Raw genomic sequence first — 70,034 nt, forward strand, 5'->3', positions numbered from 1 at the left:
ACTTTAAGAAGCAGAGTCTTTGCAAGTTGTTTGACAAGGAAGGGAAGAACTGGAGCAATTTTGATATGCCATTTGGGTGGCAATCTTGTGTCAGGGACAGCATGCTGAGACTGGACCATCTGGGTAACAACTTCACAAGTGTTTAGTAAGACACGGTTCCTATCTTCCAAAAGCTCATGGTCTGGAAGGGACACTATGGAAGTCGAGAGTTCTGATGCCCTGTCATAAATACCATTAAGAGGCAGGAGCACGTGGCTGGAGGAGCCATGGGGGATGAGGGGAGGAGGTCAGAAGAACTCAGCCAGGCAGAGTGTGGGGAGGGCTTAAGAGCGGACTGGAGAGTGGGGTTTGAGAGGATGAACAGGAGAGGAGAGTAGGCCAGGGGTAGGAAATACTGAGTGGTGGAGGCACTGTTTTTGAGAGGGGAAGAAGCCAGAAGAATTTTCTGATAACCCAATAAGATAGATGACTATGAAAGCATCAGATCGATGGTCAACACACTGTCAAAGGGATTAAGTTCCCAACAGCCTTTCTGATCCTTCCCCAGGCCAAATAACCATGGGCTGAGTCAGATGCATGTGAATTCTTAACCTTACTATGGACAGGTTCCTTCCTCCCTCTGGGTCTCAGTTTCCCCATCTGTAGAATGAAGTGTAGGGCTTGAGCATTCAATCATTCATTGCACAAATGTTTATGAAGGATTTGCTATGTGTTAGGATCACAGAAGCCGGTTGGAACATGGATTGGCGGGTAGGACTCCTTGGAGGTGTGATTAGAAATATAGGTTACAGGACCCCATTTTTGTAGGTTCTTATTCATCAGGTTTGGGGTGAGACCTGAGAATTTAATTTTTTTTAAAGATTATTTATTTGAAAGAGAGAAAGAGTGAGCTTGCGAGTTGGGGGGGGGGCAGAGGGAGAGGGAAAGAAAGAATCTCAAGCAGACTCCCTGCTGAGCGTGGAGCCCTATGCAGGGCTCCATATCATGACCCATGAGATCATGACCTGAGCCGAAATCAAGAGTCTGGTGCTTAACCAACTGAGCCACCCAGGTGCCCCAGATATTTGATTTTTTACACTCTCTAGGTGACCCTGATGGTCAGGCCAGCTAGGGCACTACTGCATGAGCCAAAGGTCCACCCAATCCTGGGAGATCCTGCCTCTCTGACATCAAAGGGTACCATCTGTCGAAAGGATGGATGCTTATTCCAGTGATGTTGCTACTGGGTGGACCCTCTGTGGAAATTGCCTCCACTGTCACCAGCCAGGGAAATTGGTTCCGTTTCCCCATTTTATTTGTAGGAAATCCAAGGGCCAGAGGAGAAGAGAAAACATTCTCAAGGCCATTTAGCCAGGTGGGCACAGAATTCCAGTTCCAGTACTCTTCTTCCCCAGTCTCCTAAATGGGACTCCCAGGCTGATCACTTTTCATAATTCACTGGACTCTGCCCCACTAGATTTTCAACTGCATTCAAAAAGTGCCCCCCCCCCCCCCCAGCCTGTGAGCTCCATGAGGCCAAGGGACATGTCTGTCTTACTCACTGCTGGGTCTTCGGTGTCCTGGCCCATGATTCATACCCAGCCAGTGTTTCTAAGTGAATGAATGAGTGAAAGAGTGAAACCCCAGCTGAAGGTTCAGAAGGTGATGTTCCCAGTGGGGATGGAGAGCGACAGTCCTAGTGCATAAGATTACAGGCTCAGGAGCTTATAGATCTGGGTTTGAATCCCCCTTGATCTCTGAGAACTTTGGACGCATTACTGAACCTCTCTGAGCTTTGCTTTCCTCGTCACTAGGAGGGGAATCAGAATACTCACCTATAGTATTTGTTTTGACTGAACGTCATAATATATATCCAGCGCTTAGCACAGGGGCTGACACTTGGGAAGAGGGTACTCCATAGATCCCTGCTGCTAGGAGGACCATGATCATCATCATCATGCTCATTTGGAGCTGGGTGTCCTTTTAATCCTCGTGGAAAGGAATTGGCCACTTAGCTCCTTCATCCCTATCCTCCCGCCTATCACTGGGGCTGTCAGTCATTCTTGCCAATCACCCAACAGTGCCCTCCTAAGCTCCACCCTGTGGGCGGGGCCTCCCCCTTACTGAGATAGGCTCCTAGGTGATTTTTACGTCCTTCTCTCTGCTTGGTTGTATTTGTTTAAAGTTCTACAATAAGCATGTATTATTTGTATAGCAAGAAAAAAGAAAACTCAAACAAGGTAAGAAAAGCATAACAGGGGCATATCCCTGCCTGCTGCTTTCTTCCTATTCTGGAACGGGGTAGGGGAAGGACATCCTTTGCTTTCCTTCTTTACTAGCTACCAAGTTATGAGAAATAAGAATGATCATTATTTACATTTCTTCACCTATGTTCAGCATTATTTCATGCTCCACACTGTGCTCACTACTGGGAAATTGCATAAGAACTTTAAAAAACCAGCTGGTAAGGAAGGCGGGAATGATTAACCCATTTATCAGGTGAGAAAACTGAAGTCAGCCCAGGGTGGGTGGTCAGTCAGTTGCACAAAGCCACGCGACTGGTAAGGAAGAGAAAGGGGTGGCGGGTTTACCCTCAGGCATTTTGGTGCTAAATGCAGTGTTCCTTCCTCTGCACAGTGTGTGGGCGGGGGTGGGGGGCAGTGGGCTGAGGGTGCTGAGGACGAGGTGGAGGTTTGCAGGGGGAGAAGCACATCCTGGGATGGCTGCAGAGGGGATCAGTGGAGTGAGAAAAGGACTCAGGGTTATGAGGTTCTTCTGCCTTTCGTTGCAAAGGCTGCTTGGGAGCTGTGGGTTTCCAGGGCTGCCGAGGATGGCCTCTGCCATGTCCCTGCTGTGTCGTGTCCGAGGAGGGGACACGGGTCTGGTACCAGGCTCAGCACCCCTCCCCCCAAGTCCTGCTTGCGGTGCCATACCCGTTTCTCAGCCTCCCAGGTGTCCATGACCACGAGCGTTGTGTCCTCTCCATCCACTGTGAGGGTCCTCTCGTACACATCTTCTGCAACCGAGGAAAGAGCCAGATCTCAGGGAGGAGGGGCAGTGTGAGGACGTGGCCCCCCGAGTCCCCTTTCTGGTCACAGTGCCCCCTCCAGTTGTGTTGGAAGTGCTCACCCCCTTGTTTGATGTCTGTCTCTCCTGATAGTTCAAGAAGCTCCACGAGGAGCCCATGTTTCCCCCGCTGCCAGAATCAAATAGTAGGTGCTGAGAAGGCTTTTGCTAGTTTGGTTTATTGATGAGTGTGGATGGTGGGGTTAAAGCTGGGCTGGGAATTCTCCCAGTCCCACTCTGTCCCTGACTTAGTGTATGCTTCAGGCAGGTCACATTACCCTCTTTGGGCCTCAGTCTCCCCACTTGTCACACCTACAGGTGCACATATGTACACCTTTCATCTGGGCTTCTCACACTCAGAGGGGTCAAGGCTAGAGAAGGGGCCTGGCAGAGTGTCCCCACTTTCTCTTTGCTTTTAACCAACCTCCCTCTGCACTCACCCTGTGTCCCCTCGGCTGGTCCTTCAGGAACCCATCTTCATTTCCTCTGTCCTATCCCTGTCTCCCCTCATCCTGGAGTCCCTGACCCTCTTGGCTCACTGCATCTCTCAGGAATAAGGGAAACTGGGGAGTCTCCTTCTGGGGCAGGATCTTAGTTTTGCTGCAGGTTGTTGGTGGCCATAGATGGTTGTCTGGAGCTGGGAGGATCTGAGAGTCAGGGGAAGTTGGGGCTGGGAGTTTCTGAGTGGGGTGGAAGCCTACCATTTCTTTCCACTTGAGACTCATGGAACTCAGAATTGCTTCCCTATGACATGGAAATTAATCATATACCTCATCCATGAGAAACTGGCAACCTTCTCACTATTCAAGGCATTTCCCTCCTGTAGACCATTGTTCTGGCTGTGCCCTGCACCACTCTGGGGGGGGGGGGCACACATCATTCATTTCATAGTCTATGTGAATGATGCCCTTTAGAGTTGAGAAGTGTGAGTTGCACAACTCTTCTTGGCAGCCTTGTGCCCCTGACAACAGGGCTTTCACTCCTTTGGCCACATCCCAGCCCAGCCCACAGGGTCCCTACCTCCCAGCTGTTCATGGAGGTCCCGCTCTTGCTTCCCTGCAAAGAGGCTGGCCAGGCTGGTCTTCCCTACGCCAGGGTCTCCAAGCAGTACCACGCGGTAGAGGGCCTCCCAGGAGCCTTCAGAGTCACTGGATTCAGAGGACCAACCATTGGGCGCAGGTGAAGGTTGCTGGGTGGGAGGATTGAGGGAGGCTGACTGGCCCAGCCGGGGATGCTGGGATTTTGTGGAAGGTGCTGTACACAGGAGGCCAGGCTGGTGGCCCCGGGGGGACAGGGGCAGTGGAGTGCTGGCTCGCCGACGGAGGGGGGTCTTTGCTTCTTGCTGGGTGTTTAGTGTCATCCTTGGTGGGGAGGGGCTTTGATCCTTCCTTCCTTCTGTAAGCAAGAAGCAAGAATGGGCAGTGAGCCAGGCACCTGTGAGCCCCTTCTGCAGGGTCCAGATGAGCTCCTGAGAGGACTTCCTCCAAAACCTTCTCTTGTTCAAATGACAGGAGGAGGCGCCTCAGTTCCTTGGGGTGGGGGCTTCCTGGCTTCCGGGCCAGGCTGGGAGGGGTGACTATGCAAGCTGCGAGCACGCGCATATGCACACCCACAGGTCGCTTCCTCTGCCGTGAGGATGACCCAATACCCCAGGACACACGGACAGAGACAGACAGAGGGGCAGCAGCGAGGTGGGATGTCCATACAAGCATGCACACACCCGTGTACAGACGTGCCCCCCCCATCTGGAACATGGGACCCACGTTCTGAAAGGCGCCTGAATTCCCCCTGTCCTCCTCTTCCCCACAGCTCTCTTCCCCAAGGTTCAGATCGGGGTTGGAGGGTTGAGGGCCCCTGGGAGGGGGTTCACTTCCGCTGCCCCATCTCCTGAGGGCTGAGGAAAAGGCAGGACGGAGCGGGTTGGTATTCCGAAGGGTGAGCAGAGTCTGGGGGTTCCCTCGGCTGTAACCCGAGCGCCCTGGTGCCATGGGAACGACGTGTCCGGCCCGCCCCCTACGTGAAAAATTCAGGAGAGGCTGGGCGACGGCCTTCAGCGGCTGTTGTAGGGGGGTGTCGAGGCAGCGGGGCCCAGTTTTGGTGACAGGACAGGGTCCTGGCGGGGGGCGGGGAAGGGACCTACAGGGCCCGGGGGCGCATGTGCCATTCCCAGAGTCTGAATCCGAGCTTCCCCCACCCAGGGTCCTGGGTGTGAGTCCCCCGATCCCGGGAGGGCTTCTTGTCCGAGGCTATCCAACCCACCAGGCCCCAGGCCTGAGGACCCTCCCCCCGGGACGCGGGTTCGAGGCCTCCCTCGTCCTTGCCTGCGCCGCAGAGCCCCCCATGCAGGCGCCTGGCGAACTCCGCTCCAACTCGACTAAGTTGGCGGCGGGCTGCGCGGGCCTTTACCTCGAGTGGGGAGGGGTCCAGGGTCCCCGGCCGCCGCAGCTGCCGGGTGCTCCAGGCTGCACCACCGCCTCGGCGCGCAGCCCCTCGGGCCAGTCCCGCCCCGCCGCCTGGGCAGGGGGAGGAGCCGCGACCCCGCCCCGTCCAGCCCCGCCCCGTCAGGGCAGCCCCGGGGTCCCCGCCCCGAGGCCACGGCCGCCCAAAGACTTTTCGACTTTTCGCAGAGCTTAATTGACCCACTGCCGCAAGGCCTTCGCCTGGGGGGGGGGGGGTGGCAGTGTCGGGGTGGTGGTGGCAGTGTCGGGGTGGGGAGCGAGAGAGAGGAAAGAAGGGATTTCTGAATTCCCGGGTCTGGATCCCCTCTGCATCCACGCCAGCAACGGGGCGCACCAACTTTAGCCCTCGCAGAATCCACCTGGGGAGCTGGTGGACTGTCGATTCCCCGGTCTCACCCTTCAAGAGCGGCGGATTCAGCCGTTCTGGGGGAGGGCTTCGGGAATCTGCCTTTTAAACAAGTGCCCAATGATCTTGCAGAGTTCATGGACCCCACTTTGAGAAACTCAGCTCTGGATGGAGAATTAATTTTGGGAGGTGGCTCCAGGGGAGGAGGGAGCCTAGGAAGTCTGCACTGAAGTCTTCTGAATAACTGATTTTGGCATCCCATTCATTCATTTACCAAATTCTAAGTTAAGCACTCTTTATGCAGGGGGCGGCCCTGTGCCTAGAAGAATGGCTGTCCCCACTCTGATAAATATTTACTGGGTATTTGGGCTGTGGCTGGTATGTTTTGAGCACATTGCCTGGAGTATTAGCTCATTTAATCCCGGCACAACACTAAAAGGCTGATTACACTGAGGCTTACCTGGGTCTGGGACTCAGGATTCTGCCGCTCAGCCAACTGTCCCTTTCCATCACCGCCCATGGCTTTTAAAAAAAAAGCCTTCCTAGGCACTCGGAGGAGGAGAGACACACTGTGATCCTGGTAGAGTAGGGCAGTTGGGAACTGGTGATTTTGGCCATCCAAGGGGCCAGGATCCAGGCTCTTTGAGCAGGATGCTTCCTTTGAGGTCTTGAGGGACCGGGGTGGGTTTGTATGTGGGCCCTTGCAGACCAGGCTGTACCTGTGGGTGGGGTTCATTGTCATGGCTGAGGGGGTCCAGGTGTCCAGCTCAGAGCAACTCGCACAGTAGCCTGTAGATTAGCTCAGCCTCCGCAGGGCTGGGGGCAGACACTGAACCCCCTCACGCCTGGCCTCCTTCTGTGATTTGGCCTTCTTGGCATCCCTTTCCTACCCACAAGATGGGTTGTGACTGGTATCATGTCACACATTGTCTGGGAATGAGGCAACTTAGCTTCCAGTCCCAGCTCTGCAGCTCAATTGCTGTATGGCTGGGCAGTCCCCCACATAGCTGGCTGATATCCAGCTGCATCGTTGGGATCACAGAGCCTCCGCCTCCCTCTCAGGTCTCCTGTTGCCCACACTCCAGCCTTGATCTGCAGCCTGATAAAGGTTGGGCTGCAGGCAGCAGAGCTCAGTATGCCCGGCTCCTCTGGTGTTCTCCCCAGTGACCTCCCCAGAAGCCCTGTGGCCATGACACAGCTGCTTCTGCTCATTGTGGCTCTCCTGGCCCTGGGTCATATGCCTCCAGGTAACCAGCCGTGTGTGTGTGTGTGTGTGTGTATGTGTGTGTGTGTGTGTAGAATGAGGAATAGCCTCCCAGGTTCTGGAGGACAGAGGAGGCCTAGACCAGTGTACGTGTTCTGTTCCCACCTCTGACTTGCTGGGCACCTTAGGGCAACTTCCTAAATCAGTCTGCACCTCAGTTTCTTAATCTTTAAAATGGGATTCACTCAACAAATACTTTTTTGAAAAATACTTACTGTGGGCCAGCACCATGACAGCTATTGGGGATCCAGCAGGGAAAGTAAACAAGGTCCTTGCTTTCATGGTGCTGATATTTTAGACAGAAAAGAACCAAATAAACACAGTATGTCAGGTGGTGATAAGTGGTGTGTGTCAGTGTTGTGTGTGCTCGTGGGAATGGTGGATGGGAGAGCTGATGGGGATGGTCAGGGGAGGCCCTGTGTAAGAAGTTGTTTTTTAAGTTTGTATTTTGAACAACTTGAAATTTACATGAAAGGAGAGAGAATAATATAAGGAACAAGGTGAGTTTTTTTTAAAGCATGTTATTGTAGAAAAATATAAATTTCTGCAAACATAGAGAATAATGTAATGATGTAAGTTTTTTTTTTTTAAAGATTTTATTTATTTATTTGAGAGAGAGAATGAGATAGAGAGAGCATGAGGGGGGAGGGTCAGAGGGAGAAGCAGACTCCCTGCTGACAGCAGGGAGCCCGATGCGGGACTCGATCCTGGGACTCCAGGATCATGACCTGAGCCGAAGGCAGTCGCTTAACCAACTGAGGCACCCAGGCGCCCCTGATGTAAGTTTTTAAAAGAAACCTTTTTATTTTAGAAAATGTCAAACATAAATTTAAAAAATAGTATGAAAAACCCCCGTGTACCTTCACCCAATCTCAACAATTGTCAACTTGAACCAGTTTTGTTTTAGTGACCTATCGTGAAGTCAGTCTCAGGTATCTTAACTATTTTGTATAAGGCCAATGTGAGCAGAGATCTAACTGCAGTGAGAATATTAAGAAGATCTTTACAGGGACCAGGAGGCAGGAAGGTGACCGATGTGTCTGAGGAGCAGTGAGGAGGCCAGGATGGCTGGAGTGGGGGTGCACCAGGAGAGAAGACGAAGTCAAAGAGATGAGGATGGGGGGGTGGTTACAGGTCATGTAGGAGAAAATAGCAACTCTGGGTCTCAGGGTCATCAGAAGGTCGAAATGTGATGATGTGTTAAGAGGAGTTATAGGAACTGCCCTTACCTGGGAATCAGGGTCTTGGGTTCTGGTTGCAGAACCCACCACTTACTGGCTAGGAAAAGCTGGGTAAGTTGCTTCCTTTCTTGAGCTATAAAAGGAGAGGTATGGCTGCGAATGAGCCCTGGTTGCTCTACCCTCTGTGTTGTCATTCCAGTAATCTCCCTTTCCATTCATTGGGTATTTACTATGTGCCAGGCATTGTGCTAGAGTGATTAAAGCCCGTATAACTGCCTCCCTGAAAGGGGGGAAGTTCCACAGAGGAGGAATGTGAGGCCAAGGTCACTCAGCTGGGAAATGGCAGAGCTGGGATTTGGACGAAGGTGGTCTGAGCTGAGTTCGAACCATGCCGCTAACCATTATACACACACCTTCTTCAGAGTGTGGATCCTTCGCCTTGTAGAGATTTTGAGGCCAGCTCTGTCTCAGGCTAAGATTCTCTATCTTGGCAGGATGGAAGGATGGCTGGTTGATAGGGCAGAATAACATCCATGGGTCGGCCCATTGTGAGGGTTCCATGGGATCTCTCCCTCTCTCTTTTATTTATTTATTTTAGAGAGAGAATAAGAGAGCATGGGGGGGAGGGGCAGAGGGAGAGGCAGAGAGAGAACCCCAAGCAGACTCCCCACTGAGCCTGGAGCCAAACACAGGGATCATGACCAGAGCCAAAATCAAGAGTCGGATGCCCAACTGATGGAGCCACCCAGGCGCCCCCAAGGGATCTCTTTTAATCCAGGGAGAGGGAGGGAAGCCTTTCCCCTCCACCTCCCGCTCAGCCCCGGATCTTCAGAGGCTGCTCTCTGCCCATCTGGGTCACATGTCTAGAAATATTGCTGTAACAGACAGACCTACCCGAGTGGCCTCTCTCCTCATATTTGCACACCTGTCCCAATTGGCCATCACCACATCTTGATGGTTTCCTTCGGGGCGCTTTCCACAACTCTACTAATTGTATTTATTTGCTAGGGTTTTAACTGCCTTTCCTTCTGGAAGCTCCTTGAGGGCATGGACCTTGGCCCACCTTGTTCATTGTGGTATCTCCAATGTCCCATGTTTGCTGAAGGAATAAATGAAGGAGATGCCTCGTGCTGTGACCGAAGACCCTTAGAGGGGGTACAGACCTGTTCCTCCGAAGTCCTACCTTTTCCATGGCCCATGGCTAGAAATTCCTCCACTAACATTAAACACGTTCCTATGTGTGCAAAGCAGTTTATGTCATGGTTACCAGTGCGGACTTGAGAGTCTGATTACCTGGCTTTGAATCTTGGTTCTGCTCCTTAATGACTATAATCTTGGGCAAGGTTGTTAGCCTTTCTGTGCCTCAGTTTCCTTACCTTGTATTATGGGGATCCTAATAAGACCAACTGTAATTGTACAGCATTGTGATGAAAAGGGCTTAGAGTGTACCTGAGCAGGGAGTGAGTTAACCTGGACAAGAAATTAGTTTCCAGGGGCGCCTGGGTGTCTCAGTCGGTTAAGCATCTGACTCTTGATTCCGGCTCAGGTCATGATCTCTGGGTTGTGAGATGGAGCCCCATGTCAGGCTGTAAGCTCAGTGTGGAGTCTGCTTGAGATTCTCTCTCTGTCTCCCTCTGCCCCCTCCCTCCACTTGCTCTCTAAATAAATAAATAAAATCTTAAAAAAAAAAAAGGAAATTAGTTTTTAACTTATAACCAGTGGTCTAACCTGTGACCTGTGGACTAACCCGGACTGAAATTGGTGGGCTTATTTGTAACTAGTTGTCTCATCTGTGACTAGGGGTCTAGTCTGTTCCATCTGCTCTAACCCCTTGACCTGTGGTCAGAGTTTGTGTCCTTTGGCCTAAGTTAGGACCTGTGGGCTGTTGTATGACCAGTCATCCAACACAATGACCAGAGAGCTAACAAAAGACCAGACTTGTGATCTAATGTGGGTCCTGTGGCCTAACTTGTGGTCAGTGGTTTTATCTGTGACCTGTGGCCTAACCCTTGATGTATGGTCAAAGCTGTGAACAGCGGTCTAACCTGCAACCCATGGGTTGCTCTGTGACCTGTGGTCTTCCTCTGCACAGGGAGAAGTGAATTTAAGCGGTGCTGGAAGGGCCAGGGGGCCTGCCGGACTTACTGTACAAGGCAAGAAACCTACATGCACATGTGCCCAGACGCCTCTCTGTGCTGCCTCGCCTATGGAACCAGGCCTCTGGCCTCCAAGCCTGCATATGTGTAGCTGGTTCTGGGGCTTGTACCCTTGCTCTCCAATAAACACTTGCTGCACCTGTCTCCTCTTGCTGCTTGCTCACCACCCCCCCAACCCCCGCTGTGCTGGGTGTATGGCGGTGGACGAGGTCCTGGTATGGGAGGGGTGGAGGGATGGTCGCTGGAGGGAGGTGAGGCGTCCGGGGCAAGTGGGTATTAATAACCTCGGTAAATGGTTACAGGCCTGCCTATAATATCCCTTCCACTCTCTCCAGCTCTGGAAAAATTACTCAATCTCCGTAAGCATCCTGGGTCTTCTTATCCGTAAAATGGGGATAAATTATAATATCAGGAGAACTGGACTTTACAGAAAGAATGCAAAAAGGAGATTAGAATTAATAGTAACAATATGAGTTAATAATAATAATGAGTTAATTATAGTAAGGATGAATAATGGTAGAGTTAATACATTTTGGCATTTTGAAAAGCAGGCCCTGGAGAGCGACAGGATTTCTCTATGTCCATTTATCTCCTATTTTAGCATTGTAAGGGCTTGCCCAGGTGGAAAAGACCACAGGATTTTATGAAAGCAGTTTTCATGTACACAGGGAAAGCAGAGAGAGAAGTGGGCCTCGGCCAGACCCAGGGAACTGTGGGCAGGGGAAGGCAGGGAGAAAACGTGAGCAGAGTCAGGGAGGTAGGCTGACAGACTCACATGCCAATTACCCTGCATCAGGATTACATCTGGCTGAAAAAACAGGTAGCTCAACTTGCAGGGGCTTATCTGGAGTTAGGCAGCAACCGCATCAGGGCGAGCATCTTGGGATCCTGCTGGGCCCCATATGGCTGCCAAAACTTCAGGCTCAACATCATTGTTTAAAGCAGGAAGCAGGGGCAGGGTGGGATTGAGCTAGTTTCTCACTTTTACCAGGAAAGCAAACATTGTCCCTGGAACCATCCTCAGCAGACTTCTGCCTCCTTTTCATGGGCCAGAGGGTTGTCACATGGCTACGGCTGGCCGCTCCCGGTGTCAGGGAGGCTGGGAAGAATGTATTCGCCCGGATAGTAGACAAGACCTGGGGGTGGGGGAACGGAGATGGGGAAGACCCCCAGTGTTGACCCACCTTCTCCTGGGGTAGAGCCCAGGAAGGGGCAGGCATGTTAAGTAAGTTGAGGGGAATGCCAAGGACAGAGTGGCTCTTTTCCACTGTCCTTTGAGACTTTTCAGAGAAGTCCAGGGTAGTCTTGGAGTAAGAGAAAGGACCCTGCTTGGCCTGGCTAAGAAGAGTGGTGATATTCAAAATACTTCACATCAGGAGGGGTGCTGAGTGAGTCTCAGGGCTGGTGCAGAGTCCTGGAGACTAGCTGCTGTGTTAACCCTTTAGTTTCTGGTATGAGAGGGACCTGGGAATGTGCCAGAGGCAGCTGGAGTGGAGGAGGGGATACTGAAGGGTCTTGGGCAGCAGCTCTTTGCCAACCAGGAGGGAAGCACTGAATTATTTTAATAACAAAGCATACCCCCTGAGTATCAGCCCTGCCTCTGTACCCCCCTTAATTTCTGGGTAATCTAGACATTGAACTGATGGCCACTGGGTCTGTTTTAGGACCCGATGTGGTGGGGATGAGGTGGGCTTGGTGTTGGGAACCTAGAAAGAGGACAAGATGAGAACCCCAGAGCCGGGCACAGAACCACAGCGAGCTAATGTGAGGTGGCGTTAGCCAGTGTCACCACTAGACCTTGATGAGTCAGCAGGAGGCCTGACCAGTTCACCAGCAACCAGCTGTGGCTAGAAAGCCAGTGGATGTTTTCAGTGACATCCAGATCCCAGCAGATGCCAGCCAGCAGCCCATCATTGAATCTCCTCACCCCTAGCTCAGCCATCATATTTGGGAGGAGCAGGGGGGGAGAGGAGGAATCGGGAAGCCTGAGCAATTATACCAAAGAGACTGAGTCTCTCCGAATTCAAGAAACCTCCAGAGGATATTTAAGTTGTTGAATTAGACCAAGTTTTAAACTGAAGTGAACTAAATTTAGTTCTGCACTCCACCCCTCCCCTCTGCGTTGTTCTACAAAGAGTGAGGAAGCTATGTTTTCTTTGCTCAGTCCCAGACATGGTGCGAGGGAGTCTGTGACCTTGTTGCTGTGCAGATGTGATGAGCTTGAGGAGTGAGGAGTCAGATTGAAGTTCATACGCCAGCTCTGCCACGTCTGGGCCATGGGCTGTGCGAACAGCGCAAGTCACTTCCTGCGTCTGATGTCAGAATCCTCCTCTGCAAAATGGGCGTCCTAGCTCTGAATGGGGTGGCTGTGGGGTCAGATGAGATCCTCTGGTACTTTGCAAGGGCTCCGTAAAGCTGTCTCTTCTCCTGAGCAAGAGGCACGCCACTGGCTGCCTTCTTCACACATTTCAGACTTAAGAAAATCTGCAAGAACAATGCAAAGAATTCCCATAGATCCTTCACCCAGTTTTTCCAAATATTAACATTTTATCACTTTTACCTTTTCATTTCTTCTCTCTCTCTCTCTGTGTATATAAAAAATATAAATATATGTGTGTGTATTTATCTGTATATCAGACATGATTCTCTTTATGCCTAAATACTTCAGTGGATTTTTCCTAAAAACAAAGACATTTTCTTATATAACCCCAGTATAGTGATAAAACTCAGGACATTCACATTGACAAAATTCTATTGTCTAATCTTCAGATCTTGTTCAGCTTTTACCAGCTCTTCCAAAAAAGTCCTTCACAGCAAAACAAAACCTCTGGATCACATAGTACACCCAGCTGTCAAGATTCTTTGATCCCCTTTAACCTGGAGCAGTTCTTCAGTGTTTCATGACATTGACGTCTTTGAGGAGTCCAGGCCGGTTGTTTTGTGGAATTTCCCTCAGTTTGAGTTTGTCTGATGTTTCCTCATGACTGAATTCAGCTTATGCATTTTTGGCAGGAATATTCCAGAAGTGATGCCGTGTTTCTCTCAGAGCATCATGTTGGAGGCAGCCATCACCCTTCACCCTTCTGGGGGCTGAACCAAGACCCAACAGTCTAGACAGTTTTTTTTGAAGCTCACACCTCACATGTGCAGGGCTGTTTCTGACCCAGCACCCTAACAGACCATCGTCTAAGCCTACATCCCACCTCCTAAGTCATACGGATGCACCTAACAGGCCAAGGAGATGAGGCAATTCTAGGGTGGAAGGTTCCTCAAGATACTTCACAGATGAGGCCCCCAAGCTCAGAGAGGGAAAGTGACTTGTCCAAAGCCACACAGCTCCCGAGGCACAGAGCCGGGACTTGGACTTAAATCTTTGGACTTTGGGTCAAGTCTTCTTCCGAGACAGAAAAATAACCGCACAATGGAAGGACAGGCCATCATGAAGGGAAAGGTTTGGGAGGAAGAGAGCTCCCTGGCCCTGGAGGTATGCAAGGTGAGCTAGGGGGGTGGACAATGCTACAGAAGGGATTTTTGCTGTGTATTGAAGTACTATTTTGGGGTACAAACATTCATTCCCCAAAGAGTCACTGAATGGCTGAGCTAGTGATAACAATACTATCAATTGGCCATTAGTAAGGACCAACTGCTTTACACACCTTAGCTCATTTAATTCTCACAGTCATGGTACTATTATCCCCTCCTTTTCTAGAAGGCAGCTGAAGCTCTTAGTGAAGCGAATTGTCCAGGTCATACACCCAGTAAATGGTGGTGCTGGGCCTCCACTCTGGTCCTCTAGTGCTTGATTTTATCTTCCAGATTCACCCTTACTTGTGTTTTTTAAAATAACATTTTTTTTTCTAATTGTAAAAGTAATATATGTTCATTGGAGAGAACTTGGAAAACAGAAGCACAAATAAGAAAGCAAACATCATCAGTATTTTCACTATACATAAATACCCACAAATAAAATATATGTAAAATGTGATTTGCAAATAAAAAGGAATAAAACTGCACAAAATTTTTGGTGTTTTGGTTTTTTTGTCTTTGTTTTGTTTTTTACTTACCAATGTATCATGAGCATTTCCATATGTGCTTAGATAGTCTTCCAAAACAAGATTTTTAGCACTAAAAAGCTTCCCAAAATTTCTTTAAAATTTTCCAATTTTTATCACTTGAGTAGAGTGGTTAGAACACATTGTAGGAAAATAAAACATAGATGAGCTTCAAAATATTTACCATTCTTATAATCTGTTAGCTTTTTAAAAAATATTTTATTTTTATTTTATGTTTTTAAGATTTATTTGTTTGAGAGAGTGAGAGAGAGAGATCGAGCGCATGAGCAGGGGGAGGGGTAGAGAAAGAGGGAGAGAGAGAATCTTTTTTTTTTTTTTAAAGATTTTATTTATTTGAGAGAGAGAGTGAGAGAGAGAAAGAGCACAAGAGGGGGGAGCGGGAGAGGGAGAAGCAGACTCCCTGCTGAGCAGGTAGCCCGATGCGGGACTCGATCCCGGGACTCCAGGATCATGACCTGAGCCGAAGGCCGTCGCTTAACCAACTGAGCCACCCAGGCACCCCAAGGGAGAGAGAGAATCTTAATCCCTGAGATCATGCTCTCTCCAAAATCAAGCCAAAAATCAAAAGTTGGATGCTTTACTGACTGAACCACCTAGGCACCCCTAAAGATTTTATTTTTAAGTAATGTCTATGGCCAGAGTGGGGTTTGAACTCACAACCCTGAGATCAAGAGTCACATGCCCCTCTGACTGAGCCAGCCAGGTGCCCCCCTCCCCCCGTTAGCTTTTGTTACATATTTTCTCAGGATGGAGTTACCCATATATTTTTTAAAAAGTTAAAAAACCTGTTTGTATGTGTATATATATACTATTATATATGGTGTATATACTATTCATATATATAATATTAATACATAATATATAATATATATTATATTCATATATATACATGCTTTTAAAAAATATTTTATTTATTTATTTGAGAGAGTGAGAGTGAGAGGGAGAGAGTGCAGGGTGCTCAGAGAGAGAAGCAGACTCCCCGCTGAGCAGGGAAGCCGGGTGTAGGACTCGATCCTGGAACTCATGACCTGAACCGAAGGGAGTTGCTTAACCAACTGAGCCACCCAGGCGCCCCTTATATCTACGCTTTTATTCATCCACTTGAGATAGAGAGAGAGAACGCACATGAGCTGGGGGGAGGGGCAGAGGGAGAGGGAGAAGCAGGCTCGCAGAGCAGGGAACCCAATAGGCAAAAATATGGAATGCTTCACGAATTTGAGTGTCATCCGTGCCAATCTTCTCTGTATCGTTCCAATTTTAGTATATATGCTGCCAAAGCGAGCACTATCTGCATTTTCATAGAGATTCTTCTATTAGAGATTAGAGGAGTTTCTTGTTTCAGTAATGGGTGGATCCCTTTGGGCTTACAAGAAAGGAAAAGAACAAGGGGGTGACCATGACAGGTAGGGTAGGGGGTTTGGGATAAGATTTGGTGACTCCCTGCTCCCTTCCCCACCTGGGTTTTCCATGGCAGAGTTGAGTGGAATTGCTTATTGTGCCAGGGCTGCCTCAAAGTCTGAGAGCCAGGCAACAATCACGTGTTGGCCCAAATGATCCTTGACAATGGCTCAGGAAGGCACCTTTCTGGAGACTGACATACAGAGTGAACTTTCTTCCATCAGTGGAACACATCAGGCTTCTCTGGTGATACACCAAAGGAAGTTATTGGTTATGTTTAGGGGATATTCTTTTCTTTTTTAAAAAACAGAAAAATAGACTTATTTTTTAAAAATGTATTTTATTTATTTATAAAAGAATTTATTTTTTAAGTAATCTCTACTCCTGTGTGGGGCTCAAACCCCCAACACCGAGATCAAGAATCGCGTACTGCTTCACTGACTGAGCCAGCCAGGCACCCCTTGTTACTTATATTTTCACTGAAGTATAGTTGATACACAATGTTACATTAGTTTCAGGTGTACAACATAGTGACTCGATACCTCTATAGGTTAAGATGTACTCACCACAGCGCTATTATGATACCATGGACTATATACCGTATGCAGTACCTTTTATCAATGGGCCATTTGTATGAAAAAGAAGTATCTCCACAGTGGAATCACACAACACAGTGTGATGTCTTCATTGCCGTGTGCTTTTCCTGCAGGGGAATCGAGGCAATTCCCATCTCTCATGCACACAGCCGCTGGCTCCAGGAGGGATTCTTCTGGTTTATTTGGACTACATTGCTCATATTTGCATGAGCATATATTTGATAAAGGACTCATTTCCAGAATATATGAAGAGCTCCTATAAACCAGCAAGAAAAAGATAATCTAATAATATAGTGGGCAAATATTTTAGACATTTTACAAAAGTAGGTATACAAACGGCCAATATGCCCATGAAAAGATGTTCAAAATCATTAGGGATCAGGGAAATGCAAATTAAAACCATAATGGGATACCATTACACACCCACCAGAATGATTAAAATAAAATTAAAAAAAGGACCAAAGTGAGTGTTGGTGAAGATATGGAGCAACCGGAATGCTAATACCTTGCTGATGGGAATGTAACATGGACAACCACTTTGGAAAAACGGTTGATACATAACTTTTATAAGAGTTACTTATAAAATTAAATAGAAATATGTGTATACAAAGACTTCTCTATTAATGTTTATAGCAGCTATATTATTTCTAATATCCCATAGCTGGAAACAACCCAAATGTCCAGCAAGTGACTGGATAAATTGAATTATATCCATACAGTACAATACTAACAACAATAAACAATAAACAACAGTAACAATATAGTCTGATACACACAACACGAGTTAATCTCAAAAACATTATGTTAAGCAAAAGAAGCCATATACAAAGACGAACATATTGAATGACTCTATTTATGCCACGTTCAGAAAGGCAAAACTAGGTTGACTTAAAAAGTAAGGAGGGGGTGGGCGCCTGGGTGGCTCGGTTGGTTACAGTGTCCGACTCTTGGCTTTGGCTCAGGTCATGATCTCAGGGTCTTGAAATCGAGCCCCTGTCAGGCTCTGTGCTCAACAGGGTGTCGTCTTGAGGATTATCTCCCTCTGTCCCTCCCCCTACATGCATGCACACGCGGGTGCGCTCTCGCTCTCTCAAATAAATAAATCTCCAAAAAAGAAAAAAAAAGTAAGAAACAGATTAAAAAAAAAAAAACGAAAACCCGAGACAACTCATTTCTCCCTTATCTCTTTTCTTCTGAGCACACTTAGTTAAATTTGCTTATGATGCAGCTCCATTTGTCTCACAAAGAATAGACCCACCGACGAGAAAGGACTCTGTTAATGGCAAATGGATGATTCTCAATGGGAAGACACTGTCCTCTAGGGGTTATTTTTGGAATTTGCTGATGGCTTTTTTTTTCTTTCTTTTGATAGTCAAAATTAAAGGAGTCCTTATTGTAATTTAGTACGTTGGGGACCCGGGATGCAAATGGCACGCAATGTGTGTGACTGTCCTGGAAAATGAAGTATTGACCAATTTCCCAAACAAAATTCAAATGTCCTGCTAGACATTTATATAGGAGAGAAACCCATTTATAATTCTGAGCCCAGAATCTAAGGCTATTTTGCAAGTACTTTTTGCATATTGAATTTTCCTGGAATGAAACTACTGTGTAAATTAAGGAACGATTATACTTTGTTTTGGTTAGAACTTTGCCCAAGCTGTTTACCATTTTGGAAAGTCAGGATACAGATAGTAAACACTTAGGGTAGTATTTGAACTGTGCATATGGCACACACATTTGAGCCTGCATTTGCAGCTCTTGCACTCAGACTATGTATAGGTACAAGATCTGACATGTTTCATTATGTCTTTAAGTGTATTTACACATCAAAATATATATTGTTATAAAATAGTCTCTTTTCTCCTTTATATTATGGTTAGGACTTAATTTGATCTTTTTCTTGCAATTATGTGAGAAGATAGGTTACAATTTTATGAATTTTATTTTAGGACAGAAAGGGGGCACCGCAAAATATTTATTTATTCATTTATTTTTTTTAAAGATTTTATTTATTTATTTGAGAGAGAGGGAGAGTGAGAGAGCACGAGCCAGGGGGTGGGGAGCAGCAGAGGGAGAGGGAGAAGCAGGCTCCTTGCTGAGCAGGGATCCCAATGTGGGGGCTCCGTTCCAGGACCCTGGGATCATGACCTGAGCCGAAGGCAGACACTTAACCGACTGAGCCACCCAGGCACCCCTGCAAAATATTTATTATAAAAGGGATCATTGAGCGGGCGCCTGGGTGGCTCAGTCGTTAAGCGTCTGCCTTCGGCTCAGGTCACGATCCCAGGGTCCTGGAATCGAGCCCCACATCGGGCTCCCTGCTCGGCAGGAAGCCTGCTTCTCGCTCTCCCACTCTCCCTGCTTGTGTTCCTGCTCTCGCTGTCTCTCTCTCTGTCAAATAAATAAATAAAATCTTTAAAAAAAAAAAAAGGGAGCATTGAGTCTAATAGGACCCTGGGAATGTCGAGCTCTCACCAATAGATTAGTGGGACCTCATGAGGGGATAGAGAGAGGGGCCATAAATACCCTTCCTCAGAATTCCGCCAAGAAGATCCACATTTCATTGATGTCTGTTTCTCCCTAAGCATAGGGGCTTGGTGTTTCACAAAGAAAGAGCAGACATATTCCTCCCTATAGAAGTTTATAGCAAGGATACACAGAAATGTGAATACATGGAACACTGCATGACTCATCCATGTATACTCTTGTAGCCCTGCTCACAGCCTTGACTGAAGTGACAGTCATATGCAGACCAGGAGACCACTCTCCCTCATGCCCCAGACATAGTTAATTGGACAAGAGGTTGGCACCTCCCCAAGCCAAACCAATCCTATAGGCTGGCCCGTGACCTAGGAAGTGGGTTGGTACAAAATGATGAACTGCATCAGTAAGAATTTGGGAACAGAATTGGAAAATACAGAGAATAAGCAGTTTATAATTGGAATGAAAGCTGAAAAGATGCCTTAGTAAAAGTCAAGCTAGGGACACCTGGCTGGCTCAGTCCTTTAAGCATCAGCCTTTTGCTCAGGTCATGATCTCCAGGTCTTGGGATGGAGCCCTGAGTGGGGCTCCCTGCTTAGCAGGGAGTCTGCTTGAGGATACTCTCTCTCTCTCTGTCCCTCTGCCCCTCCCCATTTCTTCCTCTCTCTCTCAAATAAATAAATAAATAAATCTTAAAAAAAAAATACAAACATCACAATATTGTGTGGCCTATCACACTGCCTGCCTCTCAAATCTCCTCCCGTATGTCTCTTCCCTTGCACACCAGGCTTTAACCGTATGGCCATTCTTTCAGTCTCTGGAACCAGCCACCTGCCCCTAAAAAGGCTTATGCCCATGCTGTTCTCCCTGGAATATTCTTCTGCAGACCCACTCCCAACTCTCTGCAAGCATGACTTCTCATCCTGCCGATCCCAGCTTGAATGCCACCCCTCAAAGAGCATTACCCTGACAGCACATGGAGGTCCACCTCCCTCATGAGCCCCCTACTCCTATTCTCAATCACTACACTCTTCATAGCCCTTGCTACCATATGTAATTATGAATTTATTTCTTTAATGCCTTTTCCTCCACAGGTTGTAGGCTCCACGATGACAAAGTGCATATTTGTTTTATTTACTACATTATAGCTAGAGACTAACCTGGTGTCTGGCAAATAACAGGTATCAATAAGTACTTGTTGGGGCGCCTGGGTGGCTCAGTCGTTAAGCGTCTGCCTTCGGCTCAGGTCATGATCCCGGGGTCCTGGGATCGAGCGCCGCATCGGGCTCCCTGCTCGAAGAGCCTGCTTCTCCCTCTGCCTCTGCCTGCCGCTCCCCCTACTGTGCTCTCTCATTTTCTGTCAAATAAATAAACAAAATCTTAAAAAAATAAGTACTTGTTATATGACTAAATGAACAAATGGATCTATGTTTTATGGGAATTATGGTTCAGTAGCTCTAAGACATGGTAAAAAAAATCCTTAGTGTTACAACAATTTAGATATGGTTTTCGATGATATATTTCCAGCATTATGTGCATGTTCATTAATTTTTCTCCATTTTTCCCTAATTTGAACCCACAGTCCAGTGAGCATCTGGTTGAGGCTCAGGCTTCCCTGATTGGGCATGCCTCATGATTTCCACTGATATCTCAACCATACTCACCTCAGGATGCCCACCTTCACTTCACCAGCATCAACACCCTACTTTTTCTGTTTTCCATTAATTCAACTAACAGTTATCGACTACCTACTAGGGGTGCCAGGCATTATTCTAACTACAGAGGATTCAGCAGCTGACAAAACAGATAACTTCCTGCCCTGGGGGAAAAACCCTTTGTTGAGATGACTCTGTGGAGAACCATGGCTTCTCATTTAAATTCATAGACCCAGAAACCCTTGACTGAAGTGGGGGTTGGGTCCCTTTGAGGAAGGACTCTGTAACAACGCCACAGGCACATACTGAAAATCTTTCTTTGGGCCAGGGCACCTGTGGCCATTGACCAGGGTGATTCTATATTTGGGAAAGGCAACGCTGTTTCTGAGTTGACTCTAATAAGTAGGGACCCAAAATGCCATGTGTCAAAATTGGAGGATGCGTGGAGGTCAGATGACACAGACATTTTTGGACCAAGAATGTCTCATGGTTTGTCTGTTTTCTTTCATTCAGCGTAATTATTGGAAGAATCACCCACGTTGTAGCATCAGTACTTCATTGCTTCTTTTTTTTTTTTTTAAGGTTTTATTTTTATTTATTTGAGAGAGAGAGAATGAGAGAGAGAGAACACCTGAGAGGGGATAGGGTCAGAGGACGAAGCAGACTCCCCGCCGAGCAGGAAGCCCGATGCGGGACTCGATCCAGGGACTCCAGGATCATGACCTGAGCTGAAGGCAGTCGCTTAGCCAACTGAGCCACCCAGGCGCCCACTTCATTGCTTCTTATTACTGAATAATATTCCATTGTATGGATATACCACAACTTGTTTGTCTGTTCACCTGTCACCAGTTTAGAGTGTTTCCAGTTTTGGGCTTTTACAAATAAAGCTGCTGTGAGCAATTATATTACGAGTCTTTGTGTGGGCATATGCTTTTGTTTCTCCTGGGTAAACACCTAGATGTGAACGGTTGGATCATATGGTACATTACACTTTTTGAGAAACTGTCTAGTGCTTTCAAAGTGGTTGCACTGTTTTACATTCCCACCATGTAATTTTCACATATATTCTTCTCTAGGTCTTCATGATTGATTTATCTTTTCCTTTTTTTCTGGACTTAAAGATTTTGAGACACTTAATGTTCATGGATTTTATCTCTTTTTGAAAAACTTGATTTTTATTATAGATTGAGAAGTCAAAAGAATATTTAAAAATATATAAAAGTATAAAAATAATAAGAAAACAAATATCTCCATACCTACCATCCAGATAAAATAGTAGAATATCAGCATTACCCCTTCCAATTCCTATACTTAGAGTTGACCATTATCCTCAGTATGTGCTTTACTGCTCATTTCATCATCTATGTCTATGCCCCTAATAAAACATTTGTTAATAAGTGTACAATTTTGGTCAAGTTTTGGAAAAGGTTTGGTTAAGATTTTGATTGGAATATCATTGAATCTGGGAAACAGTTTGTGTAGAATTGATGTCTTTAAGACATTGAGTCTTCTAATTCATAAACATGGTACGTCTCTATAAATTTAGGCTTTCTATATTGTCTTTTAATAAGGGCTTCTAATTTTCTCCATAAAATTATTGAATGTATTTTGTTTGAAATATTCACAGGTATTGGGAAGTATGTTTTCTTTTGGTTGTTAGCAGTTTGACTATGTTATGCTTAAACTTGATTTTCTTCGTGTCTATTCTGAAGGGAGTTCATTAGGCTTCTTGAGTCTGTGAATTGATGATCTTTCAACAATTTTGGAAAGTTTTCAGCCAATACTTTAAAAAATATTTCTTCTTCCCCATTTCCTCTCTTTTCTCCTTCTAAGACTCCCAATTAGATATATGTTAGAACATTTGAAATTGTCCCATAAGTCTCTTATTCTCTGTTCTGTTTGTTCTGCATACTTTTTCTCCCTGTGCTTTTATTGTATTTCCTACTGATTTGTCTTTGAGTTTCCTGATTCTTTCTTCCACTCTGCCTAGTCTGCTGTTAAGCCCATCCAATAAATTCCTAACTTTAGATTTTGTATTTTTCAATTTAGAATGTCAAATTTATTCTTAGAAGATTCCATTTGTGGTAGACTGATACATTGATGATCCCCATGAATCATGTCTCCAGTATTCATGCCTTCGTGTAGTCCTTTTTCATACTGACTGCAGGTCATATTGCTTTGGCCAATCGGCTGATGAATGGATAAAGGTGTGGTATATATATATAATGGAATTTACTCAGCCATCAAAAAAAAAAAAAAGAAAACTTGCTATTTGTAATGACGTGGATGGAGCTAGAGTGTATTATGCTAAGTGAAATAAGTCAGTCAGAGAAAGACAAATAGTATATGATCCCACTCAAATGTGGAATTTAAAAAGAAAACAGAGAACACACAGGAAGGGGAAAGGAAAAAAGGGAGAGAGGGAAACAAAACATAAGAGACTTTTAACGATAGAGAACAAACTGAAGGTTGATGGAGGTGAGGTGGGCATTGGGGGAATGATGGGTTGAGCATTAAGGAGGGCACTTGTGATGAGCACTGGGTATTATATATAAGTGATGAATCACTAAATTCTACTCCTGAAACCAATATTGTGCTGTATGTTAACTAACTAAAATTTAAATTAAAAAGCAAAAATTGCTTTGGCCAATGGGATTTAAGAAAGCATGATAACAGAAGTTTGAAAATGCTGCATATTGGGGTTTACCTTCTTAGACCTAGCTTTAACTTCCTTGAAACGGAAAGGTCATATGGACAGAGATGCAGTCATATGGGTGACCCCAGGTGAGAATATCAGAAGAACCACTCAATTCACACACAGAAATCTGAGAATTAATGAATACTTGTTATTTTAATCCACTAAGTTTTGGAGTGATTTGTCATGTAGAAATAGAAAACTGATATAGTATTTTTCTGTATATTGGTTTAAATTATTCAACCTTTCAATCTTTCCCTCTAATTTCTGTAACATATTTATAATAGTTATTTTATTTTTTTTAAGATTTTTATTTATTTATTTGACAGAGAGAGACAGTGAGAGAGGGAACACAAGCAGGGGGAGTGGGAGAAGGAGAAGCAGGCTTCCCACTGAGGAGGGAGCCCGATGCGGGTCTCGATCCCAGGACTCTGGGATCATGACCTGAGCCCAAGGCAGACACTTAACGACTGAGACACCCAGGTGTCCCTATAATAGTTATTTTAAAGTTGTCTGTGAAATCCAACACCTGTGCCAAGTTTGGATTTGCCACTATTGACTATTTTTTTTTTAAAGATTTTATTTATTTATTTGAGAGAGAGAATGAGAGAGAGAGCGTGTGAGAGGGGGGAGGGTCAGAGGGAGAAGCAGACTCCCTGCTGAGCAAGGAGCCTGATGTGGGACTCGATCCCGGGACTCCAGGATCAAGACCTGAGCTGAAGGCAGTCGCTTAACCAACTGAGCCACCCAGGCACCCACTATATTTATTCTTGGTTATGGATCTTATTTTCCTTCCTTTGTGAAGGGCTTTTAATATTTTTCAATTGTGTGCTAGAAATTGTATTTAAAAGAACTGCAGAGTGTAGAGTAAGTGTTGTTTTCCCTCAGGGAGAGTATAGCCTCTGCAAACCAAGATAACAGTGTTCTCCGTTCTCCTTGGGTTTGCACACAGGTACAAAGGAACATTTTGGAATTTCAAAGTAATGATTTTTTAAAATATTTTTATTTATTTATTTGAGAGAGAGAGAGAGCACAAGCAGGGGGAGCAGCGGAGGGAGAGGGAGAGGGGGATGCAGGCTTCCCATGGAGCAGGGAGCCGGATGTGGGGCTTGATCCCAGGACACTGGGGTCATGACCTGAGCCAAAGGCAGACGCTTAATCCACTGAGCCACCCAGGTGCCCCTTCAAAGTAATGATTTATTATTAGATAAACATGAGGTTACAGAGATTAATGATGTAACTAAAGATGGCTAGTAAGAGCACAATAGAATTACTGAGAACAACCTGAGTTAATCTCTGAAAATGAACACCCTCATACTTTAAGCCTGCTATCTTAAAAAATTCTAGAAACATAAGGATACATAAACACACTTTTCATTAGCTGATGGAACAATGATATCATCATATGTCACATAGATTCCAGAAGATTCCACTGCACACTTGTGAGATAGACTGAAGAAGGCAAATACTGTCTTATTATTATTATTATGAAAATATTTTGACTTCACCTGAAAGGGGATTTCCTGAGAACTGGCTGAGGTAGACTAAGAGGCGAACACAGAGATCAGCCACATGTGTTTATTGATAGAATTTAGGAATCCACTGGGGTCAGACTCAGGGCGGCTCCATCTGCATTTTCATGGCGTCAGGCTTCAGAGAACTTAAAATGGCCATAGCTTTTCTCTTGGCTGGAACTTGGGCTTCACACAGCACAGTTTATTATTGGTGCAGTAAACATAAACCCTTTCTCTCCTGGAGCATTTCTGACGGCATCTGCCGTGAAGATTCCAGCATTTTTGGGTGCCGCCTGACATACACAAAAAGAGAAATGGAGACAGTGTCAGCCCTGAGAGGTGGTATTAAAGCAAGTGTGATAGAGGGTCCTCAGTTTCCCTTGCCTTTGACCGTTGGGCTCCTTTTTCTCTCCTTCCCTTTTTAAAAATTGTGGTAAAATACAAAGAACATAAAACTTACTAGTTCAAGCATTTTATTTTTTTAAAGCTTGCTTGCTTATTTATTTATTTCTTTTTTTAAAGATTTTATTTATTTATTTGAGAGAGAGACACAGCGAGAGAGGGAACACAAGCAGGGAGAATGGGAGAGGGAGAAGCAGGCCTCCCGTGGATCAGGGAGCCCGATGCAGGGCTTGATTCCAGGACCCTGGGATTGTGACCTGAGCCAAAGGCAGACGCTTAACGACTGAGCAACCCAGGCGCCCCTACCCCTATCTATCTATTTTTGTAATCTCCACACCCAATGTGGGGCTCAAACCCACGACCCTAAGGCCAAGATAGCATGCTCCTCCGACTGAGCCAGCCAGGCACCCATCAAACATTTTAAAGTGCGTGGTTCAGGGGCATTAAGTACATTCACAATGTTGTGCAACCATCACCATCATCTAGTTCCAGAACTTTCTAATCATCCAAAAGAGAAACCCTGCACCCCTCTCCCCAGCCCTGGGCAATCACCAATCGGCCCTCCTCTCTATAGATTGGCCTACTGTGGAAATTTTATGCCAATGGAATTATATAATATGTGGCCTTCTGTGTCTAGTTTCTTTCACTTAGCTTGTTTTCAAGGTTCATCTATACTGTCTATTTTTTGTTTTTGTTTTTGGCTAATATTCCATCACTTTCTTCATAATTTTACTTTTTTTTTGCCAAGGTCTATCATTACGAGGTGGCTGTACTTAGGTTTTTTTCATTAATTGTAGTTAAGTACACATAACATAAAATTTATCATCTTAACCATTTTTAAGTGCACAGTTCGGTGGTGTTAAATACATTCACATTGTGTATAGCCATCATCACCAGCCACCCCCATAACTCTTTTCATCTCATAACACTGAAACTCTTATACTCATCAAACAGTAACCCCCATTTTCCCCTCCCCTGGAGCCCTTGGCAACAACCCACCCATATTGTTGTTGAAGCCTTTCCTGTTCTGGAATCTTGACTAATCAACAAATTGCAAGGCTTACAAACACAGCTCCCGAAAGAAGTGTTCTGACAGTTTTGGGGGTGGGATGGCACCCATGACCTCAACCTGGAGACACACGAATCTGGGACAGTTGCTATTCCAACCACAAGTTTTGCAGCAGTTAAAGATGAAATCTCTACTTGAGCCAAACAAGGACCTGTACCCTTCTCTTTGTTCTGTAAAAGCCCCAAGCCTGCTCTGACTCGAGTTTCCAGGGGCTCCAGCAGCTGAATGAAGCCTGGGACCTCTAGTTGTGTCGTTCAACCATTTTCTTTGGGCAGTTTCAAGCCCTGGCTATTCTCTATTTCATTCATTCATTTTTTTTTTTTTAAGATTTTATTTATTTATTTGACAGAGAGAGACACAGCGAGAGAGGGAACACAAACAAGGGGAGTGGGAGAGGGAGAAGCAGGCTTTCCCGCTGAGCAGGGAGCCCGATGCGGGGCTCGATCCCAGGACCCTGGGACCATGACCCGAGCCAAAGGCAGACGCTTAACGACGGAGCCACCCAGGCGCCCTATTTCATTCATTCTTAAGTTAATTGTAAGTTTCATTAATTTGTAACCTTTATTATTTCCTTCTTTTGGCTGTAGGTTTTGACCAGGTGTATTTTGTGATCGGGAGTAAGCTTTCCTTGAGATGATTTTTAGACCAATGCAGGGGAGACTCACGGGGGAAATACGTGCTTCAGAGGAAAACTCGCACCGTCCGGAGCAGGGGTTCTCAACTGGGGCGATTTCGCTCCTGAGGGGATGTTTGGCAATGAAATGTGTGACGACAGTTTTAGTTGCTGCAACAGGTGCGAGGTGCTACTGGCAGTTAGTCGGTAAAGGCCAAGGATTCCGCTAAATACCCTACAATGCGTAGGGCAGCCACAACAAAGAACTATCTGGCCCAAATCATCGATGGTGCCAAAAGGTCAATAATCACCAACAGTGTCAATAGTCCTTGGTCTTGGTCGATCACAGTCCTCAGGGTTATCTGATTTTGATTATGTGGGAGTTATTTTACAACTCTATGAGCTGTTGATAAATAATGGTAGGGCAAAAATCATTATTTCTCTATACTTGCAAGTATGTTCTGTTGCAGAGAGGTTAATTTGACTCTCTCTCTCCTCCCCTGCACCACGGGGGGGAAAAAGCCAGTTTCTATTTATGCTTTGATCCAGTTATAAAATCTGCCTTGTTCTCTCATTATGAGTTAAATAAAATCTTTCACACATGTTCATATGTATATATATATAACATGTGTTAAATGCATATATATACATATATATACATATGTTAATATACACACACACATATATATGTGCCAGGAGTTTTTTTTAAATTATCTTTTAAAACTTCTTTTGAACCTTGAGCAAACTGCCATCACAAGAACTAGGTTCTGAAAAAATGTACTGAGAGAAATCTGATGTGTTATGGAGACACTAAGACGGCTAACTGGTGTTTCTGGACGGTCAAAAATGGAGCTTGGTGGAAAATTTGACCCATCACAGTAAAGAAAACCTATAAACTCTCCTTTTGTTTTTAAGATTTTATTTATTTATTTATTTATTTATTTATTTATTTATTTATTTTGTGAGACAGAGAATGAGAGACAGAGAGCATGGGAGGGAGGAGGGTCAGAGGGAGAAGCAGACTCCCTGCCGAGCAGGGAGCCCGACGCGGGACTCGATCCCGGGACTCCAGGATCATGACCTGAGCTGAAGGCAGTCGCTTAACCAACTGAGCCACCCAGGCGCCCTTAAGATTTTATTTTTAAGTAATCTCTACACCTAACATGGGGCTTGAACTCACAACCCCACGAAGAATCATATGCTCCACTGACTCAGCCAGACTGGTGCCCCGAAAACTTATAAACTGTTCTAAGACAACACTGGTGGAGAAGTTTCCACTGATCAGTGAGGGTAGCTCCAGTATATGTTCCACCTGCCAGCTTAATAACCTTTGGAAAAACAGTAAAAGTGGGACGTGAAAAGGAACCGCTGTCTCAGGGACTCTATACAGCTCCCTAAATCTCAAGGATTTGTACTCACTACCATCTGCCTTTTCTGTGAAGGACTAGATGCTTTTCCTTGCCAGAAAGCAACAGTGTTTCCTGTGACTAAAAACAATTGTGGTTTGTCTTTCCTACTTGGGAACGCCTATCTGCCTTTCTAATGACCGAGGTGCTCTTTTTACTGGGACTTTAATTAGGGAATGGCCATTTTGCCAAAAATCGTACACCCTTATCATTCTCAAGCCTCAGAAAAAATAGAAAGAACTCACCATAAGTTAAAATTAAAACTTGCTAAACTGACAGAAGGCCCTGAAAAGCCTAAGTGACTCAGAGTTTCACTGTTCCCTGTTCCCCCCGCCCCGTGAATTGTAAAGGGCCATGAGAGCTTGCCCAGCTCTTTTTCCTTTTCTTGCTGTGCAACTGGATTAAGCTGGAACAATTTGTTGCCTTTTCACGTCAGGAGTCAAACCCTCGCTTTTGAACTCAGTGGTTGGGGATAAGTACACTCTTTTGCAAAACATCTGGTTCTCAGGTGGGGATGAAAAGAATTGTGTGAAGGAGCTGAAAAGCGTGGTAAGCTAGATGGGCTTACTGGCATTGGGGATAGGTTTTATGCTATGGCAATTTCTAGAGAAACAGTCTGGAGGGCACTGGAGAAGTTCAGTGCAGTGCCTGAGTTTTCCATGTGCTCATTCGTGAAGTCATCCGAGCTGCTGACAATGTCACTAAAAATACTACCGTAGTCTTTTGACAATTCTAGGAGTTCCAGAAAACCATTGTCCATCATCAACTTGCATTAGACATCATTTTGCCATGTGAGGGAGCCACATGTGGAATTGTTGGTAATGCCTGCCACATTCACATTTCTCAGAAACCGTTCTGGTGTGTGTGTGTGTGTGTGTGTGTGTGAATACATCCGCGTAAGCAAACCAAAGCATTTGTTGAGTGAACAATATAGTCTGACCTCTGGGACCCGTGAGTTTGCTTCTGGCGGCTTTTCCTGGATATTCCCAACAGGACTCTGGTCCTGGGTGCACACTTTTGTTAGTGATGCTTTTTCTCCTGATAGGAATACCCCTCATTAAGTGTGCCCTATCATGTCTAACCAAGATCACTTTAAATAGGAAGTATTAATAATAATTCATGAGGTATTTTATATGTATTCAATGTGTCGATTTTCCCACCCAGCTCTGTCTACTGAAAAGATGTGGAATGAAGGACTAATTTAGTAGGACTGAATATCTCTAGCATCTAGATCACGGTTCTGAAATACCATTTTCCTACTTAAAAAAGAAGAATCAGAGCTTCTTGAAGAAATGGGGAATTCAAGATCTGGGCAGGAATTGTACAAGATGAGCCTAGAATATCTCGTTACACCAGATAACCACTTATGAACCAGTGAAACTGCTTTTGTCACTTAACAAAAGGACAAAGTCTGAAGTCACATCTTTCTGAAATTTTGTATTTGAATCATATGGTCAGGACTGGAACATTACATTCTTTTCTGAGGAACCAGTCTTTCAATACAGAAAAGTGTCCTTGATTTCAGAGCCAAGGGCAGAGTGTCAGAGAAGGGGTTTTGGGATACGAAATTCCACATCTCTCTTAATTTTGTACTTTCCATGGAAATAGAACCCTGAATCCATTTCTGAGCCTCAGCCTGATGTTAATCCCTTTAGACATGAAGTCTATCAAACACTACTTCACAAAGAAAGACAGATACCATATGATTTCACTTATATATGGAATTTAGGAAATAAAACAGATGAACGTAGAGGAAGGAAAAAAAAGAGAGAGGGAAGCAAAACATTATAGACTTTTAACTATAGAGAAAAAACTGAGGGTTGCTGGATGGGAGTTTGGGGGGGGATGGGCTAACTGGTTGATGGGCATTAAGGAGGGCACTTGTGATGAGCGCTGGGTGTTGTATGTAAGTGATGAATCACTAAATTCTACTCCTGAAACCAGTATTACACTATAAGCTAACTACAGTTTAAATAAAAACTTGAAAGAAAACAAAACACATAACTTCATTTACATTTTACCTAAACTCTGTCCCTCTCCTTAATCCTATAGAAACCTTATTTGTTCCTTCTTTTGCCCACGGTTCCTTTGCTGTGCCAAGTTAATATGTCTGACTCCGTCGGACTACAAGTGTGTCTCTTGTGGTGTCTATAAGCTGGACTTTATCACAAGGAAACGATCACAAACTAGCAGGGATATATGTACAATAAGGCTACCACAAGCCAAAGATGTGGCAATTTGAATTTCAGCAAGAATAAAGATTGCAATGTGTGAAAATTCATCAAATATATTAAAAACTATTTTGTCACATTTGGAGGATGATAGAAAAATAAATCATTATCTTGTGGATTCACACATACAGGAAAATCACCAAGCATTCATTCTGTCTTTCTTATATAAACTGTCCCACTGAGTAACCAAATAGTAGATGGTGAGTGTCTTTATGATTTTAGTATAATAAATTTCCAGGAACCAGTGAAAACCATATAAAATAAAGAAGATACATTTCAGTGTGTTCTGTGTCTTCCCTCAATCTGATACCACTACACAAACGTTATTGTTGTAGCAGGTTGAGAAGAGGAAATGGAAACTGAGGAGGTCACGGAGTTAGCAAATGGTGGGGCATTCTGACCTGGGTTCTGACGCTTGCGCCTCTACCCTGTGGTGAGTGGTGGGTCAGGCACTTGCCACAGGCAGATACGAGGCCTGAGGTCAGCTTGGTTGAGGAAATGACACATTCTGCCCCTTTGGAAATGTTAGGTGAAAGCCTTGATGTGGGCAGAAGCCTTGATGTGGGCGGATAGCAAGGCCGGGGGTTGTGGGATGGGCAAGTCTGACCATTGCCCAAATCCGGTTAGCCTTCCCATGGCTCCCTCACCTGGTAGTCAAGGCCCATCAAGACCTGGACCTTGAATCCTTCCTCAGTTTCCCCCTCGCCATGCCCCTAACCCACTCAATGGTGTGCCAGTTTTCTGAAGGTACCACGTTCTCTCCCACAGCTGGACCTTTCTTTGCATAAGCTGATTTCTGCCTGGGACACCCTTCCTACTTCCTTCTCTTCTCCTTCCCCTTCTAATCTCAACATACTTTTCAGGACTCAGGGTATCCCATCAGGAGGACTCTCCTGGCCCTCAGACTGGGCTGGTCCCTCCCATGTCCACCTCAGATCCCTAGACCCCCTCTGTCACAGCTCATGTCACCCTGGGTTGTAAATGCTGTTCATTGTCTCCCCCAGGGCCACTGTCATTTATCTCTGTGGCCCTAGCCTCCAACACAGGGTCTGGCACAGAGGCACAGAGAATGTGAGTTTTTCTCTCTGGTTAAGGTGGTTGTGATCTTTACAAAGCCTAGAACATTCTGGGGACTATTTTGTGAAAGGCCCACGGTTGCCCTCTTCTTCCTTCTCCTGCGCACCCCTTCCATTCTTTCTCACGCGCAAGGCCACCAGCAGCTGCTCCCTGAGAGAGCCGAGATGGACGGGGTGGCTGAGCCAGAAGCTCTGGATGTCGTGGTTGGTACCTAAGCTCTGGCACCTGCTGCGGGCGAGGGCTCCTTCTCTCGGTGTTTCCAAAAAGGCAGCCCATCCTCCCAGGCCTGGGGGTTCCGGGACCAGGCCTCAGTCTCCACACCCTGCCCCTCCCCGAAAAGGTCCCCGTTACCTGGAGTGAGCTGGGACAAGAGCAGGAGGGCAGCCAGAGTCAGCAAAAGGAGCTTCATGGCTGGAAGTGGCCCAAGGTGAGGCTGCAAGTCCGAGGCGACGGCAAAACGAATGGGGCAGGCTCCGGCCTCTCCGGCTGGAGGTCCCTTTGTTCGGCCGGACCAATGTCACCCGCACGTGCCCTCAGCCGCCCACGGCTTCGGCCCCCGCGCTCCCGGAGCCCAGGGTCTGCAGCCACACACTCCGAGCTGGCACGCCTCCTGCGGTCATTTGGTCAGCCGGGGGTGGGGGGGGGCAGGCAACCCGGTTCAAGGTCCTGCTACCCGCTCTAAACCGCCTGCACCGAGGGACCGCCAGGGGGCGCCACGCACGCGGAACGCAGAGGGGCCGGCGAGACTTCACCGAGGTGACGGCCCTGCAGGTGAGCCCACCTGGCGTCCCAGGCAGAGGAAGTCCGCCCAGAGGCTTACGCTGGGGCTGAAAGTGAGACACAGGGTGTGACTGGAGGGAAACCGGGAGAACGGTGATGAGAGATGAAGCTCCCAGCACCAGCCTGGCCGTGCCCTCCGCCATCCGAGTGCCAACTGCGCCGTGCACCTTACACCGCCGAGCAGGGAGCCCGATGCGGGGCTCGGTCCCAGGACCCCAGGATCATGACCTGAGCCGAAGGTAGACGCTTAACTGACTGAGCTGCCCAGGCGCCCCAAGATGTACTAAGTGTTAATGTTGAGTAATGCTAAAAGTGGGACCCTGGCATGTTCTGGACAGCACAGAAGCCTCTAAGGCTGAATGCCATTGTGGTCTGGACAGCATGAAGATTCTACAAAGCCAACTGTGAAAAGAGATTGTTGGTAGTGGGAATGAGGGCCTCATTACGGCTTTTCCAGAAAGATACCCAGGCTGGGGTGCCTTCCTTAAAACATTTGTCTGGGTCTCCAACACCACCTTGTTGGGGGTGCTGGTGTTGTCAGAGGCAGCATCTGCCAGTGACCACAGGTGCACTGCGGGGAGGCCCGGTAGCCCACGTGGCACCTAAGGATGATGATGAAACCCCAAGAGTCATGGGCAGGCAGCCTGGTCTTTACCACAAACATGGGAGTGCCAGCCTCTGGGACTCCTCAAAATACAAACACTCTTCCCATTCAGGGTACCATAGATGACCCGAACTGTTTGTTCCAGACATTGCATTCCAGGCAAAAGTGAAAAGATGGGACCTATGTTGGCAAAACATGACGTTCTGCACCATTCCATTTTCCCTGATTTTCAGCATCCAGACAACCACAGCATATGAGGACTGGGTGGATCCCGACAGCCCAGCTGTTCCGATCTGCTCATTGGTGAGACCGAAGCCCAGCGAGGGAATCAGTGTCCCTCCTAGGGTCACACTGCCAGTGGGTCCGCACAGGGAGCTGACTGTTTTCACTTCTCTCTCCCCCTCAATGTCCGAATCCTCCCTGACACAGAGCAGAGATGGTGGGGCCTCTTCTCTTAGAGAGAAAAGAGTTGAATAGACATAGTCTTCCCGAGGTCAGAATGAATGTCTTTCCTTCTCTACTCTTCTGCTCCCAAACTGGAAAACTACGTTTGAAAAAAGGAGCTTACTTAACTTACATTCAAACCACGGTAATAGTGGATCTCTAGACCGGATAATGCAGGACTCTGTAGGACATAGTAAAGACCATGCATTTTTTTTTTTTCTACGTAGGATGTGGAGTCTTGGAGGGTTTTTTTTTTTTAAAGATTTTTTAAATTTATTTATTTGAGACAGAGAGAATGAGAGAGAGAGAGAGCACATGAGAGGGAGGAGGGTCAGAGGAAGAAGCAGGCTCCCTGCCGAGCAGGGAGCCCGATGCGGGACTCGATCCCGGGACTCCAGGATCATGACCTGAGCCGAAGGCAGTCGCTTAACCAACTGAGCCACCCAGGCGCCCCGTCTTGGAGGGTTTTAAGTTCAGTTATGAAAAGGGCTGACATATATTAAAAAAAAATCTTTCTGGCTGTTGTGTGATTGCTCCCTGCTGGTCTCTAAAAGACAAAAGTGGATAAGGGGAGGCATGTCAGCTCTGGGGTGTTGGTCCAGCTGTGGGTGTGGGGCAGTCGGGGTGGTGACTGAGAGGTCTGAGGGAGGCAGGCTGTTCCGGGCCGAGCACAACCGCTTGCTTGTCACTTTGTCAGACCAGAGACTAGTCCTTGAGCCACCTGGAGTGATGAAGCCGTTTTTGCTAACTTCGGCTGAAGACCTTGTCCCAGGTCTCTTCAGCGGAGGGAGAGCGTGGGCACTCCAACGCCTGGGAGGACGGGCTGGCAGGCAGCAACGTGAAACACCACTCATCTGGGGAAGAGGGAAGAGCCCCCAAACCCTAGGAGAGACCCCGCCCCACCATTTGCTAGCTCTATGACACCCCCAGCAAACTATTCGGCTCCTCTGAGTTTCAATGTCTCATGCTTTGGTTTAGAATAATAAATCAGGTTGAGGGCTCAACATGGAACACACTGAAATATGATGCAACAAATGTAGCTTCTTTGTTTTCTAAACCCTCATAAGAGGAGAGCTGGCACCCAGCCAGACATCTTTTCTAGGGGCAGGTGCCAGAACTTAGGCGCCAAGTGTTACTTCCAGATTTTTCTGTCGGCGCCCCCAGACCTCCTCTCCTTGGTCAGCCCCAGGGGTTGGGGGAGGAGTTCTGGTGTGTGAGGAGAGTGGGGGAGGACAGGGAAAGCAGGAAAGAAGGGGGGCAATAGCGACCTTTTCTCACACTGGTCCCTGAAATCACTTGGCTTTTGCACCATTCACAGCTTCCTTAGGGAGGACAGGATCCCTAAGCACCACTGCCTGTCTGTGCCAGCCCTGTACCCGAGCCTTGGAAAGGTTTTAAGTAGAGAAGAGTCCTTGTCAAGCTTGCCCAGCCCAAGGTGGTAGCACCAGCCCCTCTTTCCAATCTGACAGAAGCTTTTACCCCTGCCACCCTCGGCATATCTCCAATCTTTCCATAGGGTCAGAATGTGAATGGATGGCTTGCGTCTGCTCATGGTAGACACATGCGTGAAACACCACTCACCTGGGGAAGAGGGAAGCACCTCCAAATCCCGAGCTAGACCCTGTTCCACCATTTATTATTCTGTTTCAATTTACTCATTTCTTTTTTTTTTTTTTAAAGATTTTATTTATTTATTTGACAGAGAGAGAGCACAAATAAGCAGAGAGGCAGGCAGAGGGAGAGGGAGAAGCAGGCTCCCCGCTGAGCAGGGAACCTGACGCGGGGCTCGATCCCAGGACCCTGGGACCATGACCTGAGCCAAAGGCAGACGCTTAATGACTGAGCCACCCAGGCGCCCCTACTCATTTCTTTTTTCCTTTTCTTTTTTAGAGAGGGAGAAAGACGGGGGAGGGGGAGGCAGAGGGCGAGAGAGGGGATCTTTTTAAAAAAATTTTTTTATTATTATTTTTTTAAATGCTTTTTTTTTTAAAAAAAGATTTTATTTATTTACTTGACAGAGACACAAGCGAGAGAGGGAACACAAGCAGGGGGAGTGGGAGAGGGAGAAGCAGCTTCCCGCCGAGCAGGGAGCCCGACGACTGAGACACCCAGGCGCCCCTAGAAACTGAAGAGTTAAGCAGAAAATTGTATTTATTCCCAGGCCTAATTCTTAATCCATTGTTTCTTTCTATGTGTATTATTTTAATTTTTTTAAAAAGATTTTATTTATTTATTTGAGAGAGAGAGGGAAAGAGAGAGAGAGAGAATGAGTCAGGGGAGGGGCATAGGGAGAGGGAGAAGCAGACTCCCTGCTGAGTGCAGAGGTTGACGTGGGGCTTGATTCCAGGACCCTGAGATGATGACTTGAACCAAAGTCAGATGCTTAACCAACTGAACCACCGAGGCACCCCTTATTTTAATTTTTATACTTAGTTTAGATTTTCATCAAACCCACACATCCACATGCTTTTCAGAGTCAGCTTTGAATAGGTGTATAGGTGCCACAAATCTCCCTTTCTCCATTCCTTGCTCTCCAAAGAAAACCACATTCATATCTTTTGGTTGTTTCTTTGGATGTCACTTCCATATCTATAAATAAGATGCTTACTATTGTTTTTTTTTTTTTTTTTTCAGTTTTAGGTATTACCCATTGAATTCCTGCTCTGAAGAATGAGAATTTAGCTGTCTGTCATCTCCTTTGAGTATGTCCAGAATCATTAGGTATCTTACCAATTTTATCTGCCTGGAGACCTTGCCCCCGGACCCTTGCACCTGCTCCACACTGAGCTGGGTGCCTCCATGCCTGGTGACCTGCTGTCATCTTGGGTCTCCATTGACATCATCCTGGAGGATTCTCTTTGATACCCTCCTGAGATGAATGCCTGCTTTCCAGATCCAAGGCCTTTTCTGATCTACTCCTTTACTTTTGGTGGAGCACCTCCTGATGGCCTCTGGAAAATGTCTGACCTCCATGGACCAACCTCACACTTGGTTAATAGTGTGGTCGCTCATTCCATATTGGAAATGATTTCCTCTCAAAATTTCGAAAGCATTGCTCCATGGCCTTTCATGTTCCATCTAGTGTCACCATGGAGAAATCTGAGCCCCTTCTGAAACTCGTCTCTTTGTATATAAGCTGTGCTTTCTCTCTGAAAGCTTTTACGATTTTCTCTTCATTACAGGGTGTTGAAATTTCATGATGATGTGCCTACATTTTTTGTAGGATTATTTTATTTATTTATTTATTTATTTATTTATTTATTTATTTATTTATTTAATAGCTTTCTAGTTTCTTTCTTTTAAAGATTTTTTTATTTATTTGACAGAGAGAGACAAAGTGAGAAAGGGAACACAGGCAGGGGGAGTGGGGGAGGGAGAAGCAGGCTTCCCGCGGAGCAGGGAACCTGACACGGGGCTCGATCCCAGGACCCTGGGGCCATGACCTGAGCCGAAGGCATGCGCTTAACGACTGAGCCACCCAGGCGCCCCTGTAGGATTATTTTAATCAGTTCCGCTAAGCTCTCTGTGAGCCCCATCAGTCTGCAAACACACGCCCTTCAATTCTAGGACATTTTTTTCTTGACTTAGGTGTTTGATGATTTCTGCCCTTTGTGTTTCTTGATCTCTATTTCTGGAATTCTTATTTTTCCAAGGCGGGATTCCCTGACTAATTCTCTCATGTTCTTCTATTTTCCCTACTACTTTACTCTCTCTCACTGAATCTAATTTCTAGGAATTTTATCTTTGTACTTTTATTCACTGAAGTTTTTTTTCTCATTATTTTTCTTTCTTTTTAAAAACAGTATCCTGTACCAGTTTCTGTTATTTTGATGATTTTTCTGATGACATTGTCCCCTGTATAATGTTTTTTTTTAAGTTGTTTTTTTTTCTCTTTGCCACCCACCCCTCTTCTCTTTTTTTGTATATTAGAAACTTTCCTCGTCTGGCTAGTAGTTGTTGATTATATGCTTCTATTTTGGGTGGGCCACCACTAACTGGCTTATTTTATCAAAGAATGCACAGTGTTTGTGTCTTCAGGTTTTTTTGTCTTGGACTGGTCAAATTTTCCTGGGAAGAATCCTCTGCAATCTTTATGACCTGAAAGTTTGTGTTCCTCTCAAATTCATACATTGAAATCCCAACCCCCAGTGTGATGGCGTCAGGAGGTGGGGCCTTTGGGAGGTGCTTAGGGCCCTCATGAATAGGATTAGTGTCTTCCTCAGAAGAGACCCCAGAGAACTCTCTCAGCCTATCATCTACCACGTGAAGAAACAGTAAGAAGACCCCACCTATAAAACGGGAAGCAGAGCCTCACCAGACACTGAATCTGCTGGTACCTTGATCTTGGACTTCCCAGGCTCCAAAACTGGGAGAAATGAATGTTTATTGTTGAAGACACGCAGTCAATGGTAGTTTGTTACGGCAGCCTGAACAGAATAAAACACAGTGTCTGCATCTTCAAGTTTTTTTTTCCTCTGGGATTGGTCAGATTTCTCCAAAACCCTGCCCAAAATGTATAAATCTGCCTGCCACAGGCCTCAAAGCTGAGATGGGAAAGAATGCGGGGTCTGAACATTAAATATGTACAACTTCACTTAACTCTCCTGTGTTCAGTAGGTTACCCCTGCTCTCACATGGCATCATGTCGCCTCTCCCCTGCCCAGAGACCATGTATTAGCCTCTGCAGATAAGAAAGCTCTAGTCTTCTGCTCAGATAGGAGAAGGAAAGTCAGTGTCACACGGGGGAGGAGATCTGGGCTGTGCAGATTTTCATGGATCTTGGTGTTGGAGACCCCATTTACCCCACTTCCCGAGAGAGCTCGCCACCGCCAAGCCCGTGACTCCTGGGAGTTTGGTGGCCCGGATCTGGCCTCCTCTGAGCTGTTGGCTTGGTGGTTTCTCTTCTCAGCTCTCTTAAGAACCGCTTCCAGTGTTCACAACGGCTTGTTATTGTTTCTTTTCCTGTTTCCTTTCGTCCTTGTGGTTTTAATACCACAAATAAAATCCCTTTGCTGTTGGCTTGGTGGTGTTTCGGGAACAAGCAAGTGTGGATTTAGGTCACCATAGTTAGAAGTAGCTACCTCCTCTCCTCTTCACCCTCACTGCAAAAAGCTACATGTTCTCTTTCTCTCTCTCCATCTGCAGTTCTGCGCAATCCTGGCACTTCACATAGCATCAGGCATGTAGAGTGTAGTGGGCTATACTCACCCAGAAGGAGGGGGACAGTCAGGCTGCCTGGCATCATAGCTTTCTGCTCCCCTTTGCTAAAAGCTTGGCTCTGCCCTGGCCCTGGAGCCAGACTGGCCAGAAAGAGCAGGGGTTTCACCAGCTTTAGCCCCACAGTCTGGGACTTGGCACCAAGACTCCCCCCAAAACGTGGTTGCTCTTCTGGCTCTGATTCCAAACCTGGGTGTTCACTGTGGGGCTGAGTACTTGTTTGATTCCTTTACCAGCTACGGAGTCTTTTCTACCCTCCCCCTACAGACCTGTCCCCTGCCTCCTATCTAGCCTTCCCTCACCCCCATGAGAGTTCTCTCTCCATGTGTGCAGGAAGTACAGCTTTGTTTCTTTTTCTTTTTCTTTTTCTTTTTTTAAAGATTTTATTTATTTATTTGACAGAGACAGAGATAGCGAGAGCAGGAACACAAGCAGCGGGAGTGGGAGAGGGAGAAGCAGGTTTCCCGCGGAGCAGGGAGCCCTATGGGGGACTCGATCCCAGGACCCTGGGATTATGACCTGAGCCGAAGGCAGACACCCAATGACTGAGCCACCCAGGTGCCCCCACCCCTTTTTTTTTTTAAGATTTTATTTATCTATTTGACAGAGACAGAGATAGCAAGAGCAGGATACAGCTTTGTTTCTTATGATATAGTCCATATCACTTATAAAGCTTCGTTCCTCCAGAGAGTGGAAATGTGGTTTCCATCCAATCAGGGTGCCTTGATTTCCTAAGTTCCTCAAGGAAATAAGAGGGGGAGTGATATCATTAAGAAGGTGGCAAAGATCATTCTCAACGTCAGTCCCCTTCACAGAAAGACCAACTAGCAACTCTCCACAGACAAAACAGCATTATGGCAATTCCAGAACCTGGGGGTGAGATGGAAATGTGGACCTCAGAAATGGAGAAAGACTGTACACTCTGATGGTACCACCCCTCCCCCAGGCTGCACCCAGAGGGACCCCCTGGTCTATGGTTTCTCCAGGGGGAGAGAGAGAACCCAAGGTGGACATCCTGCTGGGCCTTGTGGGATGCTTTCAGAGGGGCTCACTGGGGTCTTGCTTCACGGGGCTCACTGGGAGAATCTGCAGGGTTTGATTAGTGGGACTCAGATGAGATGGAGAAGGGGGCAGGGCAAACACCAGCCAGTACTCAGTTCTTGGACCGCATTCCTGCTTGCAGCAGACCTGAGCAGAGATCCCAGCCAGCGCTTCTGTCCCTCTGCAGAGCCAAGCCAGTGATTCCAAATGGCTAGGGAGCTCAGTGGGCAGTTCCATCTGATTTATGTCCCCAGCCAAAGAGCCACACCTGCCATGGTGCTCATTCTATGGCCTGTCCAGGCAGGGAAGCAAATGTGCAGCCCTGCTCAACTGCAGAGTATAGCCTCTGGTCCTGCTGACCAGGAGCCTGGCTGGAGAACCTGGGCAGCCCCAGAGCCTATCCTACAGCCGTGCTTGGGCAGGGAGCCAAGCCAGCAGCTCTGTCCAACTGTTACATATATAGCCTCTGGCTCCACAAAACCAAGGAGCCAGACCAGTGACCCTGGGCAGCTTTGGAACCCAGGCTATGGCACTTCCCAGAGGAGGAGCCAACAGCCTACATCCCTGCCCTACATCCTTGCTGCAGTCCAGCCCAGCCTATACCCTTGTTCAATGGTTGGAGACAGCCTGTGGCCTCACCCAGGCAGGGAACCCAGCCAGTGTCTCCACCCAATTGTGGCACATAGGCTGTAGCCCCGTGTGACAAGGGGGTCTGAACAGCAACCCCACTGACCATGGAGCATGGCCTCCAGTGCCACCCAACTGTGGAATCCATCTGGAGGCACCTCTCGACCAGAGTATGGCCAGCAACTTTGCCCAACAGCAGAGCACAGCCGGTGGCCTTGCTCAACTTCAAAACACAGCCTAAGCCCCACCTGATGGCAGGGCACAACGTGAGGTCTCATTGGACCACACCACAAAGGCCTGCTGCAGCCCTACCTGAACATGGAATCCAGCCAGTGGTGCCCTCTGGTCAGGGAGCACAGCCTGAAATCCCACTTGACCAGGGGCGATTATGGAGCCCAGCCTTAGCCGGGCCCAACAGTAGAGTACACCCAGTGGTACCACCATGTCAGGAAACAGCCTGAGATCTGATCCAACCAAAGGTGATTGCAGAGTCCTTGTAGTGGTTCCATCTGACCATGGAGCACAGCCAGCAGCTCTGCCTGCTTCCCTCTAAGATTAGGAACAAGGCAAAAGTGTCCACTCTCGCCACTTATATTTAATATAGTCGTAGGAGTCTTAGCCAGAGCAATCTGGCAAGAAAAAGAAATGAAAGTCATCCAAATCGGAAAGGAAGAAATAAAATTTTCTCTGTTTGTGGATGACATGATCTTATATATAACACATCCTAAAGGCTCCACCAAAAAACTTAGAAGTAATAAGCAAATTTGGCCAAGTTGCCGGATATAAAACCAACATACAAAAATCAGTTCTGTTTCAGTACACTAACAACGAAGTATTTGAAAAAGAAATAAATAAAAACAATCCCATTTACAATAGCATCAAAAGCAATAAAGTATTTCAGAATAAATTTAACCAAGAAGGTGAAAGATCTCTATACTGAAAACTACAAGGCTTTGATAAAAGAAATTGAAGAAGGTACAAATAAATGGGAAAGTATCTCATGTTCATGGATCAGAAGACTTAGTACTGTAAACATGTCCATACTACCCAAAGACATTTATGGACTCAGTGCAATTCCTAAATCAAGAGTCCAGTGACATTTTTTTTTTTTACAGAAATAGAAAAAAATCCTAAAATTTGCATGGAACCACAAGAGATCTTGAATATCCAGAGCAATCCTGAGCAAGGAGAACAAAGCTGGAAGCATCACACTTTCTGATTTCCAACTATATTATAAAGCTATCTATGGTAATCAAAACAGTATGAAACTGACATAAAAATGACACACAGACCAATGGAACAGAACTGAGAGTCAAGAAATAAACCACACCTATATGGTCAACTAATATTTGACAAGGGAGCCAAGAATATTCAACGGAGAAAAGATAGTCTTTTCATAAATGGTGATGAAAAAACTGGATACTCATATGAAAAAGAATGAAAACATCTTTCACCATTCACAAAAATGAACTCAAAATGGATTAAAGACTTAAATGTAAGACTTGTACCATTAAAATCCTAGAAGGAAACATAGGGAGCTCCTTGACATTGGTCTTGCCATTGATTTCATGGATATGACACCAAAAGCACAAGCAACGAAACAAAAATAAACAAGTGGGACTACATCAAACTAAAAAGCCTCTGCACAGCAGAAGAAATGATCAACAAAATCAAAAGGCAACCCATTCCCAGCTGCCATGGGAGTTGCTGTGAGGGTCACAGCTGCCCCCTTTTCAGAAGAATTGCCCTTGGCATGGGCATGGGCGCTGCCTTGTCCTGAGGGTTTTATCACCTTCCCCTCAGGGGCAGTCTGTCACCAAGACTGACCGACACAGAAATATATAAGAGGGTCTCCTTGCCACAAGGCAGGACCAGCTCTGGTACAATTCACACTGCAGGTTCCCTGTGAGGTCAGGCTGAAGATGCTCTCCAGCTGGGACCATATCCTTGCTTAGCTCCTTCTCCTGTCCTGTCTTGTTCCCTCACCCTCCTTTTCCTGAGAATATTCCTGCAAGAAATCATGTGCACCCAAATCCCTCTTTCAGACTCTGCCTCCAGGGAAACTGGACCTAAAACAGCCTATTTTATTGATCAGAGAAATTTCAAGGAAGCTAAATGATATATGTATCACCCATTTAAAAGGGAGTAGACCTAGGGTATCCCCCAGATAGGTCTACTCCCAGTGCCTCTGCTCTTAACCATGATAGGATCCTACCTGAAATGCCCTGGTTTTCTTAGATCCCTGGTTATTAGTGGGGGTTCAAATTGAAGGACCACATAGTTTTCTCCCAGACCCAGAATATATTCTAATTTGGAGGGAGGCCTTATATAGACAAGCTACTGGGCCTTCTTCTTTTTTAAACTTCTCTTCTGAGGTGTCTGCCGCTTTAATAAAGGAAGAGAAGTATGTTGAGAGATCTCACCAGAAGAAGAGAGCATGTTGTCCTGCTTTCAGTGTGGAGAGAAGAAATTTGAGATGATGAGCTGGAGGAGAAAAGACCAAAGAGACCAGGGTAGCTGTCTTCCAGTATTTGACATGGAGTTGTTTTTGGTTTCCTTCTCTGTAGCTGTTCGAGGGCAGAAATCAGGATGATGGTGAAATGTTATGGAAGGTACATTCTGGTTCAATAGAAATAACTTCCTAAAATGACAGGAGTCCAAGGATGGAATGTGCTATGTTGACATGTACTAATTTTTCCGTCACTGGAAGTGTTTAAGAAAAAAGGTGAGGGTTGTTTAGAGTGAATTTTTGCTTTCGATACATTGCAGATGAGACAGCCTCTTAGTTCTGAATTCTAAGAATCTATGCTCAAAAACTTAAAAAAAAAAAAAAGGCTCCCTATTGTTGACACCAAGAATTTTCAATCTTCTTTCTAAAGCAGCAGAAAACTTTTTAAAAACAAAAACTTAAATGAAATTCCATGCATCAAACAGATCAAAGGAAAGACGCTCAGGTTAAAGCTGGAAGGGAGAAGGGAGGAGGGACCAAAGCCCTACCGTCTTAGCATTCCCTCAGTTTTCTGATTTTGAAGCCAGAGCTAAGTCTAAGTTTCTTTTATTTGCATTCAAGACTTTAAAAGTCCTCTGTCGGGGCGCCTGGGTGGCTCAGTTGGTTAAGCGACTGCCTTCGGCTCAGGTCATGATCCTGGAGTCCCTGGATCGAGTCCCTCATCGGGCTCCCTGCTCGGCGGGGAGTCTGCTTCTCCCTCTGACCCTCTTCCCTCTCATGCTCTCTCTATCTCATTCTCTCTCTCAAATAAATAAAATCTTTAAAAAAAAAAAAAGTCCTCTGTCTACGCAATTCTGCTACATTATTCGGTGCATGAGCTCCCGGCTGTAGCCAAGCAGTGTTTTTCATTGTTTCCAAATGCCAGCGGCCCCTGCTGTGTTCACACCACCCCCCTGCCTGCAGTACGCTCTCACACCCTCCCCTCTGCCATTTCTCTGAAACCTGTCTTCCTTCAAGGCTCCGAAAAGGTCCTCCACGAAGCTTCGCTGACCACCCTGGCCTTTGCCTTTGCTGACTGTCCCATGTTCTGTTCTACTGGAATATGGTTTTTGTTGTTGTTGTTGTTGTTGTTGTTTTGGTTTGGTTTGTTTTACTTGGATGCAGCACAACTTTGTATTGTTTTTATTCACGTGCGCCATCCCACCTGACCACTGTGATGATAGATTTCCTGCTTTCTGCATTCCAGGCCTGTGATAGGATCGCACTTCTTGGCCCTCTTGTGGCTGGATGGGGCCATGTCACTGTTGTAGTCAGGGAGTTAGGCGCTGCACATTAGGTCCAAGGTCTGGGCATGTAGGGGGCAGTCCAAGACCCACCAGTCTTGTCCTCTGCCATGGTGATCAGCAACAACTGAGTGGCTATCCATCAGTTTGGGTTCCTGAGTAAGAAGATGTGGAGCAGTGTCTCCAACCAGCCTGCGGTGGACACGCAGCACGAGTGAAAAATAAACCTTTGTTCTTATAAGCCACTGAGAGTCCCCCCCACCCCCCGCCCCATAACCTAGTTTATCCTAATACAGCTGGCTGTTAGGGGACAGTATCCTACACTATTTTGTATTTCTGATGCTCAATGGAGTACCTTGTTCATAGTAGATGCTTAATCAAGATCTGATTTATTTAGCAAACCTTTCTGAAGTGTTTTTGGAAGTTCATCTAAAAATGATTCCTTTCTATTTTCCTGAAGAAGCTGTAAGCATTTTAGGGACAGGAACCCCTTTAGATAATTCCTCTGCCACCATGTCCCCAGCACTGGTCCACAGGAAACTTAAAATGGCCTGCATTGGGGGGGGGGGGATAGGTTGTGGGGTGGGGGCAGTTAGAGAAAGATATTCTAGGAGGGATGAAAACATGACCTGACCTGGACACAGCAGTGGTTAATTCCCGGGAAAGAAGACAAATGAAATGATGCAGTGAGAGAAAGAGCAGCTTCTAGAAAAGTCTGGGCCACAGTAAAGAAGCCAGTGAAGTCATCCTGGGAGGCGCAAGTGAGCTAGAGACAGGGATACACTTGGAAACGTGCTCTGATAAATCTTTCCCTGGAGCTTGAACAGAAAGGTAACATTGTCTATGCTTCAGACACAGCAGACAGATCTGTCCTTGAGCCTGGATTCTGGGTAAACACTCTGGATCTTAGACTTGACATTAGTTTAGTTAGTTTGGAAATTTTCAACCTTGATTTGAAAAAGCACAGGGAGCTGAGAGGTCTCTGAATCACTGACAATCCCTGCCCCCTTTATGGAATACTGAAGGTGTTGACAAAGGAGGAGCTAGGAGAGGCGCAGGGCAGAAGGAGATCAACGGTCAAACGCTCCAAGAAGCCAAGGCAGATGAGAATTCATGGTAGATACTGACAGCGACCAGTCACCAGGGCTTGTCTGTATGCCAGACACTCTTCGACACCATTCTATGTGCTTTACAAGTATTACCTTATTCATCTTCATAGCAAACCTCTGAGCTCAGCAGTGTTGTCTCTGTATTAGAAACGAAAACTGAGTTTCAAAGAAATGAACTGGTTTGTTCAAAGTCACATGGATATATACACACACACATATATATATACTGCTGAATAAAATCTTGCCATTTGCAATGACATGGATTGAGCTAGAGAGTGTAATGCTAAGCGAAATAAGTCAGTCAGAGAAAGACAAATACCATATGATTTAACTCATATGTGGGATTTAAGACACAAAACAAACGAGCAAAGGGGAAAAAAAAAAGAGAGAGAGAGGCAAACCAAGAAACAGACTTAACTCTAGAGAACAAACTGATGGTCACCAGAGGGGAGGTGGGGGGGATGGGTGAAACAGGTGATGGGGACTAAGGGCACACTTACCAGGATGAGCGCTGGGTGTTGTACGGAAGTGTTGAATCACTATATTGTACATCTGAAACTAATATGACACTGTAAGTTCACTAACTGGAATTTAAATAAAAACTTAAAAAAAGGTCACATGGCTGAAAAGTGGTAAAGTGAGGATTGAAACCCAGATTTGTTTCGGTTCAAAGCTTTCATTTTTTTTTTTTTTAATTCCTGCACACTGATCCTGGTGATAGATTGTCATACATCCTTTCAAGATATGAGAAGGAAAAGTGCCAGCATATCTGTTGTCATTGCTAATTACACATGGCACCAGGAGCCAGAGAGCTGGAATGTAATAGAGATAAAGACAGAAAGCCAGAAAATCTCCAAGCCTCATGTGGACCAGTAGTCTCATTGTCTTTCCCCACCCCCAAAGACTGCAATGAAGCAAAACGTAGATGGGAAGTGGTCTTTTTATGAGAGTCTCTTCTACTGCTGAAAGCCAGTGTTGATGGTGCTAAATAATGCACATAATGGATTCAGGTCACTCCTTCGTTAGGCGACTAGTCTGCTAATCAGCATCCACAAGAACAAGCATGCAGGGTTATGATGATGTTCTTTACTGGAGGAGAAGTAGATCTCGAAACAGTTTAGTGTAGGAGAAACTCTGTGCCTTTAAGGGTTCTTTGGATGTGCAAAGGAAGTCCCTTCAAGACTAAGGCTTCTGCATGAATGGGGCTCCCATGAGTTACTCTCCTCTCTCCCTCTCCAGTCTTTCACGACTCTAGAAACCATTCTTCCTCAAGAATGGAGGAAGTTGTGCCTTTGGTTTGGCCCTGAGCCTTGTAAACTCAAATGGCACCTTGGGTTTCTTTTCAGCCACCCTTTCTGGAAGGAAAGGAAATGCTTCCAGTCCACAGGACTGATGTCCTCACTCGTGATCCTTAGAAGAAAGCCCCTTGTCAAAGAGCACTTTTTTCTTTCTTTTAGTTTTCTGTTTTGAGGATTGAGTTAATTATTTACAGCAAATTTGTCATTGTTGGTCTTAGGCGAAGCCCTTCTCTTGTTTTATTTTTACTGATTTATTGATTTTTATCCCCACAATCAACTCCCATCCATGTCCTGCATAGGCAACTCTTCTAATGTTTTAATATGTACTTTTTTAGAGTGTATGTATTTTTATTTTACATAAATGGTTTTAGGTAATATATTTCATTCTGTTGTTTATCTTTTAAAATTAGCACTTATTTTTGGAGAAGTCCCAACTTTACTCAGCTATAATTTCCATAAAATAAAATGCACCCATTTTAAGTGTGTAAATTTTGATGTTTTGACACCTGCGTATAGAACATTTTCGTCATCCTAAAAGTTCTCTCCTGTCCTATCTCAGTCAATGCCCACTCCTCTCACCAGCCCCAGGCAACCACTGATGTGGGTTTTTTGGTCACCGTAGATTAGATTTGTCCTTCCTAGAGTTTTATACAAGTAGATTTACTCAGTATATTCTCTTTTGGTCTGGCTTCTTTCACTCAGTCCAGTGCTTTTTAGATTCCTACATACTGCGTGTAACAGTAATTAAAGCTTCTTTATTGCTGAGTAGTATTCTATTATATGGATAAACTGCCATTTATTTCTTTGCTACTGGATGGATATTTAAGTTGTTTCTACTTATGATAAATAAAGCTGCTGTGAAAATTTATGTATACTTTTTGGAGTCGACATAACTCTTTCTTTATCTTGGATAAATACCTAGGAATGGAATTGCTGGATTGTATGGTAAGTACGTTTAACTTTATAAGAAACCATCAAACTAAAAGAAAACCCCAGGGCGCTTGGGTGGCTCAGTGGGGTAAGCGGCCGACTCTGGATTTCGGCTCGGGTCTTGATCTCAGGGTCCTGGGATTGAGCCCCGCGTCGGGACCTATGCTGAGTGTGGAGCCTGCTTGAGATTCTCTCTCTTTCTCCCTCTGCCTCTTCCCCCCACATCTTTCTCTTAAATAAGTAAATAAATAAATCTTTAAAAAAAACCCAAAACAAAACAAAACAAAACCCCCACCAAACTGACTTCCAAAGTGGTGATACCATTATAGTGAACACTGGTTTTCAACACTCAGCCATATTTATTTGTGTGCACCTAATTCTCCAGCTTACAATAGCCCTCAGCATATTCCCTTATGGACAGTGTGGGGATTTCTTTGGAACATGTACCCAGGTTTAAAATTTCTGAGTCACAACAAATGCTTACACTTAATTGGACTACACATCATTAGATCCTCCCCAGAATGGCTGCTTCCATTTCAGAGTAGGAGCCAGGTTTTGTAGGGCTTGCTACTCTTAGAACTTTGGGATTCTTGTCAAGAAGAACGTAAAATTACAAATTCAAAATTAGGTCCAAAAGTGAATATGTATTGAGAATGAGCTAAGAAATTACAATAGGTTACTGGGACCTTTTAAGATCGTTAGCTTTACTAACGTTTCCTGATTGCAACCTTGTTTGCCCTCCTTAGCTAGAACAATCTAGAATTCTCGGCACTCACAAGAGTCCAAGCAAGCGAGGGGCCCTGAAACTTCGTGAGCTTCATAGTCACTTTGCCTCTGAGCCTCACCCCACCAGCAGTCCATGAAGGTTCCTCTTTTCTCATTTCCCTGACATTTTTTGGCATTATTCAGCTTTCTAACGTTTGCAGTCTATATCCAGCCCGCTGCCTGACTGTGTATGGCCCATGAGCTAAGATTGGTTTTTACATTTTCGAATCGTTGAAGAAAATGAAAAGAATAATATTTAGTGACGTGTAAAAATTATATGAAATTTCAGTGTCTATAAACAAAGTTGGATTGGAACACAGCCCACCCATTTGCTCACACGCTGGGGTCGCTTTTGTGCTACGAAGGCAGAGCTGAGTATTGCAACAGAGACTGCGCAGCCCGCAAACCCTAAAACAGTTACTATGTGGGCCTTAACAGAAAAGGTATGATGACCCCGGGTCTAGAGGGTTCATTTTTCTTGGGGCCAACGGTCTTATTCCATATCAGAAAGGAGATAGTCCTCCTGTTGGTGTGCCCCGGTTTCTGCCCATTTTGATATGATAGATCTTTCCATTATTGTGCTAAAAAGCATTTGGCTCTTTTCTGATCTATCTGCCAGCCTTATGTATCCGTAAGCCATTACTCTACCTCCTTCCACTCCCAGACTCAGGGCCTTACTACAGAAATGCTTTTTTTTTTTTTTTTTTAAAGATTTTATTTATTTATTTGAGAGAGAGAGAGGGAGAGAGCACGAGAGGGGGGAGCGGGAGAGGGAGAAGCAGACTCCCCGCTGAGCAGGGAGCCTGATGCGGGACTCGATCCCAGGACTCCAGGATCATGACCTGAGCTGAAGGCAGTCGCCCAACCAACTGAGCCACCCAGGCGCCCCAGAAATGCTTTGTTATTGCTCATATGCCCATGGGTAAATGCACTTCGGCGGGATTGCTCTGCTTGGGGCTGGAGTAGCAGGGGCGGCTTTATTTCTCACTGCAAATCTCTGGGTCAGCCGGGGTGGCCCTGCCCCGTGTGTCTCTCATTGTCTTTGGACCACGGGGGCATGCTCTTCTCCTGGGAATGGCAGAGGCACAACAAGGCAAGTGAAAACATTCATCACCTCTTAGAGCCTAGGCTCAAGACTGGCACCTTGTCACTTCTGCCCATGCGTCATTGGCTGAAGCAAATCAAATAGCCAAGACAAAAGTGAGGGAGAGCAAAGTGCATTCCCCCTGGGGTGAGATCTTACAAATGTGTGAGTTCAAGTGGGAGTAAAATTGGGGTCGATAACGCAATCTACCATATATTATAGGAAACACCACAATGGGAGCAAATTGGCCTTTCCTTTGGCACCTAGGAAGATGCTACTTGTTCTTCTCAAACACGCACTGTTAAAAGAAGTCTGTCGCCTCCCTGCTCATTGCACTCCACAAATGCTGACAAGTGAGTTTCCGGTGGTGATGGCCATGGGGCCATTAGGTATTTCCCTCTGCTTCTGCCCTCCCCTTACTAATGAACCGCCAACATCGTAGGGTGTCCTCATTGCTGGAGGGAACCCAAGGAACACAGAAGTAGCCCTCCTTTTCTGTCTCATTGCTCTCTCTCTTTTCTTTTACCAGACATGAATTAATAGTAAAAACATTTTCCCCCTTCTTGGCTCCCCAGTTGTATTATAAACTTCCTCAAAGGCAAGGCTGTGTCCTCTTTTTGTTAATGTCTCTTCCCCCCTTATCCTGGCCTCCTCTGGAAGTTGCAGACAAGGTGGTGTATTGAGTGGCCAATCCACCAGTGTGGTTGACTACTTGCCCGTCTGTCCAATCTTCAATGACTGTTCCCTTTCTGGTTCACTGATCATAGTCCGCCATGCTCCTCGGGGCAATAAATACCAGTCTGGACTGCCCAGAATGGAGCCCTCTTCCTGTCTTGCCAGCCCAGAAGCCTCCAAGCCTCCTAATCTCCCCCTGAGCCCCCAGCGTCCATGAAGCTCATTCTCGTGGTTTTGACTATTACCCTGCTCCTGGTCCAGGTCACCCAAGGTAAACAGGATCTCTCCTAAGGGGCAGTGGGTCATGTTCAGGGAATTCTAGGGTCTCTGACAGCCTGGGCTGGGAGAATGGCAGGCTCCACAGAGGCCTTTGGATGATCTCTGTAGCCAAGGGAAAATTTGAGTTGTCTGGTTCCAACTGATCTTGCCAGTGCCATTACTTGACACTCTGATCTCTGGCTCGCTCTGGAAAAGTGGAACATGATGATCTGGGCAGAGGGTATGTGCAAGAGAGAGATTTGGATGTGGAAGACAGTAAAAATAGGTACTTTTCCAAAAACAGTGTGGGGGAGGATTTGAATTTTGATCTATTGTTGCCTCCATGAAAATGGTTCCTGAATTTCTGATTGAGGATTCTTTTAAAAAATATTTTATTTATTTATCAGAGAGAGAGAGAAGGAAAGCACAAGCAGGGAGAGCAGCAGGCTGAGGGAGAGGGAGAAGCAGGCTCCCTGCTGAACAGGGAGCCTGATGCAGGACTCGATCCCAGGACCCTGGGATCATGACCTGAGCTGAAGGCAGATGCTTCACTGACTGAGCCACCCAGGTGCCCCTCTGAGGATTCCGATTCCATTCTCAGGCAACCTCAGTTTATCCGGGCTACTTTAGCTTGTAGGTTCTGCAGAGCAGCTGTTCCTGATTATCTTGGCTGGTTAAGACCAGCAAAACGGCCTAGGATGTTGTGGAGAAGGGAGTAGGACATTCTTGGGAATTTTACCGATGCCCTAGAAGATGTCCAGATGGATTTATTTCAGATTCCTGTCCCGTTTCATTGATATGGTCAGAGAGGGTACTGAGGGCAAAGGGGAAAGGGAGCTGATACGGGACACCTGGTTACACTATACTATGGGGGAGACGAAACCATGGAGAGAGGGGGACTGCCTGTCTCCCCCAAAGGAGCTGGCCAGGGAGGGGAAGCTGCCCAATAATAGGTCCCAGGCCACGGAGTGGGGAGGACTTTGGGATTGTGACTGAGGACACAAATGGGAGAAGAAAGGATAATGGCCCATCATCTCTCCTAAATCTGGAGGATGCCTTGTAAGGGCTTCTTCCCCATATATGTCCTGTTTCCCTTACTACTGGCTTCTCTGCTGGACTTTGACCTCCCCCTTCCCCCAGCCCTCTGCTTTATTTCAAGACTGACCCTGCCTTCTCCTTTTTTTTTTGTTCTCTCCTTCCCTTTTGATTGCAGCCATGTATTGCTGGGGTAAGTTGGGAAGGTGCAAAACAACGTGTGAACAGAATGAAGTATTCCATATATTATGCACAGATGAAGCTAAGTGTTGTGTAAACCCCAAGAATGTACCTGTCAAAACTTGATCCTTGGGGCACCTGGGTGGCTCAGTTGGTTAAGCGACTGCCTTCGGCTCAGGTCATGATCCTGGAGTCCTGGGATTGAGTCCCGCATCGGGCTCCCTGCTCAGCAGGGAGTCTGCTTCTCCCTCTGACCCTCCCCCCTCTCATGCTCTCTCTCTCTATCTCATTCTCTCTCTCAAATAAATAAATAAAATCTTAAAAAAAAAAACCCAAAACTTGATCCTTAAGTGCACCTGGAAGCCTGGGGTAAGCTGTATAGTCTGACCCCTCTAGCCCAACGTTGAGTCCAACATCATTAGAGCCCACAGTTCTATTAAATCATTCTTGGCTGTACCATTTGCGTCTGGCAGTTCGGCCTCATTATACTTACAAATCAATAACAAAGGAAAGTGTGTGTGCAGATTAGGGAGAACAGGATGGACCAGTAGGTCGTAATAATCTATTTTGCACATCACTCCTAGCCTGCTGGCCCATAGCTCGTCCCAGATGATATAAATGAAGAATGTTCGTTCCATCCATTTGATTCTTGTTTTCTAGACCAGCACTGCCAATAGAACTTTCTGCAGTGATGGAATGTCCCGTCTCTGTGTTGTCCAATATGGTAACTACCAGCCACAGGTGGTTATTGAGCCTTCGAAATGCGGCTAGTGAATAAGTGCACAGAGTGACCTGTTGCATCCTTGTTTGTAATGCAAAAGCAAAACCCAAAAGCATTCTAAATGTCCATCAGTAGGAAAATGAAGTATCCATGCTAATGACGACTATGTTTCACCTAAAAAAGATGATGTAAACATACCTAACTCCGCAAGACATATCGTGGGATGAAAAAAGAAAGACATCCCCTGAAATGGAAAACAAAACCTCAGTTTTCTGAAGGTGTGTATATATGTATAAAGTCAGCAGGGGACAACAATGCAGATGCAGATCATTTGTTTTTTAAATCATTCCATAAATACATATTATGTGATTTTTATTAATATCTTTTCCCCTGAAAAGACATTAAGCTCCATGAGGATAGAAAAGAAAAAGAAAAAGAAACGTGGCTAGTGTAACTGGGGAACTGAGTATTTAATTTAATTTAATGTAATCTATACTTATGTTTAGATAGCTAAGTGTGGGTAGTGGTTATCATAATAGACACTGTAGCTTTAGGCTCTTGAAATACAGGCTGCTTCTTTTTCTCTACTTTCACTCCAAAAGGCTGCAACCCTCCCTGGATAAGACCTGCAAATCTACCCTGTTAGGGACTCCAGGATTGTGTCTCATCATTTTCTTCAACCTGCAGAGAGAGCTGGTATCAGGCCCCATGTGGGTTCCTGCTCCATCTCTTTCCTTTCCTCCCAGTTGGGGCCACATGATATTGAATTGTGGGCTAGTCTTTTTCCAGGACTGATCCTGAACTGAGACAATGGGTATCTTCCCATCACCTACTCACTCTCCAGTCCCTTCATATGAGAACGCTAAAACTGGCCTTAGCCGTATGGCTTGCCTCCATCATCCCCAGCGCACCCCTCTGCTGTAACTTCCAGCCTCAGTGTCTAAGTCTTAATGAAAGTGTCAAAGGAAGAACACTGGATTCAGAACCAGAAGGTCTAGATTCAAATCCTTGACCACATATCCGCTGCATGATGCTAGGCAAGGCATTTAACCTTCTCTGTTTTATCTTCTCATCTCTAAAGTGAGGATTCATCCCACCAGAGGCACAAGGCTGTTGTAAGATTAAATGAAATAACAGGTAGGAAATGTCCAGCACAGAGGCCAACGCACATTTGATTCCCGTTAAGACTCCGGAGGCCCTCCTCTTCCCTTCTCGTATCAGGTCCGCCATCATGGCCCCTTGAGTCTTCCTTGGCAATGCCTCTGTACAAACCCTACTATTACGCTCTGCTCTCTTGGCTCAGTCCCTCCTTGGTGTCTTTCCTCTTCTTTCTCACACCTGGTAATTCCACCCCCCCCCCCGCCAGGTTACTTGAGCAGGCATAGAGAGTGAAAAGATCATTTTCTTTCTGCCCAGTTATTGGAAGGAGAGCCAGGACTTTGTATTCTAAATCCTGGCCTTCCTTTGCCATTGGGGAACTGAAAAAAAAATGTATGTGTGTGTGTGAGAGAGAGATAGAACGAGTTTCAGGGGCTGCCCTGAAGACAACTCTCCCCCCCCCATCTTTGTTAGAGAGACCCAGGCACAAGGAATGCAGTTAGACAGGATTGTCTCAGGAGGCGTGGGATGGAGATTTCAGCTTCAAGTTCAGAAGAGGAGTGGCCTGGCGTTTGGCGGTGTTGAATCTCCGCACAACAGGGAGAAGAGATGGGGGTTTGGTTCCCAGGCTGTTTGATAAAGCGCCCCGAGGTGCTAAGTCCTTGGATGGGACCGCCGGCATGGAGACAGCCACTGTGATGGTTGTGGTCCTGGGAGACACAGCACAAGCCTCCATGGCTGGGCCTGTGGTCAGCGGGGAGGGCCCTGGTGAGCAACAATTCTCCAATGCCCAGAGCTGCCCGATGAATGGCTGGTGGAATTCATCAGCAGTAGCCCGAGCATGAAGAGCAAGAGAACTGGAGATCGTCATCATGAAGTAAGGAGCAGGTTCCTCCTCATTTCCCAGAATCATGGGGTCCTAGTAGGATCAAGAGGAGGAAGGCAGAAGACCCCAACAGTCACTGACATTGGGCATCTCCCCAACTTTGTAAGTGGCATCTTGGAGCTGAATTTAAAACGCACATAAAGAAATAAAGCATTGGCCGAGGCTTGAGCGTGGTGGCGCCTTCATGACTGGTGTGTGGCTATTAACGTGTTAACGACTCTCAGAAGCAACCCTCTCACCAGCACCGTGTCATGGCACATTGCTTGAAGCAGGATGCAGTCGGGGACATACTGGTGTAGCGGCATCTCCAGCTGCCAGCCCCTCTATCATAGCCTCGCCACACTTGCATGCAAACTTGGCCTCATATTGCCTCTCTCAAGCCAAAGCCCCTCATCTGGATACTTCCTGCCTCACTGGGAAGGCGAGGAGAAGACGTGAGTACGTGCAAGTCAAAGAAGTCTGTCGAAGGCTGTGATTTTATGGTGTTCGTTTCTTCCACCTTCTTGTCATATATTTTTTAAAGATTTTATTTATTTATTTGAGAGACAAAGAGCAGAAGCAGGGGGAGGGGCAGAAGGAGGGGAGAGGGACCAGCAGAGTTCCCACTGAGCTGGGAGCCTGACTCAGGGCTCGATCCCAGGACTCCGAGATCATGACCTGAGCTGAAGTCAGATACTTAACAGACTGAGCCACCCAGGGGGTCCCCCTTCTTGTCATATTATTAACCTCACAGGTTAGAGGGAGGGTTCGCTGAGATAGAGTAAAAGTACATGGCCTGGGGGCACCTGGGTGGCTCACTTGGTTAAGCGACTGCCTTCGGCTCAGGTCATGATCCTGGAGTCCCTGAATCGAGTCCCGCATCGGGCTCCCTGCTCGGCAGGGAGTCTGCTTCTCCCTTTGACCCTCCCCTCTCTCATGTGCTCTCTCTCATTCTCTCTCTCTCAAATAAATAAATAAAATCTTAAAAAAAAAAAAAAGTACGTGGCCTGTGTGGGACCTGCTGGGAACTCGATCGCTAGCACTTGCCTCCCCCTCTGCACCATGGGATTCAGGCTGCAGGGCGTGGGCAGCCTTTCAGGAGCTGAAAAATGCAACTGTGCAGATTTCAGGGGGTGGGGGGTGCAGGTCTTAGAGAACTGGCCAGGCCGGGCTGTACCGTGTGGGAGGCATTACCAAGGCTGAAGCTACGGTCTGTTCTGGTCTTGGCAGGATCCGGGAGATACCACACAGTTCCCAGGGGCCAAGTTGGCTCTCTGACCAAGGTCTGCCTCTTTCCCTATCTCCTGGTCTCTTCGCCCATGGTGGCTTCTCCCATACTGGCCACGTTGGCAACCCGTGCCCCCTGCTGCCCACTGCCCTTAGCCTTGGCCCGGTCTCCTGGCTTAACAGAAAATCACCAGGCAACTGTCATGCTGTGGAGTCAGAGCACGTAGGGGCTCGAGGGGGACCGTGGGGCTGAACTGGACAGAACTCTAGGCCCTGGCACTTGATGGTCTGAGAACAAATACACATGTGCACATGTACTCAAGAACATACAAACAGGGCGCCTGGGTGGCTCAGCCGGTTAAGCGACTGCCTTCGGCTCAGGTCATGATCCTGGAGTCCCTGGATCGAGTCCCGCATCGGGCTCCCTGCTCGGCAGGGAGTCTGCTTCTCCCTCTGACCCTCCTCCCTCTCATGCTCTCTCTATCTCATTCTCTCTCTCAAATAAATAAATAAAATCTTTAAAAAAAAAAAAAGAACATACAAACACACACCCACCTGATTACAAGTCTACACACAAATGACATGCAAGTATAAACATACTCACACATAAATATTCAAGTACTCACATATACAAAGTACCCACAAATAACCCAGGCACACAAAATATACATAAAATGCACAAAATGTGAGCATACACAGCTATGCACAAATTTACACATACACACAAGTACATATAAACACAATGTAAGGCAAATATAATCTCAGATCCCCAACTAGAGATGCGCTATAGCAATTAACCCATCTTTTTCTGTTTCTCCTTATCTCAGTCAAGGCTGTTTCTCTGAATCATCCCATGCTTCCTGGCAATCTCTGTCTACAAGGATTCATAAAGGGGCTTATGAAATATTGCAAAGAACTGTCGCAAGGCGGGGCCTGGAATCCCCAGAAAGAACTTCTGGTCTGTTACAATAATAAAGCAGATCTTTCTACTGCAGGCAGGAAGTGTCAGGTGTGTTATGTCCTCACTAAATACTTTCTGTGGATTCGCTCATCTGACAGACTGAGCCACCCAGGGGGTCCCCCTTCTTGTCATATTATTAACCTCACAGGTTAGAGGGAGGGTTCGCTGAGATAGAGTAAAAGTACGTGGTCCTCCTTAATAACCTTAATAAACCTACGAAGTCGGTACGATTATTACCCCATTGTACAGCCAAAGAACCAGGTTCAGAGTTGATAACATTTTCTAAGGTACTACAGGTAGCAGACGAACTTCAGAACCCAGGCTTGCCAACATCCTGCTCTGCTGTCCGGTTCCGTGCCAAGTCCTGCAGACGCTGAATGACATCCTCAAGGACATCCAAGCAGCTCCGTTCCCAGCTCTGGACCAGATAGAACGCCTGGGATCTCCACTGCCCTTGCTGGATGTTTTCTCCTTTCACTCCCTTTCTGTTTGTGCTCTGCTGGCGACAATGCAGGCCGTGTGATGATTTCTCCCTGGAGGAGAAAGAGCCTCCTTGCTAGCCTTCCCTTGCTTGCCTCTGCCTTGGCAATTATCTTCAGTCTGGACTGCCAGAGTGATTTTTCTAGGCTAAAAAAAAAAAAAAAAAAAAAAAAAAATCTGACCATGCCCCCACAGTCCTCTCTAAAAGATCTTACTATTCCCCATGGCTCACAGGCCGGCTTCCCCAGCCCTGAGCATGGCATTGAAGCTCCCCGCCCCCCACACGTGGTGGCTGCCTCATGTCCCTCCAGGTCTCCCCTTCTGTTTCAAACATTCACAACCACAGCCGTGTGCTGACCATTCTCCTGACTTCCCTCTGCGGAAATCGGCTTTCTCTCGTCCGTTCTTCTCCCCACCCAGGAAGCCCTGGAGCAGTTCATGTCCTCTGACTAAGCCTCAGTTTTGTTAGATGTGATTTGGAGGTTTATGATTGCCCCTTCTGATGGTAATAAAAAAGATAAGTATGAGGATGACGATAATAATGATAATGAAAAACAACAATAATAATGATAAATAATTATTCAACACCTACTATGTGTCAGGTACTTTGCTAAGCAATTTACATAAGTTATCCATCCCATTTAATTAAATCAGAGATAGTTCTGATCTGTATTTTATCGTAGGATGCTCAGGAAATTTACCTCGCTCGGGGTCAACAGGTATCAAATGTCAGGGCCAACACTCAAATTCAAATCTGTGTGAAATCAAAACCCATGCTCCATTCCTGGTATTCTAGGATTCTAGAATTCTCTTCTCTCTTCTCCTTTCATAGTTTCTGAAGTGCTGCCAGAAGCCCAATCCTTATTCAGCTTCTTGAGATGCTGGACCGAAGGGACACAGTCCATGTGCTTTCTCTACACTCTGGAAGGACTTGGGTTACTACCCCATTAGATCACTTCTCCCAGGTCACTTTCTCAGTGTATGTTATTTATTCAGACCATAGGTATTTATTAAGTTCCTGTGATGTGCTGGGTGTGTCAGAGGTTGTTAGCTCTTCCCCAATACCCTTCCTTCCCTTCTTCTTAGTAAGACTACCCCTGCATTTTAGCTAGCCATGGTTGCCCAGAATAAAGAAAACCTTTCCAGCCTACCCTGCAGCTAGGTGTGGCCATCTGAATAAGTTCTGGCCAATGTGCTGAAGTGGAAGAGGTGTGTGCAGATTCTGAGGGGCGTCCCTTAAAGGGAAAGGCGTGCACTTCATTTCCCTCTTTCTCTTCTCTGGCAGGAATTGGGACAGCCCTCTTGGGTCATCAGACAAAGCTGCCTGGGCAGGATGGCAGAATGCCAAGCTAGGGGCAATCTTGCTCCCTGCCGAATCAGGAAGCTGCCTGACCAGATTTGTCCGTAAGAAAGAAATCAATGTCTATCTTTTGGAATCTTTGTTTGGGGAGAATGTCTGTTCAAACAGTTGAATTAATATCCTAATCCAGGTGATGTTATGGGCAGTGGGGTTACAAGGCAAATTTCTGACATTCTAATGGGGGAAGACACAAAGATTAACCATGTAAAATAAAGTTGAAAAGAACAGATAAATCTAAGCAGGTCATGAATCAAGTTATAATGACATGGAGTGACTGTAGGTGGGAGTACCCTCATCTAGGGTGACCAGGAAAAGCCGATCCAGGAGATGACATTCGAGATGAGACTGAATGATAAACAGGAGCCGGCCCTGGAAGGTCTGCAGGAAGAACTTTACAGGAAGAACAAATAGCAAATGCTAAAGCCCTGAACTGGGAACTAGATTGGCAAGTTCAAGGTTCAGAAAGACATGCCCATGTATCCTTCTGTTAGAAAGTTGAGAATAAGTATTTTTTAATAGATATTCGTGTATTTTTAAATATATATATTTAAATTTATTTATGAGAGAGAGAGCACGAGTGGGGGTGGGGGGATCGGGAGGGGCAGAGGGAGAGGGAGAAGCAGACTTCCGGCTGAGCAGGGAGCCCCACCGACCTTGGGACTTGACATAGGGCTGGAACCCAGGACCCCAAGATCAAGACCTGAGCCAAAAGCAGATGCTTAACCAACTGAGCCACCCAGGTGCCCCCCAATATGTATTTGTGTATTAATTAATTTGTTCTCTTGTGGGTCTTGAGAGGCCAACGGGCTTTCATCTGACTGTCTCCTCAGCAGGAAGGAAACCCACTGTTGGCATGGGTGCTGGCCAGTTTCCCACACTCTCATCTTGTGCTTGGCTACATCTGCTACACACTGTCCTTTGGCCTGGCTGATCTCATATAAATCCTCTCCCGCTAGAATTCACTGCCCACAACCCTGCCAATAAAAGCGAGGCTCATCCCCGCTGCAGAGAACTCTCTTTCCCTCCCCTGCTGCAAGGCCACCTCCTTCTCCTGTGACCTGGCAGCCATGAAGTTTCTTTTCCTCTTTCTTGTCATCCTTCTGGCCATGGATTCAGTGCTCTCAGGTAACTTGGGTCTCTCTCAGGTGTCTGGAATCTTGGTCATGAACTTCTTGCTTTCCTCTCCCCTCCACTGCGGGCAGCACAAAACTTTTCCTCCTTTGATGGGGCTTTGGGAGGTTTCCCCAGGATCAGCTCACATCCACATCTCTGATTCTTTTTTGCCAAGGTGGTGGGATGGTAGCTCTTTGGAGCACCTGACACTTAAGGGCAGGGTGGTGTTCTGGTGGGATCTTGGGAGAAGGTGTATGGGTGATGGGGTTGGGTGCAGATTGGGAACCTGTTGGGGGCTTTGGGGCATTAAGATTAGAGGCTGAGGGTGAGCTGTGATGGGGAGAAACACTTTGGGGTTGGAGTGGTGGGGGGAAGATTAGGATGAGCTGGAGGTAAGGTGCTGGGCTCCCCTGATGGTTTGGGGTGGGTTGGGGAGCGGATGGGATTTTGGGTTGAGTGGAGGTGGTGCTGGGGGTAGACTGGAGCTTGGGCTGGAACTGAGAGTTGGTACTGAATAGTGCAGGGTGTCTGATGACTGCGACTTAGGATTGAGGTTGGTGACTTGATTAAATTTGGGTTTGGCTTGGAGTTCAGGCTCAAGGGGCATTGAGTTGGGTAGGGCTGGGAGTTCTACTTAAGATTGGACTGGGTTCTGAGTTTGAATTGGGGGAATATGGTTAAGGAGGATTGGAGATTGGGTTGTGGCTGGACCCAGGTGAGCTTAAGTTGGGACCAGGCTATTGATTAGGAGCTGGGTCTTTTGAAATGAGGGTGAATCTCTTCCAACCCCTAATATCACAGGTAAAGTTTATTGTCCTTTCCCCATCATTCCCAAGCTCCATTAGGGGAGATCTTCTTTGGCATCAACTGATCCCAAAGTTAGGAGTAGCGGGTTGGGGGATGGAAAGACAGAGGATGGGATGCCTGAAAAAGGCTTTCCTAAAAGCCTTGGAGTTCCCAAATCTGGAACAACTGTCTCAATTCCCTCCCCTCTCAAGATCACTTCTCCCTTTCCTGGGACTGGGTTCACTGTTAGTTACTCAACCGTCTCCCTTTCCCCCTTGCCCTGTTCCTCCTCTGCCTCTTCTTGTCTCGCCACTTGAGGGATACTAACATCTGCTTAATGGTTGTTCCTGTGCCCAACAGCAGAGTGTTGGATGGATGGAAAATGCCGGTTGGTGTGCAAAAATGATGAAGATAGTGTCATACGCTGCGCAAATCGTAAACGATGCTGTGTCCCTAGTCGTTACTTAACAGTCCAGCCAATGACAGTTGAAAGAATGGAACCCTGGACCGTTCCTCACACGCGCAAACCAGTAAAACAAAAGACCAGATCCAGACCTGGCAGTAGACATTATGGATAGAAATGGCTTTGTTTCAGGTTCCTTAGCTCCCACATTCCATTAAAACTCACAAATCTGTTTCTTGTGTCCGTCAATCATGAGGAATGATGCCCCAAATGTATTGAGGGTGGGGGGGTTGGCTGATGGCAGGATGGGGGTTAAGAGGTAGCAGAGAGACATTGCTGGGGCTTGGCCACAGCAATGGGATGATAGTTACAGTCTTGAAGACAGTTCCTCATCTACCAGCTGCAGGAAAGTCTATTGGAGTGGGTTGAGGAGCACATCCGGGGAAGCCAAGAGACTTAAAGGCACAGCTGGTACCAAGAGCGGGGGAGAACCACTGGGTGGGAGAGTTGCTCCATCTTGGGGGTGAAAAGGCTGGGGGTGGACAGAGACCGAGTAGAGCCCAAATCCTTGGGTTTCTATGGAAGTTGGTTGAGATGCCTTTTGATGCTGGAGGCCCCACAGCCCCAAAGATCAGAAGATTTCCAAGTGCTAAAAAGAGATAAAGCACATGAACTTACCCATTTATAAATGAGTTTGTTCACTCTTCAGTTCTTCCTTTCTTTCATGGATTTGATCATTCCGTCACCCCAGCTCTTCCACTCACCACTGTCAGACTCTGCTTATATCCCCCTCCACGCTTCAGCTTCCCCAGCTGTGAGGTTGGAACCCTAGAATCTATCTCAGGATTGTGGGAAGCGGGAGAGGAGATAATGGAGCTCACAGTGCCCAGTACATTGTGAGCCCTATAAATGTTAGCTGTTGCTATTATTGCTCATTGATTTCTTCAAGTATTTAAGGAATATGTGTGCTGTGTGCCTTCCAGCTGTGTTAGACTCTGAGGGACATAGAAGCCTGTCTCATTTGAACTAAGAATTTAGCCTGGGAGGAGACTAACCCATGGGGAATATTCGAGAATTCTGATCAGGAATCTAGAGGACCTGGGTGTCTTCCTTGCTTTGTTATCTCAAATCCTATTCTTTGGGCCCCATTCATCCAACACGGTTGTTCACCCCTGAACTGTGTTCTCTGCAGTGAGATCAGATACCAGGAGTGCTCTGTAAAGCATGGTGCGTGACATAGAGACGGATAGAAGGGGTTCAATCTGATCCATGGAGATAATTTGTTCTCAATTCATTATTTCTGCTCTTAGACTCTGGGAAGAGAGACACCTCTTCCTCTGATCCTGGTCCTACTCTGGGCATCCTCTGATTATGTCCTTCCCCATGGGGTTAGGAGTCAATGGGGGCAAGTGGGATATATCCATTTAGAGACGGTGCCCTCCTCTCCTTCCAAGACCATGATTTGAGCAGCTGGAGCCTGGAATTCTCTGCCCAGAGAACACTTGTGCTTGCTTCCAGGGACCACGTGGGCTTTCCCCTGGAAGATGGGGCCCACTATGTGTGCACCTTAGGCAGGAAGAGTACCAAGGGACACTCCTGTTTGAGGTGTGGGGGGCCAGCTTGGATGTTCAGGCTGGAGTGTCCAGGTCTTGCATGAGAGAGTCCTCACAGTATGGGGCAGAGTTGGGGATGAGGGAGAAGAGAGCTGGGCTCTGGGCTGAGCCAGCTCCCCTCATGCCACCTTGTTCCTGCACAGAACTCTGAAGAATCCAAGCATTATAAATTCAAATCTGCTCTTTCATGTCATTATGAAGGGCTATTTCACAAAGGGCCGTGGGATAGATTTTATTTGTCCCACTTGTTAGCTTGATTCATAACTGTTAAATATGCAGACATACGGCAGATGAGCCTCCATTTGCATTCCTGCACCAGGACCCACAAACTTTGGGTTGGGCCTGGAATTTGGATCGTGCTCTGGTTCACAACCCATCTCCAAGCTCCCTGCAGAGGCAAGGGCTGCTGCAGCTGTGCTTTCCACATTCTCGACACCTGTGCGACTGGGGGAGACTCTTAGGCTGCCCAGCAGAGCTACCTGGGCCCCGAGGCCCTGGGTAAGACCATCCAAAATAGTTCCTCACTGGCTTCTCTGCCTCCAGGTTTTCTTTGCATTGGGGTCTATTATCAGAGGGATTCTTTCTAGAAGATTCATCTGACCATGTTACCCTCCTGCTTAGATGGCTTCTTTTGCTCCCTCCTGCCCAGGGTCGGGTCTGAAGGCCTTGGTGGCCCAGCTTCATCTCCCATGACTACTGCTTACGGATCAACTCTCTCCAACCTTGCTTTTGTCCATGGTTCCCCTCTACCTCGTCCCCACCACCAGGCTCATCTCTGTGATGAACTCCTTCTCACCCTCAAAGTGCAGTTGATGTCCCTACCCAGGAAAGCCTTCCATAAGCTCTGTCTCACTATTTCTTAATAATTATAATACTAGTAGCTATAATAATAGTTCCAATTGTCACTCCTTATGTGTCAGGCACTGTGCTTGCTGTTCATGGGCCTGAAGTCATCCCATTCTTGCAACAACCCTCTGGGTTTTTTTTTTTAAAGATTTTATTTATTTGTGCGAGAGAGAGAGGGAGGCAGGAAGAGGGAGAAACAGGCTCCTTGTTAAGCAAGGAGCCTGATGTGGGACTCCATCCCAGGACCCTGGGATCATGACCTGAGCCAAAGGCAGACACTTCACCAACTGAGCCACCCAGGCGCCCCACAACAACCCTCTGATTATCCCTATCTTACTGATGAAGAAACTGGGACCTAGACAGGTGGTATAATTAGCCAAGGTCACACAACAGTAAGATAGAGCCGGGATTCCAACTAAGTTCTGATTGGCTTCACAAAGTGTCAGCCTTAAGCAGGGATGACTCATATCACATTATTATATAATTATTTATTCACAGCTCACTTCTCACCAATCCCCCAAACACACACATACTGGATGGAAATGCTCGGAGGTTGAGACAGCGTCTTATTTACATCTGTATGCTGGGTGATGCCAGGTTCCAGGAATCAGCGTGGGGTCCTTCCTGGGCTAGAGGGATTGGAGGACTGTGGGATCAGATATATATGGCTCTGGCTGGCGGTGACAGGAAGGATGCAGAGCAGCTCCGGGGGCTTTCTCAAGTTGGTTCTCTTATTCACCAGTTAGTTTGCTCTCAGAAGACATAGATTTCATAGTGTGGGAGGTGGTCTGGGGACAGTCGAAGGGTTCCCCAGTACTGGGGCCTGTTCTTAATGTCATGCCCTCACCAAATTCATTCATTACGAGAAACTCAGTCCACAACATTAAGAATCTCCTCCGTGCTTAGCACGTGCACACAGAGACAACCCTGGGGCGTGATAGAATGGTGAGGAGAGAAAAAGGCTTGGAACTCACCATCGAGCCATGTGAAGTTTTTAGAAAGCACTTAACCCCATGTCTGAGTCTCTGGACTTGGGGTCTGGGCATGTGAAATTTTGAAAATTCCCTCAGATTATTCCTTTGGGAGATAAAGCTCCACCCCTTCCAAGTCCCCTGACAGATTTCCTTCGTTCCTAATAGCCCCCAAACTGTGAGACTCTCTGAGCTGGGCAACTTCCCCTTATCTTCCCATTTCACAGGGGGGAAACTGAGGTCCAAGGAGGAACCGTGGCCTACGTTCATACGTAGGTTCGAGACAGTGCTGGGATTAGTAAACAGTCTTCTCTGATTTCTGGTGAGGGGGCTGAGGGGATGTGGAAGGGATATGACGTAGATATAGACAGTGAGTGGTGGCATATAGTGACATGGGGCTGACGGGAGGCCAGGAGTTGGGAGCTGCAAAGCCCCTGACAAAACTGTGAAGCCCTTTTTTGGGTGCCACAGCCTCTCTCCAGGGGGAAAGGTTGAAGCAGACTGGTCCGCCTGATCCACCTTCTCGGAAGGACACTCCGTACACCCCTCTTTCGGATGCTAATCTCACAATGGCCCTTCTTCTCAGGGAAGATGGAAACGAATCTTATCTCTGGGGGATAAGCTTCTCTGGTCAAAATTACATGGAGTAGATCCTTTTTATTCAATGCAAGGGCTTAGGATATCTCTGTGTGTGTGTGTGTACATCAGACTTCGTGTCAAACCCATTTGGACACAAGAGACCCTATGTGCCTACCACCAAGTTCAAGGCCTGGCAAAGACTGGGTATTGCTAACTGTTGGTGGAATGAAAGAGAGGCCCATGAACGCCAGGTTCAGAAGTTTGGGCTTGATGTTGAAGACAATAGAGGGCCATGGTTCCAGCTGTTATTGTCCAGGGAGGTACCAACCTTTCCCAGCCCCGTCTCAGCACGTGGAGAAGGCAGCTCTGTACCTCAGAAAGAATATGGGCTTGCAGCCATAGTGAGTGGAGTTCGAGGCCTCGCTCTGCCTCTAACAGTTACGGGGCCTTTGCCAAGAACACTGTCTCTCTGAGCCTCCGCTCCATAATGCAAGAAGGAAAAATAGAGACGTCTGCTTCAGAAGGTTATAGTAAGGAGGGCATGTATTGCATGGAGCACTGGGTGTTATACCCAAACAACGAATCATGGAACGCTAGATCAAAAACTACTGATTTACTGTATGGTGACTAACATAATAAGAAAAAAAGAAGGTTATAGTAAACATTTAACAACTTAACATAAATCAAATGGCTCACAGTGGGTGATTTGCAAATGGTAATGGTCATTATTTTTATTTCTCTTTCCAGTCAAAGGATCATTCCTGTTTCGGAGACCTCAGTCCCAAGGGGGAATAATAATAATATTAATGGCTAACATTTACTGAATGCTTAATCTAGACTAGGAACTGTGTCTCTGGTTTCTAGGTGTGCACAGCCTCCAAAAAAAAAAAAAAAAAAAAAATCTCTGGTTACCACCGAAGGACTAATGTCTGTCTAATTTCAAGGGACTATTCCCAAACTAATAGTTCATAGTTGTAGCATAGGCAGAAATGGGTCCTTCAGAAAGGATCTTTATGTGACAATGAAAACAACATTTATTTAGTTAACATTTATTTAGTGCTATGTGCCAGTCCCTATTTGCTTTCCATTTATTAAGCTATTTTTTAAGATTTGTTTATTTATTTGAGAGAGAGAGAGGGAGAGAGCATGTGAGTGAGCAGGGGCCGAGGGAAAGGAGAATCTCAAGCAGACTCCCTGTTGAGCACGGAGCCGGAGGTGGGACTCTGATCCCGCAACCCTGAGATCACAACCTAAGCCGAAACCAAGAGTCAGACACTTAACCAACTGCACCATCCAGGCAGCCCACCATTTATTAAGCTATTAACACAACTCTAAGTGTTAGGGACTATTACAGTCTACGCTCTACAGATGAAGGAAGGGTAGAAGAGGGAAGTAAAGAAATTTGTTAAAGGTTACCCAGCAAATAAAGCAGGAGCTGGGATTTGAACTTGAGGTTTCTTGACTTCATTTCCTGTTCTTTTTAACCCCTGTGTAGCTCCTTAGGTTATTTTATTTGTGTTCTAACTTATTTATTTCAGCTTTATTGAGATATAATTGGCATATAAACATATAAGATATTTAAATTGTGTATCTTGGTAATTTGATTGCGAAAGGGTCTCCCCCCACCCTGTCTAGTTAATTCCTCACATCCGTCACCTCACAAATTTATCTTTTTTTGGGGGGGAGAATATTTAAGATGTACTCTGTTAGAAAATGTCAATTATGCAATAGAGTGTTATCATCTATGCTCACCGTGTTGTACATTAGATCCTCAGACCTTATTCATCTCATAGCTGTTTGTGCCCTTTAACCAACCTCTCCCTATTTCCCCCACCCCACTTCTGGGCAATCACTTCTCCACTTCCTGTTTCTATGAGTTAGACTTTTTTTTTTAAGATTACATATATGAGTGATACCATGCAGTATTTGTCTCTGTCTGGCTTATTTCAGTTAACATAATGCCCTCAAGTTCCATTCATGTTGCTGCAAATGGCAGAATTTCCTTCTTTCTCGTGGCTGAGTAATATTCCATTATATATTTATGCCACGTCTTCTTTAGTCATTCATCTGTTGTTTCCCCATGTTTGCTATTGTGAGTAATGCTGCAGTAGACATGGGACTACAGATATCTTTTTGAGATTTTGTTTTCATTTCCTTTGGATATTTGCCCAGAAGAGGGATTGCTGGATCATATGATAGTTCTATTTGTAGTGTTTTGAGGAAAATATTGTTTTCTATTGTGGCTGCACCCATTATATTCCCACCAACAGTGCACAAGGGTTCCATTTTCTCCACACCCTTATCAATTTTTTATTTTGAAATAATTGTTGATTCATAGGAAATTGCAAAGATAGTACAGAGAGAGAGGTCCATGTATCTTTCATGCAGTTTCCCCCCCAAAGATTATATTTTACAGAACTATATAGTACGATATACAAACCAGGAAACTCATATTGCTGCAGTGGGTGTGCATACTTCTATGACATTTTATCACAAGTGTAGAGTCATGTAACCACCACTATGATCAAGATACAGAGCTGTTCTATCAGCATAAAGATCTTCCCTCTGCTACTCCTTAAAAAAAAAAAAAAAAGGTTTATTTATTTCTTTTAGAGAATGAGTGAGAGCCAGTGTGGGAAGGGGCAGAGGGAAAGAATCTTCAGGCAGTGCCCCTTCATCCCTCTGAGCGCGGATCCCAATGCGGGGCTCGATCCCACAACCCATGAGATCATGACCTGGGCTGAAACCAAGAGCAGGATGCATAACCAGCTGAGCCCCTCAAGTGCCCCCCTTCTGCACAGCAGGAGAGTTTCAGCAACACAGATTCTCTTCCTGCCTCCACCCTCTGCCACAATCCTTAACCTTTGGCAACCACTGATGTTTCTTATCTCTCTAATTTCTATCATTTTAAGAGTGTTGTATAAATGGAATCATATGTAATCTTTTGAGATTGGTTTTTTTAGTCAGCACTATGCTCTTGAGATCCATCCAAGTTGTGTGCATCAATTTTTTTTAATCTTCAAAGAAGATCATTCCTTTTAAATCTGACTAGTTCCAGCCAATGCATTAGAGCAAGAAAGAAATTAAGGCATACAGGTTAGAAAGGAAGAAATGAAACTATTTGCAGATGTCATAATGGTTTCTGTAGAAAATCCCAAGGAATTTACAAACAAAAAATCTAGAACTAATAATTAAATTCAGTAAGGCCACATACAAGATACAAGATAGATACAAGATACAATATACAATACAATATACAAAAATTAATTACATTTCTATATACTATCATTGAACATGTGAACACTGAAATTAAAACTACAGTACCATTCACAATCACTCCAAAAAATATAAAATGCTTAGGTATATATCTGATAAAACACGTGTAGCAATTGTATGCTGAGAACTACAGAATGTTGATAAAAGAAATCAAAGATTTAAATAAATGAAGAAACATACCATGTTTATAGACTGTAAGATTCAACAAGCAGGAGGCGCCTGGATGGCTCAGTGGGTTAAGCGTCTGCCTTTGGATCAGGTCATGGTCTCAGGGTCCTGGGATTGAGCCTCACATCAAGCCCCACATCTGGCTCCCTGCTCAGTGGGGAGCCTGTTTCTCCCTCTCCCTGTGCCCCTCCCCCTGCTTGTGCTCTCTCTCTCTCTCTCATGTGCTCTCTAAATAAATAAATAAATAAATAAAACCTTTAAGAAAGAAAAGATTCAACAAGCAAAGATGCCAATTCTCCTCAAATTGATGGACACTCTTAATACAATTTCTATCAAAATCCCAGCAACATTTTTGTAGATATAGACAAGATTATTTTGTCTATATCTTGCCTGTAGAGAAATCCACAAAGGAATGAGAATAGCTAAAACAAGTTTGAAGAAAAAGAATAAAGCCAGATTTCAAGGCTTGTATAGCTAAGGTAATCAAGACCGTGTGATATGCGTGGAGAGATAGCATATGGATCAATGGAACAGAATAGGAAATCAGAAATAGGCCCCCATGTGTACAACCAACTGATTTTTCAAAATGTGCAAAAGAAATTTAATGGGAGAAAGATATGTTTTTTCAACAAATAGTGCTGGAGCACTTGGACATTGGAAAGAAAGAGAAAGAAAGAAAGAAAGAAAGAAAGAAAGAAAGAAAGAAAGAAAGAAAGAAAGAAAGAAAGAAAGAAAGAAAGAAAGAAAGAAAGAAAGAAAGAAAGAAAGAAAGACAAAGAAGGAAGGAAGAAAGAAAGACAAAGAAGGAAGGAAGAAAGGAAGGAAGAAGGAAGGAAGGAAGACAGAAAGAAAGAAAGAAGGAAGGAAGAAGGAAGAAGGAGGAAGGAAGAAGGAAGAAGGAAGGAAGGAAGGAAGGTAGGAAGGAAGGAAGGAAGAAAAAACCTCAATCTAGACCTCACATCTTATATTAAATTTAACTCAAAACATAAGACGTAAAAGTATAAAACTTCTAGAGAAAAATGTAGGAAAGTCTTTCAGACCTAGGGCTAGGGTGAAAATTTCTTAGATGTGAAAACACAATCCACAAAAGAAAAAAAATCAGTAAGTTGGACTTAATCAAAATTTAAAATGTTCGCTCTGGGAGAAGGACTGTGAAAAGGATAGATGGAAAGACACATGGCAGACTGGGAGAAATATTTGCAAGCCACAAATCTGACAAAGGACCTGTTTCTAGAATACAGAAACAACTCTCAAAGCTCAACAGTAAAAACCAATCAAATTAGGGATGCCTTGGTGGCTCACTTGGTTAAGTGTCTGCCTTCAGCTCAGGTCATGATCTCAGAGTCCTGGGATGGAGCCCCGCATTGGGCTCCCTGCTCAGTGGGGAGTCGGCTTCTCCCTCTGCCTGCAGCTCTCCCTGTTTGTGCTCTCTCTCCCTCACTCTCTGTCTCTCTCCACTCCGACAAATAAATAAATAAAATCTTTAAAAAAAACCAATCAAATTAGAAGAAAGACATTTCACTAAAGAGGATATACAGATGACAAATAACCACACAAAAAGATGTTCAACCTCATTAGCCATTAGGGATACGTGTATTAAGACCTCATGATATTCCACTACATAACTAGTAGGACAGCTAGAATTAAAAATAGTGGCAGTACTAAATGCTGGTAAAGAGGCGGAGAAACTGGATCTTGTACACATTGCTGGTGAGAATGTTAAGTGGTACAGTTCTGGAAAACAGTTTTTGCAGTTTCCTTTAAAAAAAACTAAATATACACTGTCCATGTTACCCAGCAAATGCACTCCTGGGCATTTATTCCAGAAAAATGAAAATTTAGTTCTAAAAACTTATCAATGAAAGTTCATAACAGCTTTATTTATTTTTTAAGGCATTCTTTTTTTTTTTAAAAAGACTTATGCTTTTAGACTGGTTTTAGGTTCACAGCAAAATGGAGAAGAAGGTACAGAGAATTCCCACATACCCTCTGCCCCTACTCCTGCATAGTTTTCCCTGTTATCAACAGCTCGCCATGGAGTGGTGCATTTGTTTTAACTGATGAAGCTACATTGACATACCATTATCATCCAAAGTCCACATTTTATCTTAGGGTTCACTCTTG

The 70,034-nt window shown here is 45.9% G+C and overlaps 5 protein-coding genes and 1 pseudogene across 5 annotated transcripts in view; 3 read left to right on the forward strand and 3 right to left on the reverse strand.

Annotated features, from left to right (window-relative positions):
- The window catches only part of REM1 (RRAD and GEM like GTPase 1), an 8,352-nt gene extending 2,812 nt beyond the window's left edge, over positions 1 to 5,540 (reverse strand). The window contains exons 1-3 of the mRNA XM_035006082.1: positions 5,452 to 5,540; positions 4,066 to 4,440; positions 2,913 to 2,995 (exon numbers count right to left, since the gene is read on the reverse strand). Coding sequence (XP_034861973.1) covers positions 2,913 to 2,995; positions 4,066 to 4,405 — 423 coding nt within the window. The 5' untranslated portion in view covers positions 4,406 to 4,440; positions 5,452 to 5,540. The remainder of the gene's footprint in view (positions 1 to 2,912; positions 2,996 to 4,065; positions 4,441 to 5,451) is intronic.
- A 1,431-nt stretch (positions 5,541 to 6,971) lies between these two features.
- On the forward strand, positions 6,972 to 10,542 carry DEFB124 (defensin beta 124). Its single transcript, XM_035005668.1, has 2 exons — positions 6,972 to 7,097; positions 10,388 to 10,542. The coding sequence occupies exons 1-2, from the start codon at positions 6,986 to 6,988 to the stop codon at positions 10,540 to 10,542; spliced, it is 267 nt and encodes an 88-aa protein (XP_034861559.1). The 5' UTR covers positions 6,972 to 6,985.
- Positions 10,543 to 15,715: 5,173 nt separating this feature from the next.
- On the reverse strand, positions 15,716 to 15,809 carry LOC118011625 (annotated as a pseudogene).
- A 9,204-nt stretch (positions 15,810 to 25,013) lies between these two features.
- DEFB123 (defensin beta 123) lies at positions 25,014 to 32,073 on the reverse strand. Its single transcript, XM_035005669.1, has 2 exons — positions 32,016 to 32,073; positions 25,014 to 25,159 (listed from the first exon to the last, which is right to left on the reverse strand). Exons 1-2 carry the CDS (start codon positions 32,071 to 32,073, stop codon positions 25,014 to 25,016), a joined length of 204 nt encoding a protein of 67 aa, XP_034861560.1.
- Positions 32,074 to 50,183: 18,110 nt separating this feature from the next.
- Positions 50,184 to 51,681, forward strand: DEFB121 (defensin beta 121). The gene is made up of 2 exons (XM_035005670.1): positions 50,184 to 50,241; positions 51,442 to 51,681. The coding sequence occupies exons 1-2, from the start codon at positions 50,184 to 50,186 to the stop codon at positions 51,567 to 51,569; spliced, it is 186 nt and encodes a 61-aa protein (XP_034861561.1). The 3' UTR covers positions 51,570 to 51,681.
- A 7,434-nt stretch (positions 51,682 to 59,115) lies between these two features.
- Positions 59,116 to 61,275, forward strand: LOC118011038 (beta-defensin 121-like). Its single transcript, XM_035005617.1, has 3 exons — positions 59,116 to 59,280; positions 60,415 to 60,584; positions 61,261 to 61,275. Exons 1-3 carry the CDS (start codon positions 59,223 to 59,225, stop codon positions 61,273 to 61,275), a joined length of 243 nt encoding a protein of 80 aa, XP_034861508.1. The 5' UTR covers positions 59,116 to 59,222.
- The last annotated feature ends 8,759 nt before the right edge of the window (positions 61,276 to 70,034 follow it).

This window comes from Mirounga leonina, unplaced genomic scaffold (genome assembly GCF_011800145.1).
Source record: "Mirounga leonina isolate KUSES-001 unplaced genomic scaffold, KU_Mleo_1.0 Mir_150, whole genome shotgun sequence".
NCBI classification, from domain to species: domain Eukaryota; kingdom Metazoa; phylum Chordata; class Mammalia; order Carnivora; family Phocidae; genus Mirounga; species Mirounga leonina.

Coding starts and splice junctions, on each gene's coding strand:
- DEFB123 (XM_035005669.1), bottom strand. CDS start 32,073: ATGAAGCTCCTTTTGCTGACTCTGGCTGCCCTCCTGCTCTTGTCCCAG. Junction 25,160..32,015: donor CTTGTCCCAGCTCACTCCAG/GTAACGGGGACC, acceptor TGTGTATGTCAG/GCGGCACCCAAAAATGCTGG.
- DEFB121 (XM_035005670.1), top strand. CDS start 50,184: ATGAAGCTCATTCTCGTGGTTTTGACTATTACCCTGCTCCTGGTCCAG. Junction 50,242..51,441: donor CCTGGTCCAGGTCACCCAAG/GTAAACAGGATC, acceptor TTTTGATTGCAG/CCATGTATTGCTGGGGTAAG.
- DEFB124 (XM_035005668.1), top strand. CDS start 6,986: ATGCCCGGCTCCTCTGGTGTTCTCCCCAGTGACCTCCCCAGAAGCCCT. Junction 7,098..10,387: donor CCTGGGTCATATGCCTCCAG/GTAACCAGCCGT, acceptor TCCTCTGCACAG/GGAGAAGTGAATTTAAGCGG.
- LOC118011038 (XM_035005617.1), top strand. CDS start 59,223: ATGAAGTTTCTTTTCCTCTTTCTTGTCATCCTTCTGGCCATGGATTCA. Junction 59,281..60,414: donor CATGGATTCAGTGCTCTCAG/GTAACTTGGGTC, acceptor TGTGCCCAACAG/CAGAGTGTTGGATGGATGGA.